This window comes from Schistocerca americana, chromosome 4 (genome assembly GCF_021461395.2).
Source record: "Schistocerca americana isolate TAMUIC-IGC-003095 chromosome 4, iqSchAmer2.1, whole genome shotgun sequence".
NCBI lineage: Eukaryota > Metazoa > Arthropoda > Insecta > Orthoptera > Acrididae > Schistocerca > Schistocerca americana.
Window position 1 is genome coordinate 619,703,540 of NC_060122.1, and position 72,089 is coordinate 619,775,628.

Sequence of the window (72,089 nt, forward strand, 5' to 3'; positions counted from 1 at the left end):
AGAGAATAGAAGCTTTCGAAATATGGTGCTACAGAAGAATGCTGAAGATTAGATGGGTAGATCACATAACTAATGAGGAGGTATTGAATAGAATTGGGGAGAAGAGGAGTTTGTGGCACAACTTGACAAGAAGAAGGGACCGGTTGGTAGGACATGTTCTGAGGATCAACGGATCACAAATTTAGCATTGGAGGGCAGTGTGGAGGGTAAAAATCGTAGAGGGAGACCAAGAGATGAATACACTAAGCAGATTCAGAAGGATGTAGGTTGCAGTGAGTACTGGGAGATGAAGAAGCTTGCACAGGATAGAGTAGCATGGAGAGCTGCATCAAGCCAGCCTCAGGACTGAAGACCACAACAACAACAACATGTGGAAAGTATCCCAAATATTTGGCTGTACATTTCTGTTAAACCCTGAAAATGTTGTAGAGTGATTTAATGTGAGACATATAAGCAAAGCATTACTTACCTATCGGAGGTGAAACTCCCAGTACAGCAGATAAATACACCTGAATGTAAATAAAGATAGTATTCCTAATACTTGTGACCACGTGTTCAGTCTGAAATGTAGGTACGACAAGGTAGTTGAGGGTGTTTAGGATGGTAGAGGGATGAGAGTGTGTGCCAAGTCACTCAGAAGCCAATTTAAGAGTGACTGACCTTGTCAGAGGAGGAAAGGTGACTGTGGGGGAAACTTGTTGTTTATTTCTATGTGTCTATCAAAGAATGATCCTTTTTAAAAATACAAAATTGGTGATTTGTCATTCAATTGGTATCAAAATGGCACAGTATGCACACTAGACACGGACAGCATATGGATGCGCTACATAATTTTGTTTTTATGTATCCATTCTGCAGTAGTACCCAGTACCCATCTCTAATGACTTGACCGTCAACAGAATGTTAGACTCTAATCTTGCAGTATGCCAATATCAAAAGCTATATTTTATGATTTTAACTGAATTCTGCAACATCAGGAAAGTATTTTCTTTTTTACATTAAAAGTCATAGTAATTACATTATCCAAATCCTTTCTGCAAATAGTTCCTTTCTGCTGTGTTTTCATCACTTCACTGAAACTCTTCAGTTGCACTTCGATGAAGGACAAAGTAAGAACATACAACACAGCAATGTCTCTTTTTGGAAACAAGGCCTTCTAAGAATTACATGAGTTAACAATCATTGTTTCTAGCAAAAGTTTAGCGTTTTGTCAAATGATATCTCATTTATGACTGTTGCAAGTCTGCTGATCATAATTACCTGTTACACAGTATTGTTTGTTTAGTGACCTGGGCTTCTGTAATCTTTACTTCTCATCTCTTTATTTTAAAATAATTTTTATTCAGTTCCAACAGTTTAAGCTGGGTTGCTTCACTTGTTAGTATGCTAATGCTCTTCTTGTTCTTGGCCTTCTGCTTTGTACACAGTTATTTAATTGTGGAAATAATTATTTCTATTATAGTACTGTGTGTCCAGCTGATAACTTGTAAGGCAAGAAATAAGATTAAATTAGATACATTTCTCGTTCAGTGGTCCCACAGCTATGGTATGTCTGAAATATTTAGTAGTAAGTGGGTTGTCAGAAGGTAAATGAGAAAATTTCTTTGAAAACTTTGCACCCTACTAAATGTGATGTATGTCAAGGTATAGCTCATAATATATAGAATAGAATCACTTGTCAGGTAGTTTTGAGCCATAGTTTTTTTCTTTGAACATAAAACCCTGATGCAACCATTACTAGCATAGAGACCAAAACAGGACTCAACAAAATGTCCCTCTGTTACATACAATAATGTGATGACCATTGCAGTGATGATGACACGCCTAATGTTGTCAGAGATGGACTTGGTCCAAAATAGAACTTTTGATATTAATTTTTGTCTGTTAAATTTAGCTAGAATAACCACAAAAAGTTTAAAGCAGTTAAAGAGAAGTTAATTATTAATGCAGTTCGAACAGCTGCTTCAATTTTTTAACACATCCCCCAATTCCTTCCACATCCCTAAAGGTTCTCCTTCAGAGTGGGATTTACAAAACAAAATGGGTGGCTAGATGGATGAAGAAATTTAATCTATAGCATACTTTTCTTTAGATGTCAGTGATTGTTCTTGATGAGATGTGCAAAAATACAAATGCCCTATAGATTACAAATATTTATGGATGTATTTTTTTTGGACACTGCATAGTGTTGATGTAATTTAGTAGAGATGAGGCAGTATTGCTGACTAATGCTAACCTTCAGGAGGTGAAATATTTTGTACTTCAGAGAGACACACACATAAAGGTAGAAGCAATGAAATTATCACAGCTTTCAAAACTATTAGTTCCTTCCTCAGGGAGGTAAATGGGGTTGAGTTGGAGAGATTAAAAAGGAAAGGCAGGTCACTCAGATCCCATTCTATCTTTCTCTTCTACCCAAGAGAAGAGCTAACAGCTCTTAAAGCTAGAATAATATAATCATTGTTACTTTTATGTGCATGTATCAGCAGTACTACACATTTTGCCACCAAAAGGTAACAACTAGCCAGGGATTCTGTCTCACATTTGTTAGTTTTCTTGACTGAATTTTCCTTTGTTAATGTAATTTCTCCATCAAATGTCTGACGAGGCCAGAACCTACATGTATGATGACATGGGCACAAATGTGACAAGTTCATTCATTCACACATCGTATTCCATAAATCTCATCATGAAGGAGAGTCTTCAGAAGTATGGGATGACTTGAGTTATAAATGGCAGAGCCAGCCATGGAAGGCTACTTCTGTAAAACAGACTAACAACCAATTTCAAGTGAAGATAATCTACTCACATTGATAATTATGGAATTACATTATTACTATATACCTTAGCATTTATATAACTGAACACAAAAAACTATTAGCTGTCTTTGTACTGGGACAGTTAAAAATCTGTCTAATAGCAGCATTGATGTTAAATGTAATTTACCTCCCTCAGCCCAAAAGTAAGAGTGGTTAACACTTTTCGATTGTATGGAGATTAATGTGAACACTGACGTTAACTGGAATTTACCTCCCAAGGCTCAAATATAAGTTAGCCATCTAGCATTGTGTTTCTGCCAGGATGTAATGTTCTATGAGACTAAATATTGAGGTTTCTACTCATTCAACACACCCTAGATTGCAAATTTATTAAAAATGTAGAGTTATGAACTCTCCCTCTCCCTCCCCCCCTCCCCCCCCCCCCCTCTCTCTCTCTCTCTCTCTCTCTCTCTCTCTCTCTCTCTCTGTCTGTCTCCAAACAACTAGTTTGTGATACATAACTAGCAGAAATCACTGTTGGTCCATTTGTAGAATACTGATGGCTTTAAACTATATTTTAAGGAAGTCAAAATGTAGGTTGAAGGCATAATTTTGTTTAAGTATGACATTATGGGAACAGGAACAATCACAAATTTTCTTGTCATCAAATTGTGCATTACTTTAATGCAAATCATTTTAATATACACATTTACATGTTGTAGAAATAGTATAAAAACTCATATCCTAAGAGGGTTTGTTAACTTGCTGGAAGACTGGTGGAATGGAATTTCTGGTGGAACTGGAGATAAATAGAACTAAATATCACATTTTCATTTACATACCTAATTACAAAGGAAAAATATTTTAATTTTGTGTGTTATAAACACATTATTAAATCATAGTTTAAAGCTCTGATTGCTACAAAAATCATTTATATAGGTTTGTGTCACAATGTATCAAATTAAAACTGAAGGATGTTCTTAATCACAAAAAGTCTTGAGAAAACTTTTAACTATCAAAAACTCTATCCTTGCTTTTCATAAAAATTTGTCACTGATAAGTCCGATTCTACAGAAATTACTAAGTGTGGAAATAATTATTCTGCTGTATGATACTTTTACTTTTATGTGCCTATTATTTGTTTTGTACAGGCATCTAAGTCACAGTCTGAATATTTATATAAGATTCACTCTTACTTTTCTTCCTCTCTTTGGAATTTCCTTGGGCTCATATTCAGAAAATGTCTTAGAACCATATTAATAAGCAAATGTAAAATGAATTGGATAAATGAAAACTTAAATTAGCTTTCTCTGCCTTGTTTCACTGAAAAATTGCAGTCTTTTTCCTTCTGAGCATCTGCTTCTCAACACATATCAGTTTGTTAGTAACAACTTCCTTAATTTTCAGAGTTAGTGATTATATATGAAAACATTATTCAATTATATTGTTGGTACTGTTTAAAAATAAACAATACACTATTTTAAGGAAGCATGTTCATCTGAACAGATTGTGAATAATTTACAAGCCTGTAAGAAATTATCTTCAAGATGGTTTTTAGATGCAAAGTTTTCTCAAGAAAGAAAATAATATATTATGAAAGTCATTGCACAAATAAAAAATACAACAGCTTAGAATACATCTGTAAAAGAAATTAAATCTTCCTTCAAAAACTATTATAAAACAAGAGCAATCCAATCATACTGTTCCAAACATCTTGCCATGATTATTATCACTTGTTTCCATGAAAGTGAAAGTGAAAAACTATTTGCTTTTGTATGCAGAGCTCTACAAAACATGCTCCTAACTTTTTTTGCAACCTATGTTTCCTAAATATTTAAACGTTCAGTTTTTTTATCATCCAGTGGAAAAAAGACAGAATAGAAAACGAGAAGAACAGAGGCACTGCAGATGCTTTGATCCATGCCCAGAGACTGCAGCATGCAAAAGAAATCATAGACTTGCATTAAATAAAGTTTGACATTAAATAATGTTTATGTGTGTAAACCATTATCTAAAAATCCAGAAATGATTTTGTATGTGTGGATGTGTGGAAACTAGTAAATGTATGTCTGGCACATTTTGTTTTTCATTTGTTCAGTTGAAACTCACTAGCTTGTGTCCACATTCACAGTTAAAGCAACTTTTGCAAACCAAAACATTGCGTATTTTGTGTATGCAATTTAGAGGTTCAGAAGCGAAGAAAGAGGAATGTACGAAAATTTATATGAGGGTCATTTCTACTGTTTTTAAGTATTATATTTTCTAGATATATGCTTATAAATTATTAATGACTGAAATATGTAACAAATGAATTTTGCAAATGATTCATTGTCTCAAAAATTTACAGAAGACGAATGTAGAATCAGAAAAGAATTTTCAGGCAACTATAAGAAGCTAACAATACTTATACCATGGAATTCTAGAAATTTATAAGTGTAGGAACAATTATTAAAAATGACATCACAGTTGCTTACAAGCCTTGGAAACATGCAGAACAACATGCAGCTATTTGGTGACTAGTTTGTGCAAGGAGTTTTGATACTGCATGTAGATGTATACTGAAGCAGTTATACATGGAAATCACTCTGCATCCTGAACTAACACACAATCTGCAATATAGTTCACAGCCACTCAGATACAGAAATATAGCATTATAACATTCAATGCACATCTAAAGATCAATTTCTAAAGGTGGTATCAACCATCTATGCAGTGTGTAGGAATGCTGATATTTATAATTACTCATAAAGATCATCAGTAATAGTAAATGGCTCAGGTGTGTCTATGGTGCCTGATTCTTTGATTGTAACTGGCTTCAGTGGACGGTCATTCGAATCAGTAGGAACGTGTTCTATCATGTGAACAACATTTTGACCAGTGACAACCTGAAAGAAGAAAACAATTATTATTTTTATATATTCTGCTTCTTGTTTCACATACCAAGGTGTCACAAATTTCAGAATGATGTCAGTAACTCACTTTGCCAAATATGGTGTGATGTCCATCAAGCCAGGGTGTTGGAACAGTTGTTATGAAGAATTGACAACCATTTGTATTTTTACCTGAGGAAGTGACAAAATAAGATAATTAGTTGAGCTTCTGTAAGGGTCATACTAAAAGTCGTGAGCAGCCCATTGTTATGAATATTATTGTTTTATGGGCAAACTATACATAGCAAGTTCCTGATCATCTGGGTAATGTTTAAATATGAACAGTATGGCAAATTTTGAAAGAATTAAATAAGTGTGAAGTGTTCTGTTATAAGTAGAATGAGTATTTTAGTTTAGAACAGACTATTATACATGTGATTCATGATGAATATGATGCAGGATGCGACTGTCAAACACCCCTGAAATAGTTTTCCATTTTGTTCCCTTTCATCTTCAGGTCAATGCAGGGGCTCTGAACTTGCAACAAGTCCGTAACTGATTTTCTGTCTATATGTTTGCCTAACCCTTTCCTTAAGGCTTAAAGGTTGATAATTTCCAACACATTGTTTCTGGAAAGTAATGTGTAAGTACTGTACTGGGCTTTCAAATGCGACACACAGCATGTTTTGTAAATACAGTACATATAAATTTCTTTTGAATATGTGTATGTTGTGTATTATTCATACTGTTCAGGTACCTGTGCAGCCTTGGGTCTGCAAGACCTGGATAGCTGGAAGCTTTCTGTACATAATCTTTTACAGACTTTTCTGTCAGCTTTCTCCATTTGTATGTATGGCTTTTCATTATTTTTTGTGAAAAGAGAAATATCGGTAAGCAAAGGACATTCATCAATAATTGTCAAAATACAAAGATTTAAATGGTAGGAAGAATAACACCAAAGGTTTCTTGTACTTTGTTTCAGATATCTGGGGATTTTCAGCATCCTGCTTGATACCTGTCACTGAACTGCTATAGACTTTTGCAACAGACTGCAAAACTCCAGTTTTAATCCTAGAGAGGGATGCATAATCCATAGGGAAACGACTTTTTACTCTGGTATTGAGGTTGTGATTTTACAGTTAATCTAAATTCACTCTCGTTATGAACCACAAATATCGTTAGGTGGTACATGAAGTGTTACAAAAATTTAAGAATCCCTAGGTCCCAAAAACGGTTTTTGCAATATGTTCCATTATCAACTTCATACTATAATCTTGCTGCATGCCTCAGTAGAACAGATGTTTTTTGAACTTAATTGCATTACCTCAGAAGATTGTGCCATAGGACAGTATTGAGGGAAAGTATGCTAACAATCTGCCAGTCCAAAGGTCAACTCAATGAGAAAGATTTCTAAGCACAAAGCAGGCAGAACTGAACTTTTAAGTTAACTTATTCATGTAATGGTGCCCCCTCTATTTATTATCCATCTGCATGCTTAGGAACTTTGAATAAGGAGTCTCACTGAGAGAAAGAAAGACTGATCAGTACCTGCTGGATAGCCATGCATGTTAAGGTGCTGCTTCTGGGATGAGGAAATGCACTGGCCGCAGACCTAATCTGCTTGGCAGATTAACGACAAGGATCGGTGTGCTGCCAGACTGGATGTGGTTTGTAGGCAGTTTCCCACATCTCAGGCTGGTACCCAAGTTCCACTTCAGTTACATAATTCATAATCATTTCAAAAACGTTTGCTCACTTTCACATGAATAACTCTGCATGAAGACAGTTGGGTTACATATATTCCATCCTTGGTGGTAACAGGGTGGTGACAGGAAGGGCATCCAGTCACCCCTTAAGTTAACCGTGCCAAATCCATTACTAACCATGCTGACTCTGCACCAATGTTGGACAAAGGCAAAAGAAAAAGAAGACAGTGCTGATTAGTGAGAGTACTTACCTGCATTAGCCATACTAATAAATCCTGGCCCACTGTGTGTCAACTCAAAGCCTTCATCATCAAAATATTTTCCATAAATACTTGTTGATCCAGTACCATCATGGTTTACTATGTCACCACCTGGAAAGACAATTTTTGTACTGACATTAAAGACATTAGTGTCATAGTTCTCTACAATGGCAATAATGTTTCAAACTGAGTAAATCCTCTGCAAATATTTTATTTGTACTTGTATTTATTTGCAATAATGTGATGGTGGTGGTGGTGGTGGTATGTTCTACAGCCTTTAAGATCTCCTTGTTAGGATCTGTAGAACAAAATGTATATCTAATCTAATCTAATCTTAGGGCACTCAATGAACTTAGTGGATTGAACAGTCATCATTCACCAGCCGTCTTCATGTTGCAATGTTCAATGGATACCTGCCTAAAACACATTAACTAGTCTTATTATAAATTTTTGTGTTATATATGCTTCAAGGCATGTTAAACCATGTTAAAAAGTAATTGATAATATTCATAGATAAAGAAGGTGATGCTAAGAACAGATGAAAAATAAAACAGCATTATAAATTAATGCCACTACCTTCTCTCTCTCTCTCTCTCTCTCTCTCTCTCTCTCTCTCTCTCTCTCTCTCTCTCTCTCTCTCTCTCTCTTTCTCTCTCTCTCTCTCTCTCTCTCAACAGCTTAGGAGGGGAGCCTGAGTGACCAAAATGTTTTAACACTTCAACATACATCTCGTCATCAGATAAAACTGGTGGTAAATGCTCAACGTATCTTATGGCTGCCCTCTTATAAGCAAATAAAATACACATAGTTAAAATATGATGTGTAAGCAGGGGTAATTTTCAAGCATTACACAATGGTGGGTCCTCTTCTCAAAAAATGTAGCTATCAGCCAGGGAAAAATGTCCTCATTGTTTTCTGAATCCACTACTTTTGTCTCTGTGATTGGGAGGACATGAATCACTGTCGAGTGCAGAGCTTTATTGGTTGTGGCTTGCTGTTTATTATTTACTGCCAATCATTCAAACTGACAAAACTTATACAGAAAATTGTTGTTTCACACTGCCTGTGATTTTTATGTTTGGGTGGGCTTATCATGCTCTTTTTTCCTCCATACATTTGCATTTTTGTGTATCAATAAAAATAAAAGTTTCTCTCCTCATTAATGATCAACAGTAATGGATAAGTGTCTCAAATAAATATTTGAAGAACATACCCCATTCATTCAAATACCAAGTTTCGCAGATCCAATCATGAGGGAAAATCCTAAGGCTTTCAGGATCAGTCAAAACAATTCTTTCCACAGAGAGCAGCATGACAACTAGCTTCTCTACACTACATTATCAATAACAGACAGCCTACATTATTTAATGAAGATTTACACAGCCAAAACTGCTACTCATGCTTTAAAAACAATGCTTATAATCCCCACAATCCTCCAAATATGACATGCCACACCACTGTGTGTGTGTGTGTGTGTGTGTGTGTGTGTGTGTGTGTGTGTTTATGAGGACTGTCTGCTGAAATTCAGGAAATGCAAATAATGTAAGAAATAATGGTAACCATTCACCCTCTAGTTGAAAGGTGTTGAGCAGCTGATATGCAAATAAAAAAGACTGGGTAGGAACATTGCACCACCATACTCTCACTTATGAAGTGACAAGCACAGAGTTCAGGATACAGGTAATCAGAGATTAAGGCTAGGAGGATGGTGACATCAAAGGCTGTATTTTTAGGACAGTTCCCATCTATGTAATTAAGAGAAACTGACATTGTGGGAAGGATCCAGGTGGCAGCTATTGAAATCGAGCATGCTGTGCATGGCTGCCTGTTCTGTCACTGATTGGCCAACTCTCCTCTTGGCCACAGCTTGGTTGTGGCCATTCATATGAGTGGTCATTATCACATAAAAGACAGTGCAGAAGATGGAGCAGAGCTGGCATATGACATGACTGCTTCCACAGATGGCCCTGCCTCTGATAGGATAGGATATGCCTGTGGTGGGACATAACTGGCAAATGCTGTGGGGATGCACATAACAGGTCTTGCATCTGTGAATTTCACGGGATATAACCTATGTGGTAAAGGATTGAGATTAGGTGTGGTATAAGGATGTACCAGGAAATTTATATGATGAGTGGGCACTGGAATACCATTGTGAAAGAGGTGGCACGTCCTTTATTTTACTAAATAACAACTCTTTGTTTCCTACTTGTTTTTTCCAAAATAAGCTTCATGTTAGCTATGTGCAGGAACTGGCTGTGTTATATTGCTAGTGTTTGGGTGGTCTCTTTTCCATTAGTTATAGAAAACTGAAACATGTACAGATTTCTGGCTTTACTTAATGTACATAATTTGTGATTCCATTCTAAGTACAAGAAAGTACTAACCAATAAATTGTAAATAAATCTATGAGGAAATTTTAATGATATGGATATAAAGAGAGCAAAATACAAAACTTTGTTGAGAGTATTCAATGGGAAGATAAAGTGTACAAAATATTTTATTATTTGGAGATTGCAGTATATTAATCAATAACAATGAACAATTCAGAAATGCCAAAAATAATTCAATAAGCAGAAAAGGAACAGTGTACTACTTTTGTCCTCCTACTCTCTCTCTCTCTCTCTCTCTCCAACATCTTCCCCTTGATTTTGTCTCCCCTCCTCCTCACAGTAGATGGATCCCTCACAACCTGCCATCCGAGTGGCCCTCCTTTCGTAACCTTTTCCAGCTTTCTCCTCATTCCGCAGGGAGGAAAGAGGAACATGAAATTCTGCTATGTTTTATACACAACAGAAAGGAATATTAATTATATGAAATACTGTATACATAGTTCTTGACTTCAGTGTCTATTTTATGACTTGCCAACTGCCCTTCCTTTAACAATGTTAGGAAAATCTCTTGGGGACTTGAATCTTCTTCGTTGCATTTTATCAAATGGCTCTGAGCACTATCGGACTTAACATCTGAGGTCATCAGTCCCCTAGAACTTAGAACTACTTAAACCTAACTAACACACATCCACGCCCAAGGCAGGATTCGAACCTGCGACCATAGCGGTCGCATGGTTCCAGACTGAAGCGCCTAGAGCCGCTCGGCCACACTGGCCCGCTGTATTTTATCATTTGCTGTATTCGCCCATCTGATTGGCATAGCCTCCTTCACATTCTGACAGACTAAATCATACACTACCTATTTTGTGTGTTCAAGCTGGAACTACTATCAGTTCCACTATCTTATCTTGAAAATTGATGTATAAATTCAAATCACTTTGACAGTAGGGAATATTAGATTTTAATTGTTCATAAATATCAGAATATCAAAAATCACCAAGGTATAATAGATATGCATTGTTGATCATTCATTCCATCATATAGTATGTTCAATAAAGCCACCATGAAGGAGAGCCTTCAAACATGTGGAGCAAGTCTAGTTATATGTCAACAGACAGAAGCAGATGCTGGAGGGAGCTTCTGTAAAGTATACTAGTAACACATTATGACTAATATGAACCCACTCACGTTGAGAAAACAACCCCTTCCTGTCCTGTAGTAAAATTTTGCAGTGTTTAAACAGCGAAAAAATTTTGTGGACTTGGTCCTCCTACAAAATACCATCAATATAGTTATATATTTTACTATATTTGTATTAAAAGATTTAGAGTTCCTTCATAAAATTTGCTTGCAATTTACTGGCCAGTATTTTCTTGTAATTTGTATGCAACCACAGTTTCACATGTGCAGGTAAATAAACTAAATTATAAAGCTGTTTATAGTTAAAGATTTACGTTTGCTACATATAACAGTAGAAAGACTATCAGAAAGCAGACAGTACATCATAGCCAGTTTTCAAATGGATTGTCAGTTTATCCTTAACACAGATAAATTTAATGTAATGTGCATAAAAATGAATAAGGCCAATTATTAGTCATTTACACTACTGACAATTAATTACTGAAGCAGTAGGTAAAAAATAAAGCTGTCATCAAACCAAGTTCAGCTCAAACACCACAGTATTGCCTTACACTGTGTTCTGAGCTGATTTACCCAGGGACCTACAGTATTAATTTGGACTTTGAACCAGTGTGTGACATAAAAATTATGCGAGAAATTAAACATGAGAGTGCTGGAACGACAATCTGTCACTTCACCACTAAGCCTCACTGTAGTAAACAGAATATCAGGGAGTAGCTTTCTGGAATAACCTTCAGGGGAATGACCACATAAAACTATTTGTAGGAGAAGGAGAAGATATTGCTAGGATTCACTGGAAGAAACCTAAATAATGTAAATCAGCCACAAAATAAGTTGTTTACAACACCGTCATGAGACCACTCTATAGTACATTATTTGTCAGTTTAGGAGCCTTACCAGGACAGATTAATAGTGAAGCTCCAAAGAAGTGTGGCACATATGTCACGGGATTATTTAGCGAGGGCACCATGAAGATTTTCATGAAAGTCCCATGGTAGATACTACAAGAGAGATGTGCATCACAGAGAGGATAACACAGAAATACTGAGAGCATATGTTCCAAACAGGGTCAAGCAACATATTTCTTCCTTCATACATTACCTGCAAAATGACCAGAAAAATCTGAGCACATATGAATGGGTAATGACTGTTGTTCTTCCCCCATTCATTTTGTGACTGGAACAGGAAAGTAGGGAAATCACAATGGTATCAAAAGTGCACACCACCATATACTGCAACATAACTTGTGAAGTACATGTGGAGAATGTACCAAACAGTACTTTGTGTTATTGGAATGAATATGTCTTTAATGTCAAAAATTATAAGAAAATAATGATCACTATAAACAAGATGGGGAAACAAACATTCAGGATAAAATTATCACATTTAGTAGAAATTACCTTGAATCATAAACTTCCTAATCACTCTGTGGAATCCTGAGCCAGCATACGTTTTACCATCAACTCCTTTTGTGGCAATAGTAACAAAATTTTTTACTGTCTTTGGTGCAATGCCTCCAAAGAGCCCAATTACTATTCTTCCAAGATCTTCATCTCCATGAGTTATATCAAAGTATACTTGATGTGTTACTTTGTAGTCTTTTGCCTGCAAGTTACACAAATGGTTGATAAATTTTAGTTACAAAATGGACATAGATATCCACATGCATACTTCTAGGAACAGTATAACAAATTATTCACATCCTTCAGGTCAAGTAAACACTGCAGCTAGGTAAGGTTTTTTATCATAAAAAAATAGACGTACAATGACCAATATGTAAGGTTATTTTCTGTGACTTCTTCAGATTATTTATTCACTTCACTTGCAAACAAAATAATAGAATAATAAGTAACAGTGTAATAAATCATCGTAAATTATTACTAAGGATAGGAATATATTAGAGAAGAAAACTAGCATTAAGTGCTTTGCAATATCAATATCTTTCTGTCTAGCTGTTACCTTTTTTGTATTGACATCCAAAATTAACTGTAGATATTGATTATCATCACTATGTTTTTTTTTCCAATTTGGGCTCTTTTATAGTGTTTCTATGTATGTTATATAGGCGCTGCCCTGACTCGAAGCACCTCTAATAACATTCCCACACTATACATTAATGGCAAGGTAAACCAACAATTGTTTATATCAAATTTTACTAAGAACAGTCCTAAAGAGAAGATACGTTAATGGCAAGGTAAACCAACAACTGTTTATATCAAATTTTACTAAGAACAGTCCTAAAGAGAAGACCTTTTTTGTATTGACATCCAAAATTAACTGTAGATATTGATTATCATCACTATGTTTTTTTTCCAATTTGGGCTCTTTTATAGTGTTTCTATGTATGTCATATAGGCGCTGCCCTGACTCGAAGCACCTCTAATAACATTCCCACACTATACGTTAATGGCAAGGTAAACCAACAACTGTTTATATCAAATTTTACTAAGAACAGTCCTAAAGAGAAGATACGTTAATGGCAAGGTAAACCAACAACTGTTTATATCAAATTTTACTAAGAACAGTACTAAAGAGAAGACCTTTTTTGTATTGACATCCAAAATTAACTGTAGATATTGATTATCATCACTATGTTTTTTTTCCAATTTGGGCTCTTTTATAGTGTTTCTATGTATGTTATATAGGCGCTGCCCTGACTCGAAGCACCTCTAATAACATTCCCACACTATACGTTAATGGCAAGGTAAACCAACAACTGTTTATATCAAATTTTACTAAGAACAGTCCTAAAGAGAAGATCTAGTGTTTTACGAGGGCTATTCAGAAAACAGGGAACGTTTCTGTCTGATGCCGCTAGGCACACGCCAATCACTTATATATTGGTATGTGCATGCTCAGCAGCTCAGTCGGCATCCATCCATGACAGCAGGAATGTTTCTCCACATCTAGTTATTTCAATATTTGAATTTGAAATATGTGCTGCAATCAAAAATCCCACCAGTTGTGAGGTGAGGTCTGTGATACAGTTTTGTTGGCAAAAAACCTAAAACCTACAGAAATTTATCGTGAACTGGGCAAAGTGTGTGGAAAAAATGTAATGAGTGAATGTTCCGTCCAGAAATGGTACATCCAGTTTAAAAATGGCTGAACCAACGTCTGTGATGAAGAGAAGAGTGGATTCCCGAGCATTGTGACTGACGATCTTGTCACTAAAGTTGATGAAACGAATCGTGAAAACTGTTGCTTCACAATAAAAGCTTTTCCTTTCTTTCCCACAAGTTTCATGGACTTTGTTGTTTCAAATTGTCACTCAAAAGCTAGGCTGCCACAAATTTTGTGCACGATGGGTGCCCAAAACGCTTACAGAGCCCCATAAAGCACCGTGAATGGGGGCTATGTTGACGTTTCTGGAGGCCTACCACAAACATGGTGATTCATTACTGGATCGAATCGTAACCGGTTACGAGACTTGGGCAAAACACGTCAATCGTGAGACTAAATTACAGTCCATGGAATGGGGGCACACAAGATCTCCCCAAAAACCAACAAATAAAACCAACAAATTGTTTGCAAACATTGTCAGCAAGGAAGCTGATAGTGACTGTATTTTGGGATAGGCAAGGTGTGCTTCTTATTGATTTCTCAAACGTGGAGCAACCATAAATTCTGCCTGGTACTGTCAAACTTTACACAGCCTTAGAAGAGCAGGTCAAAACAAAGGCCGAGGAAAGCTGATGTCAAAAATTTTGTTTTTGCACAACAATGTCTGACCCCACATGGCAAACTGCACTAAAGAACTCCTTAATTTATTCAAATGGGAAATTTTCCCTCATCTGCCCTACAGCCCTGATCTTGCACCAAGCAACTTCCACTTGTTTCCCAAGATGAAGACCATAAAGGGACAGGTGCCAAAGTTTTTAATTTCAAATAAGTTTTGAACCATTAAAGCTATATTAGAGGTAATGATATATTGGTAGTCTCTCTCCACTTAGATGAATTTAGTGACAAGTGGCTTATTAATTAAAAAGTAAAACTATTTTGCAACATAATTAATCACCAAGATATGGGCATCAACTTGGTTTTTCAAAACAGAACAATGGTATTTTTGCACCCAAATGGCACACTGTATGAAAGATTGTGATGTAACTCTTTTGGTTGCTCAACAAGCAATTACAGATTAAAAATATTTGGAATATAAGGGTTTTTGAGCTGTTGTTGTGGCTGTTTGAATGGCATGCCACCTGCAGGTTTACTTTAATTTCCATGGAGACTGCACTGCTGAGGGAAATGATACTCAATGTTTACATCTCATGGAGATGCTCACCCTGTCCTATAAAGTCTCTTCATTTCTGCATGACTACTGTGACATCCTTACTGCAGCCAAGGCACAACTTCCTCTATAAATTTTAAGCTTTACATCCCCTGTCAAATACACACACACACACACACACACACACACACACACACACACACAAACCTTGCAGTCAAAATATATTTTCTTTCTAATTTGAATCAATACCTTTTCATTATTTATCAGATTTACCAATCATATCTTTGGCATTTTTCTACACTACTACATTCTCTTTCTGTCTGCACTATTTATGACCTTTTTTTCAATTTCTAACACTTTTGTTATTAACATACCTCTATTTTTCAGAAAAGCGTTTCTTACTGTTGCCAGTCTGCATCATACATCCTTTTTACTCCTGACATCATCAGTTATTTTGCTGCCCAAATGGCAAAGCTTGTCTACAACTTTCACTGCCTTATTTTCCCCTCAGCCTCTCCTGATCTATTATGATTAACCACCACTATTCTTGTTTTACTTTTCTTGGTGTTTATCTTGTAACCTGTTTTCAAGATACTAATCATTCCGTTCAACTGATTTGCAAGTCCATTGCTATCTCTAACAGAATTACAGTGTCATTTGGCAAACCTTGAATATTTCATATATTCCTGACATTGTCAGTGGATGATCTGCAAAACTTCACAAGCCAAGTTCACTAAAAAAGCATTTTATTGGATGACTGTGTTGGACAGAGCTATGCTGTCATAAGTGGATCTCATGCATAATATTACAAGATTCCAAATTACTCTGTAGTTCCCTCCACAGCTTGCTTTATGTGCACATTGAATAACATCAGGGATAGGCTACAACCTTGCCTCATTTGCTTTTCAACTAGTGCTTCTGTTTCATGTCCTTCGACTCTTAGAACTACGATCTGTATAAGTTGTAGTTAATCCTTCAGTTCCCATGTTTTATCACTGACAACTTCAGAATTTCAAAAAGTGTCTTCCACTCAATTTTATCATGAGCTTTTTAACCACAGTGTTTTCTTCATCAATCTGTCATCCTGGTTAAGTCACAGTATCAGTATTACTTAGTGTATCTTACATTTCTCCAGAACACAAACTGAAATCCCTATGGTCAGTTTCTACTGTTTGTTTCTTTATTACCTAGATAATCTGTGCCACTATTTGCCCACAACTTATTAAACTGGTTCAGTTAAACTCACGTCTTCCAGTGTCTGTCTTCTTTGGTATTGGGATTGGTACATTCTTCTTGAAGCTGAAGGTATTTTGCTCGTCTAATATTTTCTGCGTGCCAGGTGTAACAGATTGGTCATAACTGGTTCGCCCAAAGATGTGTTAAAACTTCCTTGGTATGAGTTCCACATCATTCGGAAAGAATCATGTAATCTGCTGTTTCAGCCTTTTCACTAAAACCATTTCTCAGACTTTGCTTGCACTACTGTGTTACACAGTCAAAGCAGCACTAATTCAGGGAGAGTATTTCATGCACAGATCATAAATGCAATGAACTCACTCATATATCTGCTGAGATAAAATATGTTAAAGAAATTATGTCACTGAGTTGTAAAGACTAATTCGTTCATGAAGGCCATGAAGGATTCTGCACTTTTTGTGGAATCCATTTAACTAAAAATCCAAAATATTTTGGACTAACAATTAGAAACTAACCTGAAGCCCTCAGCTACTAACCAGCCAAAAACCACACAATAATACAGAAGTACTGACTGAGCAAAAATGGGTATTAAATACCACGAGCGTCATCCACACATATAAAACCCTCATCTGCTCCGCGCTTAGCTAACCCATTGTGTCGTGGACTTCTACTCCTCCCGCTCCTGACAATATGTGCACTCCACCTCACTTTCCATATTTGACTACCTCCTCCCTCTTGTGCCCTTCACCTACTCATAAATTTATCACACCACATCGAACACCTAGTGGACCTTGGCTTCTCGTACATCTCCCATAGTCTTCAGTCCCAAAACCTTGTAATCTCCTACATGCTTGAGAATGCTGGCTTACACCTCAACACATTTCATGTTCTTTTCCAATGAAATTTCAATCCTGATTTCGTTTCAGACAACACATTCATCCCTAAAATCTACTCTCCTTTCCAACCACAATCGACGCTATGCACACCACCCAATTCCAAATGAAAAAAATAATGAAGTCCTTCATCTTGTTATAAACATGGTTGCCTTTTTTAACTTCCTAAATTATTTTATGTTATGATTATAAGTTATGTAATTAAAGGATTGAAGAGTGGCAATTTGGCTGCTGCCAATACAGCCACCCCTTCCACCCCTCAAAAGTGAGAACGTAAATAATAATTGCATATAAGAAGAATAAAAAATCGTGTGCAACTAGTTCCTGAGAAAAAGCTGAAATATTGAACCTGAAGATTATACAAGAATTGTGCAGGAACTTTTTTAACATCAATTATTAACATCTTTAGGAGAACCAACCAGGATAAAACTATTCCAACTGTTATACAGAATGTATCACACAGGCAAAATACCTTCACATTTCAAGCAGAATGTAAAAATTCCAGAACAAAGAAAGACATGTGCTGGTAGGTGAGAGTATTTACAGACTGCACACATTGTAAATATTGAATGTGTAATCCACAAACGGAAAATCTTAAGACAAAAGTATCGAATGCAGAATTGGCCACTAGATGTCTCTAGAGGTGGACCCACTTGAATAAATGGAGATTGTAAATACAGATATTGAGTCATGAGTACAGAAGCAGTCATAGCAGTATCGGTCGGTCAGGTGCGCTCAGTCACTTCAAACGTGGACCATTAATTGGTTGTCACCTGACTAACAAATCCATCAGAGTCATTTCCGCTCTTGTAAAGTGGCCCAAATCAACTGTTGGTGGCGTGATTGTGAAGTGGAAATTCAAAGGAGCAATGATAGCTAAATCAAAGCCAGGCAGACCTCACGTACTGACAAGACAAGTGCCGTCAAGCACTGTGGAGGGTGGCTGTAAATAAATCACATGAAAGAACCACTTGTGAGTTCCAAAGTGCTACCAACAGTCCGGCTACCACAATGACTGCGTAGGGTGTTAAAAAGAATGGGGTAAAGTGGATGAGCAGCATCTCATAAGCCACACATTTCTATATTCGATGCTAAGCGATGCTTCAGGTGGTGTTAAGAGAGATGCCAATGCACAATGGAAGACTGGAAACTAGTGATTTGAAATGATGTATCACACTATACACTGTGGCCATCCAGTGGAGTGGTATGGGCTTGGCGAACACCTGGAGAATGTTACCTGCCATCATGTGTGGGCCAACAATGAAGTATGGAGGGGATGGTGTTACAGTTTGGAGATGTTTTCTTGGTTGGGATGTGATCTCCTTATTGCAGAAGATTATAAACAAGTTTTTACAGCAAAGTGTGCTGTGTACAGTAGGTCTATCGAAACAGTTCCGAGATTGTTTGTATCACCATGACAGTGCACCCTGTCATAAAACAATATATGTGAGTCAAGAGTTTGTGGACAATATCATTCCTCAAATGGAGTGGCCTACCCTGAGTCCTGACCTCTACCCACTGGAACACCTTTGGGATGAGTTACAAAGTCGACTTCACTCTGGGCTCCAGAATCCAACACCACTGCCTTCTCTGGTCCCTACACCGGAGGAAGAATGGACTAGCATTCCTCCCGTGAGACACCTCATTAAAATGTCATGGCCGGCCGCATTGGGCGAGCGGTTCTAGGCGCTTCAGTCCGGAACCACGCTGCTGCTAAGGTCGGAGGTTCGAATCCTGCCTCAGGCATGGATGTGTGTGATGTCCTGAGGTTAGTTTGGTTTAAGTAGATTTAAGTCTAGGGAACTGATGACCTAAGATGCTAAGTCCCATAGTGTTTAGAGCCATTTGAACCAATTTTTGAGTGTCACGAGCAGAATTCAGGCCGTCATAAAGTCGAAGGGTGGACGGATGCTATAATAAGTATTTCGATACTTTTGATTAGGTAGTGTTCGTAATATAGATGCAGAGGTATGTAGGAATTTCGAGACTGTTCTTTTCCTGCGAGCAGTGCCGCTGAGCTAAACACGAGTTGTTACCTGATGGTGGAGCATGTTGTAATTGCAGTATTACATTTTAGTAAATGTGACCTTGCATTTGTTTATTTATTTACAGGTTAAACGTAAAGTCACGAAGGCAGCCTATAAAATCTGTTTTTCGCATACTTGAAACAACATTCAAATATCTCACCTCACTGTTATACAGGCAGTGGCGGATACATATGGGGGGCGCTCCCCCCCCCCCTCCCCCTTGCTAGGCCGCCCGCATTGCTATCAGCGCCGCCCCCACCAGACAGCCCGCACGCTATTCCTTCGTTTCTTTCGTCAGTCGACTCGACTGAATCGAGTTATCGAGTAGTTTTACTTTCCTATGTAGCACGCGCGTCAGCGTCATCGTATTTTATCCGTTTCCGTCTGGCAGATAGATACTAACACATACCTACGAGAAAAGTCGCGGCCATTCTAGTGATCTCGATATGTTATTCTGTCTGGCATTTGTTTGAGAAAAGTCGCAAATAACTATTGTTTTCTTGTACAGAGAACCTTCGATACGTAGCCGAATAGGAAGCTAGTTTATATACAGAAGCAGAAATATTAAGACTAAAGAATGAACAAGTAAAAAGTCGTAGTTGTAGCAAGTGTGAAGATTGTGAGAGTGATCAGTTGATTGTGAAGTATTAAGAACAGTAATTGATTCTAATTTCTCAGTAAGAATATCGTTACAAGTCTCGTAACAATATTTTTACTAATGAAGTAACAATAGTTTCCCATACCTAACTCGTATTACGAGTTGTGCGTGTGTCTCCGGTAATAGTGACTTTACAGAAGATTCCTAAAAACGCATTGTTACTATATAGGCCCTCTATCAAATGCACTAGAAAGCAACGGAATCGACAATAAAAGTTCCACACACATAAATTGCCGGATGACGTTATCATCGGAAACTCGCCCTTATATTACACGTCGTAAGGTACATACTGGCTTGTCACTTTCACATTAGGTATTTGTTCGCACTGCATACAATTCTGGTCGCGGACATTCTGGGTGCGAATGTTCTCCAAACAACCGAACCACATAATGCATACAAAGAAAGCAAAGTCTCTGCCAGGTGGACAGTTTGAAAGCTACAATCGTCGCGATAACTTGGAAGTGATAAAAAGTGAACAATTGCGATTATTGGCCATTACCAAGGACTTCAGTCAGTGTTGTGCTTAGAGTTATTAGAAATACCTTGTGTGTTTTAGTGCTAAGTATACTAGTGTTGCATTTTTCAGTGCGAATAGTGTTTATTCGAGAATAATTGGCATCTAATATACATACGTCGTAACACTATAATAAAATGGATCGTTATGTAATAAGCAAACGAAAAAGTAGAAACATCTGAAGATTCCGGTCATCATTCAGCCTAAAAAAACCACCAGCAGATGTACTGGCAGACTCACAATTGTAACTTTTTTATATCATAAGATGGCATTGTCATGTATATGTGTATAATCAGTTTAAATAAAACTTTCTTAAACTTTGCATGTGACTTGATTATTTTTTATTACGGTAAAAGTAAAGGTAGCTTAAGAAATCTTTAGCGCCCCCTCCTTGAGGTTTTCTGTATCTGTCACTGTATACAGGAAGTATTTAATGGAAGGTGCTTGCCCCTTGGTTAAGAGCTGGCGTGTTCTGCTGCATGCTGAGCTCAGAGCTGCTTCAGAGGCGACGCAAAGTTCGTTCGCATTCTGGAGGACGGGCTGGGATGAGCTCACCGCCGCAGCTGTGTGGCACGCATCGCCCACCGTGTTTTTTGTCCCTCCCTCCAGTCTGCAGTAAAAGACGCGAGCTGTTTTGTTACGCCACGCTGCTAGCAGTGACGTCACACTAAAACGAAAACGGCGCCTGTGTAACGGATCGGGAAGGGGACGGTGGAAGAGTGTGCAGTTCCACCTCAGGGCGCGCAACAAGTCAATGACCGTTACGTGCTGTGGAATATGGAACCTACATCTATATATTCGCTCTACAGGCCATTTTATAGTGCTCGGCGGAGGGTACTTTGTGCCAATAGTATCGACTTGGAATTCTATTCTCATAGTGAGCGATGAAAAAAAGCGTCTTAATTTAATCTCACTTTTCTTACTCTCTTGGCCCCTGCGTGACCTATACAACGCTGAAAGCAGTAGAAATGTTTCACAGTCTTTCTCAAAGATAGTTTCTTTAAATTTATTCAACAGGGCTTCATGAGAACCCTCATCATCATTCTTCCAAAGATTTCCATTTAATTTCTCCTAGAATCCTTGCTATACCGATCTGTTACGACCCCAGCAATGCGTCTCTGAATAATAGTTCGATGCCTTCTTGATAAGGACTGCAAGGATTGGAGCAGTGGGTACCTGAATATTACTAAGCGCACTGACGTAACGTAGACGACGTCCTTTACAGATATTCTGCACTTTCCCAGAGTCCTTCCAACACATCTGAGTCTTCCATTTGCCTTCCGATTTCACACGCTTCTTTATACATAAATATTTATCCGACGTGAGGTCCTCCATATGTTCAGCACTACCCTTTCTCTTTTCGTTACTGCAATTATGCGTTCCAAAAAGATGCGCGCGAAAGTGCGATTTTTCAGGGATATCTCAGTTTCTGTTGATTACAGATATGGGGGATCAGATGTCTTGGATAGCTTTTGGCCTGGCAACCATTGGTATACCTCTCCGAAGAACTGGCATACTAAAGCTATCCTACAGCACAAGTTCAAAATTTAAACATTACACACTTCTCCAGCCCACACAAATTGAGTAAATGTATTGGTCCTTTTGTATTATGTGTGGTCTAGTGTGGACCTTAGAAAGTTTATAAAAACATCGTTTGTTCATGGGCTGTTCCTGAGAAAATTCCGAAAAACCATAATTTCCGAGTACCAGAAGTACCAATTGTTGGGATGGCCACTTCTGTAATTTATATCATGGCAAATCGTCGAACTTTTTACCAGATATCGTGAAGATGATGTTTTTGGGGAACATTGAAACTTTTTTCGATATCATTAGCCGTTACTGAGATCCAGTGGTTCAAAGTTACCGTTCTTACGCACATAATATGTGGTATCAGACGTAACCGTAGTTTTAACTGACGTACTGAACACATGGCAAGGGTCCTAGGGTCATCGCAAGGGTTCTGAGGTAACAAAGCTATGTTTTCAGTCAGCATTTTTCGCCAAGAAAACTTTATGATGCGCTGTGTCTGGGTAATGGACACTTCCTGCAGTGGTACTGCAGTGACAAAGAAAAATGGGCTAAAAAGGTTCTTAACATGCTTGAAAAGAACTTAAAATGACTCCCAGAGATTATGTGAAAGTAGAAAGACTCCAAATTCAGTAGAATATCTCTAATAACGTTTTTACTCGTTTAAGATACAAGGCGTTTTCAATGAACTGCGATCGACGAGCAAAACATACAGAAAAAAACATAAAGCAAACGATTGTGTGTTAATCTTATGTACATGTGTTAAAGTACCTAATTGTGTCAAAGTATACAAATAAAGTGTCAAAACCTTACTGATCGCCAGCCTGAGTGGCCGAGCGGTTCTAGGCACTACAGTCTTGTCCCGCGCGACTGCTACGGTCGCAGGTTCGAATCCTGACTTGGGCATGGATGTGTGTGATGTCCTTAGGTTAGCTAGGTTTAACTAGTTCTAAGTTCTAGGGGACTGATGACCTCAGAAGTTAAGTCCCATAGTACTCATAGCCTTACTGACCTATGGAGTTCGTTTTAAGTACAAGGCACATCCTGATGTAGCAGAGTAAAGAAGGGAACTAGCGGAAAAATGCTCCTGTCAGAGCACCAAAAAGGCTGATATGTTCCTCTTTAAAAGATATTGATAGAAATGTGGGGGACCAGCTGTATCAGTCCTCATTCCGCCTTCATCGTCAAAAGTTTTGGGGTGCGAACATACTCGTGCTTTTTTGTGCTCAAAGAACTAACAGAGAGATAATGGTGGTGGAAGAAAGAAGAAACAGTGCCAACAGGAAAGAAAGAGAGAGGAGACAGTGGTGGTGGGAGAGAGAAATTGGCAGCAAAAGACAAACATAGATGTATGAAGACAGTATCAGTGGGAGGCTAAGAGGCAGGAGATACTGACAGTCAGTGAGAGAATGGTCACTGATATTAAAAGAGACAGAGAGATGGATGACGATAGAAGCAATGGGAGCAGATGAGAGAGGAGACAGTGGAAATGAAAAATAGAGATGGGGAAACCATACATGGGTTTGGGGGGTTTGAACCCTCCCAGACAGGCGAACCTTAACGAGTGGGAATAGGGCAGGGCGCATTTTGAACCGAAATTTTAAGCACATGGGTATAGGAGACAAAATAAGCTGGAGCTTCAGAATTTGTGACTTGATGAGGTATGGTGAAGACGGTGTCAGTGGAAAAAGAAAGACAAAAGGAGACAGTGCAAGTGAGAGATAGGGGCAGTGGGATATATTCTAAATTAATGTGAGAAAAATGAGTCAGTGGGAGAGAGACAAATATACTCTGTGGAAGCGCAAGAGAGATGCTGAGTATGAAGACTTAACCACAAAGAGAGACTGGGTAAAAGGATTTAGACTGTTTAGTGTTAAAAGAGAGCGACTATGTTCATGTGGCAAAATTTGTGGTGAGGAAGGGGGAATGTGGATTGAGACAGCTGTTACCCACTTTTCTGTCAGAGTCTGTTGTAGAGGAACATATGAGCCTTTTATGTGGTGCGTCAGGAGCATACTCTAATCGACTCTTTGAAATTCTGAAGGTAGCAGGGGTAAAATACACAGAATGAAAGGTTAGAAACAACTTGCACAAAAAGCAGATGCTAGCTGTAAGAGTCGTAGGGCATGAATGGGAAACAATGGTTTAAAAGGGAGTGAGAAAGCCTGTAGCATATCCCCAATGTTATTCAATCTACATATTGGCCAAGCAGTGAAAGGAGTCAAACAAAAATTCTGAAGAGGAATTAAAGTTCAGGGAGAAGAAATTGAAACTTTGAGATTTGTCGATGACATTGTAATTCTGTCAGGGAAAGAACTTGAAAGGGCAATTGAACAGAATGGACAGTATCTTGAATGGAGGATATGAGATGTAAACTAACATAAACAAAACAATGGTAATGGTATGTAGTCGAACTAAATCAGGCAATGGCGAGGGAATTACATTAGTAAATTTATATTAAAAGTAGTAGATGATTGTTCCTGTTTGTGCACGAAAATAATCAATGATGGCCGAAGTAGAGAGGATATAAAACACACACTGTCTGTCTGCAAAAAAAGCACTTCTGAACAAGAGCAATATCTTTAAAATTCACGCAACAGCAGTTTGTTAACATCGAATATAAATTCAAGTGTTAAGACGGATGTGAAACACGGACAATGAACAGGTCACTCAGTAATAGAGTAGAAGCTTATGATGTGTGGTACTACAGAAAAATGCCAAAGATTAGATGGGTAGATCGTGTAACTAATGGGAAGGTACTGAACAGAATTGGGAAGAAAAGAAATTTGTCTCATAACTTGACAAAAAGAAGGGATCGGTTGATAGAACACATTTTGAGTAATCAAAGAATTTTCAGTTTCGTACTGGAAGAAAGGAATTGCAGAGAGAGGCCAAGAGATGAGAACAGTGAGATGATTCAGCAGGATGTAGGTTTCAGTAGTTACTCAGAATAGTGTAGAGTGAAGAGCTGCATCAAACCAGTGTTTGGAATGAAGATCACAACAACATGTTTTGGTAAAGATGTCATTCATTACAATAAGTGGAAATTTCGTGTAAATAGTCTTGTGTTTTCTTCTTTTCATGTGACTTCAATCGGGACTAGCATGTCACACAGACTAAGCAAGTTCAAATATCAGTAACACATTATCATCATCAATATCGTCCACCCCTGGTAGCTGAATGGTCAGCGCGATGGATTATCAATCCTCTGGGCCCGAGTTCGATTCCTGGCTGGATCAGGGAATTTTCTCCACCCATGGACTGGGTGTTGCGCTGGCCTCATCATCATCCTATCATCCTCATCGACTGCAGGTCGCCGAAGTGGCGTCAAATTGAAAGACCGGCACCAAACGAACAGTCTGCCCGATGGGGGGCCCTAGCCATACCATTAAATAAACAAATAAATCATCAATATCGTCATATCACTAGCAAGTAAACATACCCAAGGGATTCACTTCGATTCTGATCGGTATGAATATGTTGCAGAGTAGAGCAATGTGGGAGACATATTTTTTAAATCGTGCCCATACGGCCATAATGGGAGTGAAACACCCCCTTAAAAAAGTGAGTTTAAATTTCTGAACGAATACCGTTGAAACGTAACACATAAAAAGTTCTGTTTTAATGCACATTAGAATGTGCTCCTGGATTTGATGCAAAAATCATTTTTTTTAAATCCTCTCTCCTTCACTATTTTGTTTCTCATTTCGATATTTGACTAATATCAAAATATATAACATCGTTAACACAAGATTCAATCATATATGGTGAAAAGGCATTCCAAAGATTCCAAAGACGAATTTGTCAGAAATAAGCTAGAAATATGTCTACATCAGTGTATGCGTGCCCATTACGTGTCGGCTTCAATGTCAGTCTTTCCCACCGACCCACCGACCCACCTACCCACCCACCCACCCACATACACACACACACACACACACACACACACAAACGCGCGCGCGCGCGCGCGCGCGCGCGGACACACACACAAATACATATATTCATACACCGATCAGCCAAAACTTTATGACCACTGCCCACCGCGACTTTGGATACCGCTTGGTGGTATTGTGGCCATGTGACGTGGTACCAGAAGTAAGTAAGCGGAGCAGCCACGGACGGGGGATCACCCTAGCGAAGATATGGGCTTAAAATGGGGACAGCCATTGAGACAAGTGACTGACAAACGGCAGATTATTGTTAGCCAGAGCCTCTGAACGTATCTCGAAAACTGAAAAGCTAGTTGAATGTTCACGTGCTACTATCGCGAGCATCTAGGGAAAGAGATGAAGGACAGTGAAACTACCACTAAGTGCTAAATGAATGGTTGTCCACGACTCTTCACAGAATGTGGGTTTTGGATGCTTTTCTGCTCTGTAAAGTAGGATAGAAGGTGATCTGTGGCATCTCTTCCAGAAGAGCACATTGCTGGTGAATTCACAAGTGTTTCAAAGCACACCGTTCACCGTACCTTGTTTGACATGGAACTCCACAGCAGACCAACCCTACGTCTTCTCATGTTGACCCAACAACATTGTCAATTAAGACTGCAGCGGGCACGGAACCATCGGGATTCGATCGTCGATCAATGGAAACAAGTCGGCTCTTCGTGTGAATGACGTTTTTGCTACACCAGGTCGATGGTCATCTCCACAACCACCATCGTCGATGTGAACGCCCGCTCGAAAAGTACAGCTCGCCACAGACGCAGGCTGGTGGGAGCAGTATTATGCTATGGGAGACAGTCTCCTGCACTTGCTCGGGACCTGTGGTAGCAATCAAAGACGCGCTGACAGCAGCAAACCACCTGCATCGCTTCATGCTTGAAGTCTTCCCCGATGACGACGTCATCTGTGAGCAGTATAATTGTTAGTGTCTCTGAGCCACAAACGTGCTATAGTGGTCTGAGGAGCATTATAGTGAACTCACGTTGATATCGTGGAGACCAAATGCTAAGTGCACTTTCATTTTGCCCACCAAGTACAAGTACAAGCACAAGTGTCTTTGGAATACCATTTCTTCCCACATGACTGAATTTGGTAGTAATGATGCTATACGTTTTGCTGTTAGTCAAATGTCGAAATGAAAAACAAAATAGTGAAGGGGAGAGAATTACAAAAAAATGACTTTTTTGACAAATCTTAGTGCACGATTGTAAACGTACATTACAAAGCACAGAGCTTTTGTTTGAAGTTTTCGCCGGCCGGAGTGGCCGAGCGGCTCTAGGCGCTACAATCTGGAACCGTGCGACCGCTACGGTTGCAGGTTCGAATCCTGCCTCGGGCATGGATGTGTGTGATGTCCTTAGGCTAGTTAGGTTTAAGCAGTTCTACGTTCTAGGGGACTGATGACCTCAGAAGTTAAGTCCCATAGTGCTCAGAGCCATTTGAGCCATTTGAAGTTTTCAACAGTATTTGTTGAGAAATATTAAACAGTTTTTTCTTCAGAGGGATGTTTCATCCCATTAACAACCATATGGGCACATATAAGAAGTGTGAATCTCTTATTGTGCTCTACACTAAAACATGTACAAAGCCGATAAAAATCGAAGTGTATCCTTTGGGTAAATTTAATTGTAAGTGCCACTTAGAGCGTCTTCACGGACTTTTAGCAGATTGTAACCGGGAGTGTACATATAGTCGTAGTCGTATGTATGACAAGTACTGTTCCTTATGACAATCTGTGTTTAAATAGTTAGGTATCGCCTTTTGTTCAGAATGGAAACATTGCAAATAAATTAATTACAACGTCGAATATCTCAGAAAAAGTGGAATAACATCTAATAAATTATTATAAGGCAAAATAGAAGTTAAACCCTGTTTTTGAGCACAATCTCCGTTCAGTGGGATAGCCTTACTCCACTTTACTGAAAGGGCCCTTATGTCTGCATGGTACCACTGCACTGGTAGACATCGGAACCAACGACTGCCCCATCATACATGTACTCCTTCCCGCGGGTTATGTCCTCCATTGGGCCAAACAGATGGAAGTCAAAAGGTGCGAGGACTTCTCTGAAGGTGGATGAGGAAGAACAGTCCAGTGAAGTTTTGTGAGCTCCTCTTTGGTACGCAGATTTGTGTGAGGCCTTGTGTTGTCATGGAGAAGAAGAAGTTCGTTTGCATTTTTGTTGTGACGAACACACTGAAGTCGTTTCTTCAATTCCCTGAGGGTAGCACAATACACGTCAAATTGATCATTGCTCCATGAGGGAGAACATCAAACACAATAACCCCTCAGAGTCCCAGAAGACCGTCGCTGAGACTTTACCAACTGAGGGTATGGCTTTGAACTCTCTTCGTACTCAATGGATTGCCGTTTTGTTTCCGATTCGAAGTGATGAAGTCTTGTTTCATCGCGAGTGACAAAAAATTGGCACGATCAGCCTCGTAACACGCAAGTAGTTCTGCACAGACGATCCTTCGTTGCTCTTTATGGTCCTCTGTTAACAGGTGAGGAACCCAGGGGGCACACACCTATGAGTACCTCAGTTGGTGGAGGAGTGTGTCAGCAGTACCAACAGAGACGTCCAATAGAGCAGCTATGTATTTGAATATGGTCCGTCGATCACTCTGAATGAGAGTTTCCGCACGTTCCAATGTTGCAGGAGTCACAGCTGTGTGCGGCCAGCAGGTACGTGGGAGATCAGGCAGGTTTGCGCAACCTTGTTCCAATGATGACAAACACCTCGCCCAACGACTCAGTCTGCTTTTGTTCATCGCCAGGTCTCTGCAGAGATTCTGTAAACGCTTGTGTACAACTGTGGTGCTCAGGTTTTCCATCAAAAGAAACTCACTGGCAACTCTTTGGCTGGAACGGTCCTCCGTTAGAGACACCATTTTGAAGGCTATATATAGCGCCGGCATCTATCGGAACTCCATGAAACTATAGGGACTGAAGCGGGAACATTCCACGATGTCCCACAACAAATTCGGCATTTTCTCAACAGAAATTGGCCAAGAAAAAAAATGTGTTGCCTTACTTATTGAACACCCCTCGTATCTACACATTCATCTATACTCTACGAATCACTGTAAAGTGAGTGGCAGAGGATACTTTTTTATGAATCATACATTAAAGCCTGTTCCTCTTCCAAGGTGAAGTGGAAAGTGTGACGCGTTGTTTCCATATTTACCAGCAGGGAACTGAACCTCGAGACCAAGCTCCACCTGTACCAGATGGTTGTCCGCCCTTCCTTCACCTATTGCTCCACTGTGTGGGCTACGATTAGTGCCTCCTGGATGCAGACCCTCCAGCGCCAGCAGAATAAGCTGTTTCGGTGGAGCCTGCATGCCCCTCCCCTGTATGGGGAGTTACCCTCCACGAGGAAATGGGCGTGGCCGCTCTCAAGGCGTCCATGTGAGAGAAGGCAAGGCGTCTCTATGCCAAAGTAGAAGCCCTACGTGACACGGTCGCTGGCTTACAAACATTGGCACCACACCTCCCCGGCACTGGCACCGACACCCTGTTCCCCTCACCATCCTTGAGGACTCCAGTTCTGACCATGGTTAACGATAGCGCTGTTACGGCCACTAATGAAGTGTTAGTGTTGACTTGACCACTCGATGGGTATCGACCGTCATCAACCATCACCGTTGATACATAAAGTAGTTTGTAGTTAGTTAATATTTGCCTGTGACCTGAACTTCCCCAGTCAGAGGGTGGTATGGGACTTTAAGTCCCACCGCCGCACCTTCAACGTACACTCCAGTGAAGTCTTTCGAATGACATCAGTGTCCAGTGGAACAGTTTTACTATCCACCAAGACAGTAAGACCGTGAGCCACCGATGAAGCTGTATTTCAACTTTCCACAAAAAAAAAAAAAAATGTTTGCCTAATTTTATCTGCACGATCCCTGCGGGGTGGATAGCCAGGGGCTGAAGAATCTTTGTAGTTTATGCGCTAAAATACGGGTCTTGCAGTTTGTCAACTGCGTCCTTGTGAGGTGTACGGCGTCTTGATTTGGGCTCTGCCAATTATGATTTTGCAGCTCGTTGGTAGACTCACTTCCTCCGGTCAAACAGTCATATGACCATACACATTGCCCTTCTGCTGCCCGAAAGTATTGCCAAACAAGATAACCGCTCCTGACTCAGTGAATAAAAAGTCTATTTTTTAAAATATATTTAGCTTGGGAAAGAACTCTACTTTTGCGGGTACTATTAGAAACATCAGCAGGGTTGTGCGTAAGTTGCGGAAACTGATATCAGCTATGCTCGAGTATTGTACACCGAACGGTGTCGATGAAGTTCTTATCAACTTCACCTCGCCATATGTGCCAGCAACTTACTTCATCACTTAAAACCAAGTAGTGAACAAATGTTGTCAATCGCTGGGTAAATAGAATGTCACTCTAAGTTTATTTATGGTCTATGTCAGTATACTTTACTGTTCTTCGGTTGTTAGAGAATTTCCTCTCAATGCTGCATCTTTCAATGATGTTGAAAGTTTCACCATGCAGTTTGTTACATAATCCTTTCTGACAGCACTGTTCCTAAAAGGTTGTACGCAATGTTAACGTACATACTCTCATGTTTCAAGACCTTAGGTACTATACTCATCAGGGGAATATGTTCCTGTTTACTTAAAACACTCTGACTGAAAAGTGTGGTACCAGTTGCCTCATTCTATGTTCCCAGCACATTCAAAAATTTTCCTAAATTTTTGGCGTGCGAAAATATTTGCGACCTTTTTAACATGCAACTCACTTGTCACTCACACGAACTACCCTAACCGTAACTCAGTCCCACTAGTCCATCGCTGCAAGTCGCTGATACCCATCCCCTGCCAGCTGCCCTTCTTACTCACTCACTCAGCCTACCTCATTATCTCTTTGTGTCTCTTTCTGTCATTGTCACGGCCACAGCTTCCTCTCACGGTCACTGTGTCCCTCTTTGTCTCTGTTACTGCTAATATCTCATTCCTTCCCTCTTACTGCTGCTGCCTCTTCTCACTGTCACCATCACGCTCTTCCTCGTTGTCATTGTCATATACTGTGTCTCTCATTATCATGGCCTCTCACTCACTTCCAATTTCTGTTTATTCTCCCCCCCCCCCCCTCCCCCATCGGCACTGTCTCGATCATTCTTTTCCAAGCATTGCTCTGTCACTGTCAACTTTGTTCCACTGTTACTGTGTTCATTTCCTTCTCTAACGCTGACATAGTCTCCTTCGCTCTTTCTATAAAACACAACCACTTTCTACTGTTTTCCAGTATTTATTACTTTTCCGAGTCTTTCCCACTGTACTGTCTTCTTCTCTCTCGGCATAAGAAAGCGCGAATATGTGCGCATGCCAAATCTTTTGGGAAAGTTTTAAAGATACTGAGGAAGGTAGAATGAGGCCGGTACCCCAGTTTTCAGTCCAAGTTTTTTTTTAAATAAACAGGAACATATTCGCATTTTTTGTACCCAGGTAGGAGCATCTTTCCGCTCGTTCCGTTCTTTTCTCTGCTGTAGCAGGGCATGTAACTCATATGAAAAGAAATGTATTTGTCAGTAAAATTTAGATAGTTTACTTACGCGAAGCGGAAATAATGCGAAACGAGTTTTATACATCAGACCGAATTTCACGTGCAAAAAAAAATAAATAAATAAATAAATATATATATATATATATATATATATATATATATATATATATATATATAAAATAAAAATGCATGTGCTTTAGTACTACAAGGTGGCGTTCCCAGATGATAACGGAGACACTTGACAGCATGTTTCTCCGTGTTAACGTCACTTTATAAAACTACGTTTTCGCCTCACACTGGATTTTACGGGCGTGTTTTACGTGTACAATGAGGGTAACTTTGAAGCTCTGTATCTCGGAAACGGATAAAGATAGCGAGCAAATTTTCAAGGCTGCCCAAGATCGGGATCTTAAGAATACATCGTAAAAATTCCAGCCATTTGCTGTCCATAACCGTCTCGAAATCCGCGGCTGGGTTTTGGTCTGCTGGTGAGGCGAAAATATAGTAAAAAAACTCTTTTTGTGCGGTTTTCCGAGGAACCGCTCTTGAATTAATGGTGCCTCCAAACGTCCCATCAAGCAGGAGGAAGTGCTTAATATTCTATATTTGACCCTGAACTGTAGGATAGGGATACTAAGACGTTCATTCTAAAGGATACACAAATGGTCCCTCGTCCAATGTCTATCCAAAACACTTGAACCTACCCTTTTTTTTTTATTAGCAATAGAACCCGAGGTATGAGCATCGGAAAATCCCGTTTTTATGCGCGGCGTTTTGGAACGTTTTACAGCTGTTTCGGCTGTCCCAGGGCTTTGCCCTAACCTAGATACACTCCGGGAATTATCGTTGGATAGCTGCCTTAGTTATGCGGTGATTATTTTCCGCACGTCTCCTCTAAGAGTAAACAACGGAACCGCGACGTGCCGCAACTCACAACAATAGACAGGTCCCTGTAGCCGCCCACGACGTTGCTTAGCATCAGTTCGAGTCGAGGTACGGGGTGCTTCCTAGTGGTGATGACATCGTTTCCGAGCCACCACAGGATGCCTCGCCTGTTGGGCCAGTGGCCGATTCTCCGGCAAGGTCCCGACAGTCACAGAGGGCGGGCCTATTAGTTATAGGGAGCTCCAACGTTAGGCGGGTTATGGAGCCCCTCAGGAAAATAGCGGGTAGGTCGGGGAAGAATGCCAGTGTGCACTCGGTGTGCTTGCCGGGGGGTCTCGTCCGTAATGTGGAGGAGGCCCTTCCGGCAGCTATTGAACGCACTGGGTGTGACCGGCTGCAGATAGTAGCACATGTCGGAACGAATGACGCCTGCCGCTTGGGTTCTGAGGCCATCCTTGGTTCCTTCCGGCGGCTGGCTGATTTGGTGAAGACAACCAGATCGCACGCGGAGTGCAAGCTGAGCTTAATATCTGCAGCATAGTGCCCAGAGTCGATCGCGGTCCTCTGGTTTGGAGCCGTGTGGAGGGTCTAAACCAGAGGCTCAGACGACTCTGCGACTATAATGGTTGCAAATTCATCGACCTCCGTTATTGGGTGGAGAACTGTAGGGCCCCCCTAGACAGGTCAGGCGTGCACTACACACCGGAAGCAGCTACTAGGGTAGCAGAGTACGTGTGGCGTGCACACGGGGGTTTTTTAGGTTAGAGGGACCCCCCCCCCCCTTGGGCGAAACGATAAAATACCTGACGGCTTACCAGAGAGGACATTATCATCGTTGATAAAGAACGTCCGTCCTCAGAGACCAAAAACAGGAAAAGTTAACGTAATATTGGTAAACTGCAGGAGTATCCAGGGCAAGGTTCCTGAATTAGTATCTCTTATTGAAGGAAATAGTGCGCATATAGTATTAGGAACGGAAAGTTGGTTAAAACCGGAAGTGAACAGTAACGAAATCCTAGACACAGAATGGAATATATACCGCAAGGATAGGATAAACGCCAATGGTGGAGGAGTATTTATAGCAGTAAAGAATTCAATAATATCCAGTGAAGTTATTAGCGAATGCGAATGTGAAATAATCTGGGTTAAGTTAAGTATCAAAGGTGGGTCAGATATGATAGTCGGATGCTTCTATAGACCACCTGCATCAGCAACCGTAGTAGTTGAGCGCCTCAGAGAGAACCTGCAGAACGTCGTGAAGATGTTTCGTGATCATACTATTGTAATAGGGGGAGACTTCAATCTACCAGGTATAGAATGGGATAGTCACACAATCAGAACTGGAGCCAGGGACAGAGACTCTTGTGACATTATCCTGACTGCCTTGTCCGAGAATTACTTGGAGCAGATAGTCAGAGAACCAACTCGTGAAGCTAACGTTTTAGACCTCATAGCAACAAATAGACCGGAACTTTTCGACTCCGTGAATGTAGAAGAGGGTATCAGTGATCATAAGTCAGTGGTTGCATCAATGACTACAAGTGTAATAAGAAATGCCAAGAAAGGAAGGAAAATATATTTGCTTAACAAGAGTGATAGGGCACAAATCGCAGAATATCTGAGTGACCACCATCAAACGTTCATTTCTGAGGAAGAGGATGTGGAACAAAAATGGAAAAAATTCAGAAACATCGTCCAGTACGCCTTAGATAAGTTCGTACCGACTAAGGTCCAAAGCGAGGGGAAAGATCCACCGTGGTATAACAATCATGTACGAAAGGTACTACGGAAACAAAGAAAGCTTCATCATAGGTTTAAGAGTAGTCGAATCATAGCTGATAAGGAAAAGCTGAACGAAGCGAAAAAGAGCGTAAAGAGAGCAATGAGAGAAGCATTCAACGAATTCGAACATAAAACGTTGGCAAACAATCTAAACAAGAACCCTAAAACGTTTTGGTCATATGTAAAATCGGTAAGCGGATCTAAATCCCCTATTCAGTCACTCGTTGACCACGATGGCACCGAAACAGAGGACGACCGAAGAAAGGCAGAAATACTGAATTCAGTGTTCTAAGAAAATGTGACTCATCGACGAAAGAAGTAGCTTACAAAACGCTTGTTCGTCCGATTCTTGAGTATTGCTCATCAGTATGGGACCCTTACCAGGTTGGATTAATAGAAGAGATAGACATGATCCAGCGAAAAGCAGCGCGATTCGTCATGGGGACATTTAGTCGGCGCGAGAGCGTTACGGAGATGCTGAACAAGCTCCAGTGGCGGACACTTCAAGAAAGGCGTTACGCAATACGGAGAGGTTTATTATCGAAATTACGAGAGAGCACATTCCGGGAAGAGATGGGCAACATATTACTACCGCCCACATATATCTCGCGTAATGATCACAACGAAAAGATCCGAGAAATTAGAGCAAATACGGAGACTTACAAGCAGTCGTTCTTCCCACGCACAATTCGTGAATGGAACAGGGAAGGGGGGATCAGATAGTGGTACAATAAGTACCCTCCGCCACACACCGTAAGGTGGCTCGCGGAGTATAGATGTAGATGTAGATGTAGAGGTGATTGGCGAGCAACACGAATGTATCTGTCCCCAGTCAGCAAGATCTTCAGAAAATCGTATAACGCAAGAGCACGGAACAAGGATAGCAGTCAGAGGTAAGTCGTCGCCAAATATGTGAGTTCTGCCGACTGTGGCACCCACAACACAGGCGCCAAATCGATTGAACCTTCCTGCGGATGCACAGCATAAATTCTCAGAGCTAAATCGCACACTGCCAAGAACTGTGACACAACTCACAAACGTGATACTTGAGAAAAATCGATTTAAAGAATTCAGTGTAATTTATATAGAATTAATATAAGCTTCCTTTAAATTCACGTAACTATTTTGATATTAAATTTCATTATACTCTACACAACAGTAATGTGGACATGTACTTCTGTTCTCGTCGAATGTGAGGTGTTATGAGGTAATTATTAATTAGTTCTTTGATTTGTGCCACTTTCTTTGCTTCGCGAAAAACTTATTTGTTTTTTTATTACCGGTAATTTAATACTTTTGTCATTTTACACCCCAAATAATATATATATATATATATATATATATATATATATATATATATACATACTAACTGTAATATAATACGACATCCGAACGTACGTCAGGCAAAGTTAGTACATAATTTAGAATAAAGAACGAAAAATAAATCGAAATTATTTTATTACAAAAATAAAAATACAAAATTATTATTTACGAAAATTAATACAGTTTAATAAGGAACATCAAATAGGTACAATTTTAACTCGATTTACAAAAACATGGAATCGTAGATAGCCTTACATAATGAAGCAGTACTTTTCGCCGAGAATAGGGATACAATATGAAACTTAGCTACCGCAAAAATTTCCGTTTTTTCTTGTCGCTGCAACACACGAAATTTCGTAATTTTTACAACAGCTGTAATCATCAAAACAGTGTCTGTTTCTTCAGACACGCAATGCATGCATGCACATCTGAAGGACATTGTAATGAAAGATACAGACACTGTACAAACAGAGACAACAGCATTAAAAATAACACTTAACTTATATTAAGAAAAGTGTCACAACATAGAATGCGCCGCCGTTTTTGAATGACCCATACGCATCTGTCAGTAGCAAGGCTGAAAATACACTGTTCTTGATATGGTGAATCATGAAGTAGCCTACAAACGAACTTATATAACTGCCCTTGAAGCTGACAAATTGCGAGATAGAATGTGACGTAGTTCGTCCACGTTGGGGCACTTCACACGTATTTTTCAGCGAGATCAACTAAACATTGTCAATTTTTGACTTGCGTCACTTTCCTTGCCGGGGTGCGATGTATGTATAATGAATAAGGAGATCTTCGACATCGCAGTTGTATTCAGTGAGACCTGATTTTGCAAACCAGTCATCCAAATTGTATATCTCGGTTTGCCTGAAGAAGCTTGTGTTGGAGAATCTTGAATGATATGAATCTTGTAATTACAGCAAGATCGGAATACTATAAAATATGCATTCCGCTAAGAGGTTTCCATGCCAAGAACATTTCTGCGCTCGGTCTTACAGATGATTTTCAGAAAGTCGAATGCATCAGCATAGTGTCTTGAAACATAAGTTTTCCGTGAGTATACCATAAAAAAATAATACATTTGTATTATTATTTGTAACACATTATCGATGGATTTCACACATTAAGCTGTTTATTTTTTATCAGAAAAGTAATTGGCCATTTAAATCATACATGTCTTAATAACTTTCACTCGATTGGTTACGACCCACGGAAACGAAGTGCCAACAGCAACATGGAACGGAAAAGCCGCCGACACCTAAGTGCGCTTTAGCCAAACTGTGGTTATTACGGGTTGAAATACGATATGTAATTGATGTTTATGGTGACGTATAATTAATTAAGATGGATCAGCGTTATCTTCTAGGTGTCACTGTCTTTCATAGGCTCAAGCTCAGTACAGTGCACCCATACATACATGGCTCCACATCAGCCAGGTGCTGAATCAGTAGAGGTCTCTCGAATTCGACATTTTTGATTCGTCTCACTGCCAACTTTGGCTATCAAACCATACTGTGCGCAGTAGTCCCGAAAAAGTATTTTTTTTAATACTGTGATTCATTTTGGAGATTAATATTTTACAGCAGGATCAGTTGTACAGGAGGTGGGAATACAGGGTGTTTATAAATGAATATCGGGGTTTTAACGCTTTATAATATTTATTATATTAAACTTACAGTTATAAATGATATGTCCAATGTAAGAGCAACTCAAACAGTTTTATCAAGAACCTTAAAAATGTTCAATGTTAGCACCATAACACGGCACACATCAAGTCTATAGCCGAGTTCTTCCCAAACGTTGATAAGTGTGTCTTCAGTGATTGTAGCAACAGCTGCTTCAATCCGGTTTCTTAATTCAGGGAGGTCTGTTGGTAGCGGAGGGACGTACACACGATCCTTGATGAAGCCCCAAAGGAAAAAATCGCATGGCGTTAGGTCGGGTGAACGTGGAGGCCATGCAAAGCAAGCCCTGTCATTGGGCCCCTTGCGGCCTATCCAGCGCTTGGGTACAGTGAAGTTCAACCAATCGCGTACTTCGCTATGCCAGTGAGGTGGCGCACCATCTTGTTGGAAAATGAAGTTCTCTGGTTAATCTTCTTCCAACTGAGGGAAGAGCCATTGCTCTAGTGTACCAAGGTTAGAAGTGCCAGTTACAGTAGGTTCACCAAAAAAGAAAGGCCCATAAACTACCTGCCGGGATAGGGCACAAAAAACAGCCACTTTAGGGGAATCTCGTTGCATTTGTGCCACGTCGTGAGGATTTTCTGAGCCCCAGATGCACACATTGTGAGTGTTAACATGTCCACTAAGGTGAAAGGTCGATTCATCACTGAAGACAACATGATCCGGAAAATCTTCATCGTCATGAAACAACATTTCGTTTGCGAAGTTGGTACGTAATATATGGTCTGCCGGCTTTAGAGCATGTAATAACTGTAAACGGTAAGGACATCGTTGCACACGTTTTCTTAAAACTTTGCAAACAGTCGGCATGGGAACCTCTAATTCACGACTAGCCTTCCAGACTGATTGCTTTGGGCTGCGAGTGAACGACTCTCTCACTCGCCCAACAGTCTCTTCACTAACTCTTGGTCGTCCTGTGCTCTTCCCTTTACAAAGGCGGCTGGTATCTTCAAATTGATGATACCATCTACGAATGTTATTATCACTTGGAGGACCAGAACCGAACTTCAGCCGGAACGCACATTGCACAGTAACTACACGTTCGGTCTTTGCAAACTGCAAAACACAAAACGCTTTCTGTTCACTATAGTTCAATTCTTTTATCTTGGCGGCTCGCGCATGCCCGTCCAGACGCGGGAGATTGCCGCGATGCCAGTTGCAAACGACGCACGCGCCAAGAGAAGCAGCGCCATAGTATAGTATAGTTCGCAAAGTTGCGTTTAGGGGGGAGCGCGCAGTTTATGAAGTAAAGCCACCACGGCCGCATTAACCCTTTCGCTGCTTCAGAGACGTGCTCCCCGCATTCCGCGCTGTGCGCGATTTTGTCACCACTGCACTGCTCGCCTGTGCAGACACATTGGTGTTCCGACTGCTTTGACACACTTATCACTCGATTTCACAATAACTATTTGGCCCAAAAATTTGAATTTTACACGTCATCTTGACTGATACCTTTCCCCCATAAATGACTTAATTTTGTTTCGATGTTCAACGCAGTTATTGCGCAGCATTAAATGTAGTAAACCATTGCACGAAATTTTGAAGAGTTTGCAGAGGTAAAAGTCCACTACTAGAAATTTCAAAAAATTACATTCAAACGAATAAAATTCATGAAGTAAGACACTTCGATATTGTTTTTAAATAAAGAAAATATTAAGCACCAAACAAGATTTGAACTTGGAACCTTTTGCTTAGCAGCACAACACTTTAACCATTATGTTAACGCAGCTCATTGTACAATGGAATTCCTGGAGAACTTTAAAAAGTCACGCAAAGTACCGACAAACACTGTTGGTATGACTATGAATTACTCACGTTTCGTCGAAGTACAATAGGAAATAAACAATAACTGCTGTTCTTTATTGCGAAAAAGCGGTTGGTGAGAATGAATTTCCTTGCTATCGCCTGAATCAGGAGGCTTATTGCTTGTTTGGTTTAATTAATTAATAGAATGTGAAGTGCCCGCATCTCGTGGTCGTGCGGTAGCGTTCTCGCTTCCCACGCCTGGGTTCCCGGGTTCGATTCCCGGCGGGGTCAGGGATTTTCTCTGCCTCGTGATGGCTGGGTGTTGTGTGATGTCCTTAGGTTAGTTAGGTTTAAGTAGTTCTAAGTTCTAGGGGACTGATAACCATAGATGTTAAGTCCCATAGTGCTCAGAGCCATTTGAACCATTTTTAGAATGTGAAGCAGTTGGTATAAAGAATGCTTTTTCCAAACTTTCTTTTATAGAAAGCCTGCTATCAAGACATTGCTTTTGTTCAATTACTTTATTTATGACTGAACGTTTCTAAAACTGAAGACACTCGACCGTGCTCTGCACTGCAGTCAAGCTTTGGCAACGTCGTTCTCTGTTCATTGGCTTACTGTGTTTTGTGACGTCAGATGCGCAGAATGAACCTAAACTCGGCCGTCGTCGTAAATGACGCGCACTTTAGTCACCACCTTCGCTACTACCGCTGTCTAGCGGATTACGGCGGAAACATTGCGCGTTGTACATGCACACTGGTGCCAAACACAACTGTTTGAGTTGTTCTTTCATTTGACATATCATTTATAACCGTAAGTCTAATGTAATTATAAAGCGTTAAAACCCCGATATTCATTTATAAACACCCTGTAAATATGGAGACACCGCAAATACAACCCATTACCTCGCCAAATACTGTGTGGCATTCAAAGCAGCTTCCAGCCGTTTCGCAATGGATAAATAAAGGTCCTGTGTGGTTTTCAATGGAATATTATACCATTCCTATGGCAAAAGAGTGGTAAGTTCAGATAACGATGGCTGAGGTAGATAGCGATCACGCACCCTTCTCTCCAAAGTAGACCACGAAGGCCCAAAGTATTCAGATCTGGTGACTGCGGTGGCTAGGGGAGATACAACAGTTCATCTTTGCGCTCGCATAGCCAGTCCTGGACGATGCGTTCTGTGAGATCAGATACCTTGTCGTCTTGGAATCGAGCTTCACCAATGAGGTACAATCATCGTACAATGGAATGGACCTGATCAGTGTTACTGTCACATAATCTCTGGCAGTAATACGACTTTGCAGAGAATCCATAGGGCCTATGGAATACCACGATATGGCTGACCAAATCATCACTGAATCCCTGCCACGTTTCACACTTGAGACGTAAACTCGGTCAGTAGTTGGACATAATGTGAAATGAGACTCATCCGAGCAACTGTCTTTCTCTCATTGCTCCATAGTCCAGGTTTTATGGCTTCGACATCACGTTTTTCTGTTAAGGGCATTTGTATCAGTGATGAGAGGTACTGTAATTCTAGTTCGCCCTGCAATGCTTCGTGTTGTTTTGGTACTGCTGACATGGTTCGCGATTACGACATTCAGTTTTGCAGAGACTTTTTCATCTGGCGTCCTCTTATTTTTCGCCACAATCCTCTTCATTGACCGTCCGTCACGATCACACAGCATACAATTTCATCCGCGTTCTGACTTAACGGATGATGTTCTTTTGCTTTCTCTGTATGCGATATAAATCTTCGGTACGGTGTTTCCTGAAACAGCAAGCACTCTGGCTATCTTGGTTACAGAAGCACCCACGACACAAGCGCCAACAACTTGCCCACGTTCGAATTCACGTAACTCCGCAATAACATAAGAGTACCTGCAAATACACGGAACACTATCCTGACCACAAATGGCACTTCCAGCGTGTTGAGGACATTGCACAGGTGCCGAACGTGGCCAAACACAACCGTGCAACCTTCAGGCTCAGATAGCATCTGCATTTATGTTCAAAGATACATTTCTCCCGGCGTTTCCGTGTTTTTGCCCAACTCCAGTACACGATCCTGTTCTGACACATCAAATAGTCTCGTCGACGAGGACTTCACATGAGGGCACACATTCGATATATCGCTGGTACTCTAGATTTGCTATCCTACGAAGAAGCCTATTATGTGCAGTCCCGTAAAGACTGTGGGAAAGTTTACACCCACCCTTTAAAAATCGCTATTTATTGTTAACGTATATTAAGTATATACTTTTTAAAACAAATTGAGGGGTAAGTAGGGTCCAGAACCTGAAAATATCTTTTGGCATACTAGCAAAATGCACTTTCAATAAAGTGTACTACCGACACAGGGGTACTTTATGCCCACATTAAGAAATATTAAAAAATAGAAATTTCGTTATCTGTTGCTGACTTTTACTCGCAACATATTATTTAAGGAGACACTGGTGTGTAAGTAAAGTCCTGAACGTGAAAATATTGATATGACTTTCTTTAGGGAAATGAGATTTACTCCTAAGACATAAATATTTGGGTTAAGTTTATCTTGTAGCCTCTTGTAACCTCTGTCTGTATATTGAGCAAGCAGAAAAGGAAACAAAAGAAAAATTCGGAGTAGGTAATAAAATCCATGGAGAAGAAATAAAAACTTTGAGGTTCGCCAATGACATTGTAATTCTGTCAGAGACAGCAAAGGACTTGGAAGAGCAGTTGATCGGAATGGACAGTGTCTTGAAAGGAGCATATAAGAGGAACATCAACAAAAGCAAAACGAGGATAATGGGATGTAGTCGAATTAAATCAGGTGATGCTGAGGGAATTAGATTAGGAAATGAGACACTTAAAGTAGTAAAGGAGTTTAGCTATTTTGGGAGAAAAATAACTGATGATGGTCGAAGTAGAGAGGATATAAAATGTAGACTGGCAATGGCAAGGAAAGTGTTTCTGAAGAAGAGAAATTTGTTAGCATCGAGTATAGATTTAAGTGTCAGGAAGTCGTTTCTGAAAGTATTTGTATGGAAGTGAAACATGGACGATAAATAGTTTGGACAAGAAGAGAATAGAAGCTTTCGAAATGTGGTGCTACAGAAGAATGCTGAAGGTTAAATGGGTGGATCACATAACTAATGAGGAGGCATTGAATAGAATTGGGGAGAAGAGGAGTTTGTGGCACAACTTGACTAGAAGAAGAGATCGGTTGGTAGGACACGTTCTGAGGCATCAAGGGATCACCAGTTTAGCATTGGAGGGCAGCGTGGAGGGTAAAAATCGTAGAGAGAGACCAAGAGATGAATACAGTAAGCAAATTCAGAAGGATGTAGGCTGCACTAGGTACTGGGAGATGAAGAAGCTTGCACAGGATAGAGTAGCATGGAGAGCTGCATCCAACCAGTCTCAGGACTGAAAACCACAACAACAACAAGTTTATCTGAAAAATTTAAGACATTTATGGAATCTGGCAGAAGAAATAAATCTTTTCTTCTAAATTTTAAAATATAAAGTATTTAATTGACTAAATTACAGTTTTTTCAAAAAGTGGATGTTTTGTACCTCCCCCGCCCTCCGCCCCCCTCCCCCCCCCCCCCCCCCGGGTATTGCGAGGATTAACGTACAAATCTACCAGAGTGTTCTATTGTATGCCAAAAACAGCTGAAAAATTGGGAGAAGACTTATCAACGAACAGTTGCCCACTCGTGTTATGATCTCCTATTAAATATTAGGATGGTGCATCACTTCGTAGCGTTTTTCTTTTGCTTGTTGGTACTTCAGTTGCTATGGGTCTATTTATCGATTTTCATTTTTTATTTGTTGTTCACTATTGCTATTTAAGTTTGCGTATCGTCATTTGGAGATAGTGCGAGGAGCTGTGGACGCTATAAAATGGGGTGCTAAGTGCAAAAATTGGAATATTTCCGACGTATTCTTCTGTTTGAGGGGCGACAGCAGCGGAGGCATCCAGAAACATCTGCATCGTGTATGGGGAAAATGCTATTGGACAGAGCACAGCAAGAAAATTGTTTTCTCGTTTTAAAGAAGATCGTTTTGACGTTAGTGGCTCTCCAAGTCCAGGAAAACCTTCGGGATTTGATGAAGAGCGTTTAAACGCATTCATCACAATTATCGACGTTAGTGTACTCGAGATATGATCAATTTACCATCGTGCGCCATTTGCACGCAATGGAGAAGGTTCAAAAATCGGGTGCGTTGGTACCACATGCTCTAAGCCAAAATCACAAAAATCAGCGGGTGGTCATATGTGCATCTCTGCTTGCACGTTATCAGTTGGCTCGTGAAAAACAGCGACAATTCCTATGCTGTATCGTTACTGGTGGCGAGAAATAGTTTTTTATGCTAACATAAGGAAAAAGCAAGAATGCTTGAGCCCAATCAAAGCAGCGCCTTCCCATGGCTATGCATCTGGTGGAATAGCAACGGAATGGCGGTCTACGAAAAGCTTCCCCGAGGTGTAACCATCACTGCTGATATTTATTGTCAACAACTGAGATGCCTGGCAGGTGCAGTCCAAGTACAACGACCAGGAAGACTGTGTGAAGTGATGCTACTCCACGATAAGCCCCCCCCCCCCCCCCCCACCAACCTGCTACACTGACAAAAACACTGTACTGTAATTGGGTTGGGAAGTCATTCCGCACGCACCTTATTCTCTTGATCTTGTGCCCTCAGATTTTCACTTTTCCCGCTCTCTCGAACAACATTCAAGGAACTTCCTTTCCGGATGAAAATGCGCTCCGAACCTGACTCGACAAGTTCTTCGCTCCAAACCACGTGATTTCTACAGTCTGAATGCTATACCAGCGTTGGTAGATTGTTGTAAATAGTGAAGGAGGGTATGATATTGATGAATAAACTCTCTGATATGTGTCTGTTGTGTAACTTATGGAAAAACGCTACGAATTTATGCAGCGTTCTAATAGCTCTAATGGCTCTAAGCACTATGGGACTTAATAGCTGAGGTCATCAGTCCCCTAGACTTAGAACTACTTAAACCTAACTAACCTAAAGGCATGACACACATCCATGCCCAAGGCAGCATTCGAACCTGCGATCGCAGCAGCCGCGTGGTTCCGGACAAGCGCCTAGAACCGCTCGGCCACAGTGGGTGGCACCTAATCGCTGATGTGATGTAAAGTCACGACTTGTTATCCTGCCGAGAAGCCTGTTACGTGCAGCCGCGAACAGACTGTGAGGATGTTGCGTCATACTGACTACTCCAGTGCAACAAGTACGTGAGAATACTCCAGCAGGCAGGAGAGTCATTCCAGTTATTGAAAATGAAATTCGTGAACTTACCACATTTAAAGGATCTACGTACAATATTACTGATGGGGTAAAATGTGTATCAGAGTAACTGCAGATAGGACACAAGCTGCGGTAAACCTTACATGTTTTCTAATGTTATTCACTGAAATGATCTTATGCCATTATTACACCGCAGACCCCATATGGGTTTTTTTCTCTTTGACGCCACTTCGGCGACTTGCGTGTTAACGAATATGTGACGAAATTATGGGGACAACGCAAACACCCACTCCTCGAGCGAATAAAATCTCCGACCCGGCCGAGAATCGAACATGGAACCCTGCAGTGTAGAGGCAGCGACGATAGATCACGTGCTGAGGACATATTTTCCACTGACTGATTTATGCTGCGTGTAAACGATAGCTTTGTAACGGACCACAGTTGCGTAGGGAAAGTTGAGGCGAACAGTTTGATACAGGACAATTGTCAGTCCGCGAAAAAACCTCAAATTGGCCTACAAAAGCAACCTACGCTTCGGCGCATGCGCGCTGCGTGAGATTCTGAATATCCTCTTGCCTCCTTATGCCACCATCTTAGTCGGTCATATTTTTATATATATTTTTTTATTTTGTTAACATTAGTAATTTTAAGTTTTTCATTTGGGTAATGAAAGAAAACCAAGTTTTGTAAACGTTATGCAAAGGCTAATTACGTTTACATCTCGCTCTAAACTTAACCCTTACAAGCAGATCAGTGTCACAGAGAGACGGCCAGAGAAACAGAACAATTTAATTGTTAATTTTACAATGATAAAATTAAAAAAAAAATTGGTTCTGATGTCAATTTTACGGTCTGTAAGTACAGGAAGATGGTGTGTTTAATATTCAAGGACGATTTTAGCCAGAAGAGACAAGAATTATTTTCAAACGGTTAACACCGACTAACTTGTAATCCGGTGGATTGAGTGGGCAAGAGAATAGTCAAAACCTCAGGCGGCTTTTGTAGACCACTATGAGATTATTTCGTTCATTGATAGACCTCAAGTGTGCTGTATACAACTGTTCTTCTCGACTATCCCTACACCAATGTGGTACGTTGTAAACAGTCATCGTTCACGACCAGTAGATTGCGTTAGAAATTTACCACTGTCATGGAGATCGCCAGGCGGGAATCCTCGTTTCCAACTGACCTCGAATCTACGTCTGCACCTACGCTCTGTAGATCGCTGTAAAATGCGTAACAGAACGTACTATTTATTGTACCACGTGTTAATGTTTCATTTTGTTGTATTCGAAGATGGAGCGGTGGAAGAAAGATCGCTTACACGCCTCTCTAAGTACGTTTACAAGGCCTCCCAAATCCGGTTTTCGGTAAACCGATTTCCCAATACCGCATCCGATTGGTCAAGTAAACACTCCACTATCGATTCTGAGAACGTGGGTTTGTCTGCCGGATTTTGTTTGGATTAAGGGACAAGAAGTTTGAACTCACCACGAAATCATTCAGTTGCATAATTTAATTAAAGAGAATTTCGTTTTCACTTTGATGTATAGAGATACGTAAGTGCTGATATATTCATTGAATTAGCGAAGTCGATCTGACTGTCAACGCTGCTAAATTCTGCATAGCTGCGTAATTTGTTTTACTTGCAAACGCTCTCGTACACCATCAATCGCCCTCTCAGTTTGTGAACGGCTCCAGACACCGAAAGGCGGTTTTTGGCAAACGACAGTACGCACAGGGGCACATATTTTTTGCGTGATTAATACTTTTGCATGACACAAGATACCAAAGCATGGATGATTTTCTTTTTTTTACATGGAAAAAAATTTCTTTAACAGCATTCGAAACAGAAACATCGGAAGACGAGGAGTGCATTGTTATAACACTTCTTAATGTTGACCGTGAAACTTTCGCAAAACAGTCTGGAAAACGTCCTGAGACAAGCGGGAAGGCAGCAGGAATCGACTACTGCTGAGTGAAAAACGCCGGCCGGTTTGGCCGAGCGGTTCTAGGAGCTTCAGTCTGGAACCGCGCGAACCGGTACGGTCGCAGGTTCTAATCCTGCCTCGGGCATGGATGTGTGTGGTGTCTTTAGGTTAGTTAGGTTTACGTAGTTCTACGTTCTAGGGGACTGATGACTTCAGATGTTGAGTCCCATAGTGCTCAGAGCCATTTGAACCATTTGAGTGAAAAACGCGAACAAGCGTGGCTCCCATAACAGACTGTCGTTATATGCAGCAAGAAGGTAGAATGAGACTACCAGTATAAAACGTATCTCCTCTTGGCCCTGCTTTCTACGTCAGAGATACAGGGAAAGCTACGACTGTTGTAAATGGAGTTGTGTGCTAATGTTAGGAAAACTATTTCAAACTTTCGTCTGTCATTATGTTTAAGAAGAATTTTTTTTTAAATATATACGTTTTCGACATATAATTTTTCATCAGTACCGAGCCTGACAAGAGACACCCACTGGGCGGGGTTTAGATCGCAGAACTGGATTCACTATCACTGCTTCTCAATTTTAGCAAATTTTTTAGATCAGTTTACGAAACGTTTTGACGCATATATTAACAAGCTTTTTAACATTGTACTCGTATTTTCAAAAGCTTTCCAATGCAGTAAAGGAAAGTATACCGTCACATTAAATACAAAATGCTTGCTTCAGTGTCGGTTTGATACAAGTGTGAAGAGAATTAACTATAAACAAAATTACGTGCCGCTGTGCGCACTGTCATTTTCCCAAAACCTCTTTTCGATTTGTAGAACTCTCACGAAAGACAAGGGTTCTTACGCTTGCGCGACACCCCTACACAAGTCGTCCCAGGAGGAGCGATCACTATTCAGAGATATGACAAGAATGATTATTCGAATCAAGTAAGTCTAGTAAACATGGGCTCTAAAATGCATACCTTAAGTGTTATAAACACTTGTTTAGTAGAAGAAATGTGTTTCACAGCAACGAAGACTAACAAGGGCTCATAGCTCCAAAGATATACATTTGAGAGCCCATGTTTATCGGACCTTTTTTCTTGTTTGGCCCATACTACCACCAGAAAAAGTATCGAAAACAGAGAGCTTTCAGCAGAATAGAGGGCGTCTCACAGTAGCGAAGATGTTTACTCGACTTGTTTCTTCTTATTTCAGTATGCGTTTGCGTCTACTGTATTTCATTCGTCGAACCCCCGCCCCCCCCCCCCCCCCCCCCCACACACACACACACACAATTTTGTAGTCTTTTTTCTGTTACCCTAAAAGACACACACATGAACGGCACGTCTATAGTGAGATGACAAAGTCATGGTATACCTTCCAGTATTGTGTCGGGCCGCCTTTTGCCCAGCCTAGTGCAACAACTCGACGTGGCATGGACTCAACAAGTCGCTGAATGTCGCTGCAAGCATCCTGAGCCATGCTGCCTCTATAGACGTCCATAATTGCGAAAGTGTGGCCAAATCATTCGCTCGAGCTTTGCAGAGTGTTCTTAAAACCAATCGCGTACAGTTGTGGCCCTGTGATATGGCGCATTGTCATCCATAAGAATTCCATCGTTGTTTGACTGCAAATGGTCTCCAAGTAGCCGGACATAACCATTTCCAGTCAATGATCCGTTCAGTTGGGCCAGAGGACCCAGTCCATTCCATCATGTGCACACCACCAGCTTGCACAGCGCCTTGTTGACAACTTGGCTCTGTGTCTTCGTGGGGTCTGCGACGGATTCGAACTCTCCCATCAGCTCTTACCAACTGAAATCGGGACTTACTATGCCACGATTTTCCAGTCGTGTAGGGTCCAACTGATATGATCACCAGACCTGGAGAGGCGGTGCAGGAGATGTCGTGCTGTTAGGAAAGGCACTCGTGTCGGTCGTCTGCTGCCATAGCACGTTGACGTCAGATTTCGCCGCTCCGTTCAAATGGTTCAAATGGCTCTGAGTACTATGGGACTCAACTGCTGTGGTCATAAGTCCCCTAGAACTTAGAACTACTTAAACCTAACTAACCTAAGGACAGCACACAACACCCAGCCATCACGAGGCAGAGAAAATCCCTGACCCCGCCGGGAATCGAACCCGGGAACCCGGGCGTGGGAAGCGAGAACGCTACCGCACGACCACGAGATGCGTGCCGCTCCGTCCTAGCGGATATGTTCGTCATACGTTTTACATTGATTTCGGCGATTATTTCACGCAGTGTTGCTTGTCTGTTATCACTGACAACTATACGCAAACGCCACTGCTCTTTGTCGTTAAGTGACCGCCGTCGGTGACTGTGTTGTCGGTTTTGAGAGGTAATGCCTGAAATTTGGTATCCTCTGCAGACACTGTGGCTCTCAGAATACTGAATTCCCTAACCATTTCCGAAATAGAATGTCCCATACGTCTTGTTCCATTTGCCATTTCGCGTTCAAAGTCTGTTAATTGTCGTCGTGCGGCCGTAATCACGTAGGAAACCTTTTCACATGAATCGTGAGTACAAATGAAAATTCCGCCAATGCACTACCCTTTTTATATCTTGTGTATGCGATACTACCGCCATATGTATATGTGCATATCGCTGTCCCAAGACTTTTTTCTTCACCTCAGTGTAAAACCCAAAACCGCAGCCGCAGCTGATTTTCATAGATGGTTCAAATGGCTCTGAGCACTATGCCACTTAACGTCTGAGGTCATCAGTCGCCTAGAACTTAGAACTAATTAAACCTAACTAACCTATGGACATCACACACATCCATGCCCGAGGCAGGATTCGAACCTGCGACCGTAGCCGTCGCTCGGCTCCAGACTGTAGCGCCCAGAACCGCACGGCCACTCCGGCGGGCGATTTTCACAGAGCGACCTTCAGTTGTCGAGGCTACAATGCTACACCCAGACCAAAGATGGAGAAGTTAATTCACATCCTTTTTTTGTGAGGGTGTGGAGCAGCAATACATGACTACTGTTTTACTGCCGATTAATTTTGAACAACCCATTCTCCGACAAGCAATTTTGAGTTGCAAGCTACTTAGACGTAGGAGATTCCTGTGGCCTTTAGACAGTTGCACTACAAGTCACGAACGGCTCTCCCGGAGACGGTATTATGTGGTACCTCGCTTTCTGAACACACCGTGTCCAGCTACGTAATTCTGTACTCTGTGAATCATAATTGGGTGTACGGTAGACGGCACTTTTATTTTACCATATGCGCTATTTGAATGAAAGTATCCGTACACCTACTCGTAGCAGTAAACATGGGGTGTGTCCATCCATCGCCTTTCTGACGGCTTGAACTCTCCTGGGGGGCGGGTGTGTGTGTGTGTGGAGGGGGGGGGAAGGGCACTTGCAGTGATGTGTCTGAATGTCTATGGAGGAATGGCAGCCCATTCTTCTTCAAGTGCAGAACCAGAGGAGGAGATCTTGGACGCTGGAGTATGGACGCAAATCAAATGGTTCAAATGGCTTTGAGCACTATGAGACTTAACATCTGGGGTCATCAGTCCCCTAGAACTTAGAACTACTTGAACCTAACTAACCTAAGGACATCACACACATCCATGCCCGAGGCAGGATTCGAACCTGCGACCGTAGCGGTGGCGCGGTTCCAGACTGTAGCGCCTAGAACCGCTCAGCCACTCCTGCCGGCAGTGTGGGCCCAAGTTGACTTTCAAACTCATCTCAAAGGTTTCCAGAATGAGATTTTCACTCTGCAGCGGAGTGTGCGCTGATATGAAACTTCCTGGCAGATTATAACTGTGTTCCGGACCGAGACTCGAAGAGGTTTGCAGAAGAGCTTCTGTGAAGTTTGGAAGGTAGGAGACGAGGTACTGGCAGAACTGAAGCTGTGAGGACGGGTCGTGAATCGTGCTTGGGTAGCTCAGATGGTAGAGCACTTGCCCGCTAAAGGAAAAGGTCCCGAGTTCGAGCCTCGGTCCGGCACACAGTTTTAATCTGCCAGGAAGTTTCATCTCAAAGGTTTTCCATTTGGTTCAGGTCGCGACTCTGGACAAGCTAGCCCATTTCAGAAATGTTATTTTCCACAAACCATTGCCTCACAGATTTTGCCTTGTGACAGGATACATTGTCATGTTAATACAAACTATCAACGTCTCTGAACTGTTTCTTTACTGTGCGCAGTAAATAATGCCGTTAAATGTGTTCATATTCTTCCACATTTAGCAGTTTCTTCAGCGCGATTACGAGACTACACGCTCACCACGGAAAACACTCCGGCCCAAACACCAACACCTTCGTACTTCACTATTGGCACTACACACGACGACAGGTAACGTTCTCGAAGTATTCACCAAATTCAAACCCTTTCGTCGGATTGCCGCAGAGTATAGCGTGATTTACCACTCCAATCCACACGTTTCCAGTCATCCACTGTCCTATGGCGTCGCTCGTGCCCAATCTCAAGTGGTGCTTAGCCCTGACTACAGAAATTTGTGGTTTATAAGGAACTGCTCGATCGTTGTACCATATTCTTTTTAACTCCCTATAAACAGTCATTGTGCTGGCTGGACTGCTGGTTGCAAGATGGAACTCACAAGTAATTCCTTTCACTGATTTCATGCTATTTTTACAGCCACTCTCTGTAGTGCTCGAGAGTCCCCTCTGACAGTACATGTGGTCCACCTGGTCTTGTTTTAGCTATGATCGCTCCCTCACGTTCCTACTTCAGAGTCACATCATCACCAGCTGACAAGGGTCGCTCAAAAGGTTTGAAATGTCCTTGATGTATTTGTTATTCAGGTGACATCCACGTTCGAATCGCTTAGCTCTGCTGACTGACCCATTCTGCTGTTATTGCTGCTTTACTGACAACACAGTATTCCCCGCCTTCTTTCAACTGGCGGGCCAGCCTCTCGTGACAAGGATGGTTTGCAGCTGTTCAGGAAGAATCCTCAGGACTTCAAGCGTCATTTCATAACCGTGCATGACACATGGATACATTACTGTACCCCTAAGACCAAACAACAATCTAAACAATGGGTTACCAAGGGAAAATCTGCACTAAAAAAGACGAAGACCAGTCCTTCGGCTGGAAAGGTTATGGCGACTGTCTTTTGGGATTCGCAAGGGATAATGCTCATCGACTATCTGGAAAAGGGTGAAACTATTACAGGTACATATTATTCATCGTTATTGGACCGTCTGAAAACCGAGCTGCAAGTAAAACGCCGGCGATTGGACTGCAAAAAGGTCCTTTTCCATCACGACAACGCACCAGCACACACCTCAGCAGTTGTGGACGCAAAATTAATGGAAATAGGATTCCAACTCGTTTCACATCCCCCCTATTCTCCAGACTTGGCTCCCTTGGACTACTATTTGTACCCTAATTTGTAGAAATGACTGGCAGGACAAAAATTTTATTCAAACGAGGAGGTGATTGCAGCAACTAATAGCTATTTTGCAGACTTGGACAATTCCTATTATTCCGAAGGGATCAACAAATTAGAACAGCATTGGACGAAGTGTATGAGTCTAAAAGGAGACTATGTCGAAAAATAAAAAAAGGTTTACCCCAAACTCGAAAGTAGTTTTTATTTTTACACGGACTTTTCAAACGCCCCTCGTACATAGCCTTCAAAATGGCGTCTGTAATAGAGGTGCGTTCCAAGCAGAGAGCTGTCATTGGGTTTCTTTTAGCGGAAAACCAGAGCAACGCACATATTCATAAGCATTCCCATAATAGCACCAAATTCGCGCAAAACTGTCCTATTTCCTGCGTGCTGGCCGGTCACTTGTAGCTGTGACTCCTGAAATGTTGGAATGTGAGGACACTCTCATTCGAGGTGATCGACAGATCATAATCAGACACCTCGCTGCACAACTGAACGTCTCCGTTGGTAGTACTGACACACTCGTACAGCAGGTGTGTGCCCAATGGGTTCCTTGACGCCTAACTGAATACCGCCAGCGGTTCTAGGCACTTCAGTCCGGAACCGCGCGACTGATATGGTCGCAGGTTCGAATACTGCCTCGGGCATGGATGTGTGTATGTCCTTAGGTTAGTTAGGTTTAAGTAGTTCTAAGTTCTAGGGGATTGATGACCTCAGATGTTGAGTCTCATAGTGCTCAGAGCCATTTGAACCATTTTAACTGAAGACCATGAAGCGTAATGAAGGACTACCATTGCGGAATTGCCTGCACGTTAAGAGGCTGCTCGTGACAATTTTTTGTCGATCCTCGCCACAAGCGATGAAATGTGCGTTCATCACTTCGAACCGGAAACAGAACCGCATACCATGGAGTGGCCCCACATCACCTGTCCTCCAAAGAAAAAGTTCAAAGCCACAGCCTCAGTCATCGCGAAGGTCTTCTGGGACACTAAAGGAATTATTCTTTTTAGTGTCCTCCATCACTGTGTAACGACTAGCTCGGAAGTGTATTGTGCGACCCTCAAGAAATTCAAGAAACGACTTTAACGTGTTCGTCGCCATAAAAATGAAAACTTCTCCTTCTTCATGACAAAGCCAGGCCTCGCTCAAGTCTGTGCACCCGAAAGAGCTCACAAAACTTTATTGGGCTGTTCTGCCTCATCCACCCTACAGCCCAGATGTTGCATCTTCCGATTTCCATCTGTTTGACCCAATGAAGGATGCACTCCGCGCGAAGCAGTACGTAGATGATGGTGAGGTTATTGGTGCAGCAAGACGATGTCGACCAGTAGAGCTATACCAAGCGGGCATATAGAACCTCCCAGCAAGGTGGCGCTAGGCCATCGCATTGATTTCAAAAATGGTTCAAATGGATCTGAGCACTATGGGACTTAACATCTATGGTCATCAGTCCCCTAGAACTTAGAACTACTTAAACCTAACTAACCTAAGGACATCACACAACACCCAGTCATCACGAGGCAGAGAAAAATCCCTGACCCCGCCGGGAATCGAACCCGGGAACGCGGGCGCGGGAAGCGAGAACGCTACCGCACGACCACGGGCTGCGAACCATCGCATTGATGAAGATTATGTTCAAAAACAGGGATCTGAAATTACAATGAAATGAATACCCTTAGCTGCATACAGCCGTTGATATAAGTCAATGGGGACAGTCCTGCTTACATGGCAGATGCTCTATCCATCTAAACCACCGAGGACACAGAGGACAGTGCGACTGCAGGGACTTATCTCTGGCACGACTCCCGTGAGACCCACATTCGCAACTTATTGTCCCGCACTATATTCATAGCGCCCCTGCCCATTATACTCATTACTCGCGGCTTTACTGCCGATTCCCGTAAGAATTCGGACACTGTTTGTGCATCCGTATAGAAGAAGATGGTCACATGGCCGGTGACCCCTAACTATATATATATATATATATATATATATATATATATATATATATATATATATGAAGATGATATCTGTTCTTTAGGACATGTCCGAAAAAACAGTACCATCTTCATATATATACAGGGATTTTAGCCAAAAGAATGGGGAATAACACGGTGTATTGGAATCTTCAATAAAACCAACCTGCTTTTGGAAAAAAGAATGTGTTCCATTACTTACTGAACGCTCCTTGCATGAGATGACTGACTGTAGCTGTGACTTATTAGCAGTGAAGTAAGAGGGAAATGCAGAACCTTACAGTGTCCTACATTAAGAGTTAGTTGCCAGTCTTCGCAACAGATTGATGCTTTGTCGGCGCCTAACAGAATGTTACTGTAAATTTTAACTTAACCTAACTCCTTCCGAATAGGCCATGAAGGCCCAACGGTACTGACCGGCCGTTGTGTCATCCTCAGCTCATAGACGTCACTGGATGCGAGCATGGAGGGGCATGTAGTCAGCACACCGCTCTCCCGGTCGTATGTCAGTTTCCGAGACTGGAGCCGCTACTTCTCAATCAAGTAGTTTCTCAGTTTGCCTCACAAGGGCTGAGTGCACCCCGCTTGCCAACAGCCCTCGGCAGACCAGATGGCAACCCATCCAAGTGCTACCCCAACCCGACAGCGCTTAACTTCGGTGATCTGACGGGAACCGGTGTTACCACTGCGGCAAGGCCGTTGGTACTGTAAATTTTACTGGATTGAGTTTTCCTATAGATAACTGCATTATCTGCCAAAAGTATGAGATTGCAGCTAAGACCAATAGTCAGTAATATAGAGGGTAATTCCGTGATGTTACAAATTTTAAGGAATGAAAGAAATGGGTTAATGCATCGATTTGAAGTAATGGATCCTGGTCAAGAAACGAATGAGTCAAAAGTTATAAGGGAAAATCGTTCTGCTACCTCTGGCGATCAGCAAGCTCTCTGTTATCCATTTTTTTGGAGGGGGTAGTATGGACCAAAACGAAAAAAAAAATTGTCTAATTAACAAGGGCTCTGAAACGCACTCCTTAAGAGCTATGAACCGTTGTTCAGTGGAAGATATGAGTTTCGCACTAGCAAAGATGAACAAGTGATCTTAGCTTTATACACATTAGACCCCATGTTCACTGGACATTTTTTTCCGTGATTTGGTCCATACTACCTCCTCCGAAAACATGGAAACAAAGAGCTTGCAGTGGAAGAGGTCCACTGTCAGAGATATCAGAAGGATTTTCGCTTATAACTTTCGACTCGAACGTTTTTGGACCAAGGTCCCTTGCAACAAATTGATGCATTTACCCTTTTTCATAGTCCCTGAAAGTTTGTATCATCATCACGGAATTACTCTTACTAACACGAACAGCAAAGGTTCTGTCACACTCCTCTGGGACACGCCAACATTTGTGGATGAATCTCCATGAAGGATAACGTGCTGGATCGTGCCTGTCAGAAAAGTATCGATTCAGTCGCAGAGCTGGTTATACATCTACCGGAAACGTATTTTCCTTCGAACATCTCGCAATGGAACTGAATGAAACGTTTTTCGGAAACCTAGATTTTGGTTCAGCACCACATCGACGCCCTGCAAATGCGCAGGTTGTTAACCCAATTGTTGCAGAGGCGAAGAGCTTACTTTAAGTAGAGAACTGGTACATGTAAATGGTGACGTAGTTTCACGCGGCGGCAGTTTTGTACAATGTTTCTCGGTTTTCTTGCCGCATCGGATTTGTTTGTATATTCAAGCTTCCAACGACTTCTCTGTCGACAACGTCAGGAGTTAACTGTCGTACTAATAACGCGTGTTGTACTTTCGTACCTAGTTGGCAAAATTACGCGATGAAGACGTCACGAAATCTCGGAATTTGCGTAAGCTAACAGAGATTATGGTGATGACTGCGATGGAAGAACATTGCTAGGGATACCGATTCCATTATACAGGGTGTAAATTTTAAGTCGACAAACCAGAATAACACGAAAGATAAGCTTCACATGAAAAAACGTGTATAATCCAAAAAAGTTGAGTATGTTCGAGGGGGACATCTACTGATGCTAAAATTAGCCCGCCACCCCAGCCCCCTGGGGATGGAGCAGGAGGCAACTTTAAAATTTCAAATGGGAACCCCCATTTTTTTATTGCAGAATCAGATTCTTCATACAAAACTACGTACATTTGTGTCTTAAACATTTGTTTCGATTCTTGGTAGTTGGCGCTGTAATTCAAGAAAATCCGTGTTCTCATTTTTGGCGTTGAAAATGGTTACGGATAAATAAAAAAATACTAATTTACTTCGTAAATTTTGATTCGCTAAAACTAAAACTCTCCCTCTCTCTCCCCCATAGAGTGGGATTTGAGAGAGAGGAATTAGAGTTTTACAAATGTTGACACAAATATTAATTTTTTCCACAGATATTTGGGTCAACATTTGTAAAACTCTAATTCCTCTCTTTCAAAACCCACCCTATGGGGAGAGAGGGAGAGTTTTAGTTTTAGCGAATCAAAATTTACGAAGTAAATAAGTATAAGTATTTTTTATTTATCCGTAACCATTTTCCACGCAAAAATGAGAACAGGGATTTTCTTGAATTACAGCGCCAACTACCAAGAATCAAAACAGATGTTTAATACAAAATGTACGTAGTTTTTTTTAACTAGAATCTGATTCTGCAATAAAAGATGGGGGTTCCCATTTGAAATTTTAAAGTTAACTCCCGCCCCACCCCCAAGGGGCTGGGGTGGCGGGCTAATTTTAGCACCAGCAGATGTCCCCCTCGAAAATAATCTACTTTGGATTCTACACATTTTTTTGAGTGAAGCTTATTTTTCGTGTTATTCTGGTTTGTCAACTCAAAATTTCATCCTGTATAATGGAAGTGGGAAGTTCACCTTATTCTCTGCAGCCTTTCAGCATCCAGCGCTGGTTTCTATGGGCCTCTAAGGGTATAGCCGCTGTCCAGGTAAAGAGGTTGTCGCTGGTCCTGATCTCAACGGCTTCGTTGATAACAGAATCCCAGTAGATAGATGCATGGATTAAGATTTTCTTTTCATCAAACATAACAATATATTCGTTTATAAGGCTGCGTGCGGCAACAGCACATTCGTAAAAATCGGGATATTTAATGTGCCGTCGGCGCTCTGTGCAGCATTTCCAAGTCTAGGTCGACGTTGCGTCTAAAATCGAGACTAAGAAGCAAAATTTCTATTTTTGTAGCTTTGTTTGAAGTTCACGGAATCCAGCTTAAGCTCACTTGTATTTTTCGGTGTTTGATATTTATGCTAATAAAGAAAATGGTAGCTTAAGTTCGGCGTTCTGGTCCTAGACCGTCCAATCGGGTACGACCGACCGCCATGTCGTCCTGTGTCAATGGCATCATAGGATGTGCTCAGCACACCGCACTCCCGGCCGTTGTCGAGTCTCTTGTCCTTGGAACCGCTACTACTCTCTCATGTAGCATCTCTGTTGGCCTCGCGAGGCTGTGTAGCAGTGATGGCGCTTATTGCTGAAACAACCGACTTTCGGTTTTCTTCCACGCCTGTTTAACCTGGATGTTGAAACCGCTCAAAATAACCGGTTTCTGAAATATCGGATTTTCGGTTTTTTATTCATATTGCTTCCCGCAACTAACGTAGAAATCGAACAGAGATTGAAAAATTTTGACTTTCTCAGTTTCAAGATAGAATCAAAACATGAAATGAAATAGGCAAATAAAAGAAAACTTAGTCCGTCCACCGTTCGTCGCCTTTCTCGAAAAGTGATAATTGGTTGAATACTACAAAAAAGTCACCAGTATCCTTTCACTAATTCTAATTTTTTGTAACTCTGCTCGAAAATCACGCTGTAATCGGGGATCAGGCTAGTATTTGGTCATTACGAATAGTCACTGCTAAAGAGTGAGAACTGAGCTTGAAGAACTCTGTTTTTCGCGTTAATTTGTCAGTGTTCAAGGGCTACAAGCAGAGAAAGGTATATTACGCAGACACACGCAGCAGATCAGCAACTTCTATTCTTACTGTGTGCTATGAATGAATTGTTAAGTTTTAATTTATTATTATTACCATAATTTCCTTCCACTTATATTATTTCGTAGAAATGGCAGACAAATCCTAAGTGTTTTAAAGCAAGTGAAGCATTGTACTTCATTGCTAAGTCACGTGGCAAAAATATTTCCAGACTAGGGTTGGTGGCATTCTGCAATACAACGCATGTCCGGAGAAGAGAGCAAGAAACTCCTGTACAGACCAGGTGGGGCAAGTCGTGCGCACTGCACGTTAAATACGTCCCCTAAGCCACGACACACGGCAACAGGGACATTATCGTCCCAGCAGCGCTGTACCAATTCTTATCCCATGTGTTTGTTGCTCGTCTCTGTCGGAATTGTTAATAACGTAGCACTGTTTGCTTTTGCCATTTTCTATATTAATGCAACACTTCCAACCAACGCAAATTTTACGGTTAATAACTATTCCTTTTTACAAAAAACGATTTACTTAAAATAAAATAAATAGCATTGCTCCCATGGCGAACTGATATTTCGGTTCTTTACTCGGCTATCAGCAAAAGCTAAAATAACATTTGTTATAAAAGAGCTCAAACAAATACCGGAAAATAACGGTTATTCAGAATTAAAACACCGGTTTCAATTTTTCCATCCCTAGGGTTCACCCCGTTCCAATCCTCCCACTAAGGAAAAATTCTATGCAGTGCCAGGAATCGAACCTGGGTTCTCTGCACGGCAGTTAGCCGCGCTGGCCACTGTTTTCCGTTATTGTTATCATCATTTGGTTTGAGCGGATCTCACTTGACCTCTTCAAGTTGATCGCTGAATACTTTGCTCATTTTTATTACTATTATTATTATTATTACAGAGAGCAGGCAGCCCTCTGTCCGAACACGCTGAGCTGCCGTGCCGGCTACTAAGGGTGTCTAAGTTGGTGCAGCAAATGGTTCAGATGGATCCAAGCGCTGTGGGACTTAACACCTCGCCCGCATCTCGTGGTCGTGCGGTAGCTTCCCACGCCCGGGTTCCCGGGTTCGATTCCCGGCGGGGTCAGGGATTTTCTCTGCCTCGTGATGGCTGGGTGTTGTGTGCTGTCCTTAGGTTAGTTAGGTTTAAGTAGTTCTAAGTTCTAGGGGACTGATGACCATAGATGTTAAGTCCCATAGTGCTCAGAGCCATTTTTTGAACTTAACACCTCAGGTCATCAGTCCGCTAGAACTTAGAACTACTTAAACCTAAGTAACCTAAGGACATCATACACATCCATGCCCGAGGCAGGATTCGAACCTGCGACCGTAGCAGCAGCGCGGTTCCGGACTGAAGGGCCTAGAGCCGCTCGGCCACAGCGGCCGGCAATTGGTGCAGCATCTGTTTAATTTTTTTGGGTCGTTCCGAACAGACACGGAATTCAGTCCATTTTCCGAACGCCAGCAAAATTAGAGCAAACTTAGTAAAAGCTAGCGTTGGTCTCGGTGTTCCTGCACTTTTATAAAATTACTTGCGAATTCAGTAGCAGCTACATCGGTTAGTGTTCACGGAAGATTTCAGCGCACTGCATAGGGCACTGACGCCACATTAAATACCGCGGTCTTGACAAACTTGCCGTTGCCAAGCACAGCCTCGTAAAGAAACGTTTGAAGAAAAGTTCTCATGCCGTGCACCTTCCTACCGGGATTCTATCATCAAAGAAGCCGCCGAGATCAGAATAAGCAATAACTTTTACTCGGATAGCGGCTGAATTTGTATCCTTTGTGGTGCCTGGACATCGGCGCTTGATGCTGAATGCACAGAAAGAAATAAGCCGTTTTCTAGCATCTAACGGATTGGCATTCTTACTAACGTTCCTCCGTCACAGAATACATATCATTTCTGGTATCATATGAAAGTTACTTTACTTCGTGACGCCCCTGTGACGTAATTCGGCCGACTACACGCGAAAGTACCACATGGCCAGTTAGTACGACACTTAACTCCTGACGATGAGCACAGCGGAAGTCGCTGAAACAGTGGGTACAGACACAAAAAAATGAGGCGGCAATAAAGGAACATCTGTCCGGGTACAGGCAGGGAGAGCACACGCACCTGGACTGCTGTGCAGAGCAGGAGAACGGCCAGCAGCAGCAGGGGGTGTGCGCGCGCCGACGTTGCCATCTTGACTGGCTGGCTGGTGGCGAGCTGAGGCAGAGGGTCCCGCGACTGCCAGCGTAATCTCGTTAAGGCTGACGTCACGTGGTCGCGGCCGCACATCCACTCACACAGCCACACACATTCACACACGCCGAGGGAGCGCCAAAGCACAGGCAGTGGGAGGCCCACGCGTTGCCGGCTGGAATGCGACTGCCTAGCAGCGAAGGGCCTCATGCACAGTGGAGTCCCCTTCTCAGCCACAAGCAGGGAGGCGCGAGCGGAGGGGACCCGAGTGGTGTCCGCCGAGGTTTCGTCTTAGGAACTTGTGCACGTTAAGGGCCTTTCATCATTTAAATTGCCAGTGGCTGAGCGCATTATACATAGTAATTCCGTAACAATCTTACAAACTTTCAGGGATTATGAAGAAGGGTAGCTGTATCAATATCGGTAAGGTACCCTGATCCGGATTCAACCGAGACAAAAGGCATAAGCGAAAATCGGTCCCATAGCCCTGACTGTAGAATACATACAGGGTGGTCCATTGATAGTGACCGGACCAAATATCTCACGAAATAAGCATCAAACCAAAAAACTACAAAGAACGAAACTCGTCTAGCTTGAAGGGGCAAACCAGATGGCGCTATGGTTGGCCCCCTAGATGTCGCTGCCATAACTCAAACGGATATCAACTCGTTATTTTTAAATAGGAGCACCCAAATTTTATTACATATTCGTGTAGTACGCAAAGAAATATGAATGTTATAGTTGGGCCACTTTTTTCGCTTTGTGATTGATGGCGCTGTAAAATAGTCACAAACATGTAAGTTCGTGGTATCACGTACCATTCCGCCAGTGCGGACGGTATTTGCTTCGTGATACATTACCCGTGTTGAAATGGACCGTTTACCAATTGCGGAAAGGGTCGATATCGTGTTGATATATGGCTATTGTGATCAAAATGCCCAACGGGCGTGTGCTATGTATGCTGCCCGGTATCCTGGACGACATCAGCCAAGTATCCGGACCGTTCGCCGGATAATTACGTTATTTAAGGAAACAGGAAGTGTTCAGCCACATGTGAAACTTCAACCACGACCTGCAACAAATGATGACGCCCAAGTAGCTGTTTTAGCTGCTGTCGTGGCTAATCCGCACATCGGTAGCAGACAAATTGCGCGAGAATCGGGAATCTCAAAAACGTCGGTGTTGAGAATGCTACATCAACATCGATTGCACCCGTACCATATTTCTATGCACCAGGAATTGCATGGCGACGACTTTGAACGTCATGTACAGTTCTGCCTCTGGGCACAAGAGAAATTACGGAACGATGACAGATTTTTTGCACGCGTTCTATTTAGCGACGAAGCCTCATTCACCAACAGCCGTAATGCAAACCGGCATAATATGCACTATTGGGCAACGGAAAATCCACGACGGCTGCGACAAGTGGAACATCAGCGACTTGGTGGGTTAATGTATGGTGCGGCATTATGGGAGGAAGGATAATTGGCCCCCATTTTATCGATGACAATCTAAATGGTGCAATGTATGCTGATTTCCTACGTAATGTTCTACCGATGTTACTACAAGATGTTTCACTGCATGACTGAATGGCGATGTACTTCCATGATGAATGTCCGGCACATAGCTCGCGTGCGCTTGAAGCGGTATTGAATAGCATATTTCATGACAGGTGGATTGGTCGTCGAAGCACCATGGCCCGCACGTTCACCGAATCTGACGTCCCCGGATTTCTTTCTGTGGGGAAAGTTGAAGGATATTTGCTATCGTGATCTACCGACAACGCCTGACAACATGCGTCAGTGCATTGTCAATGCATGTGCGAACATTACGGAAGGTGAACTACTCGCTTTTGAGAGGAATGTCGTTACATGTATTGCCAAATGCATTGAGGTTGACGGACATCATTTTGAGCATTTATTGCATTAATGTGGTATTTACAGGAAATCACGCTGTAACAGCATGCGTTCTCAGAAATGATAAGTTCACAAAGGTACATGTATCACATTGGAACAACCGAAATAAAATGTTAAAACGTACCTACGTTCTGTATTTTAATTTAAAAAATCTACCTGTTACCAACTGTTCGTCTAAAATTGTGAGCCATATGTTTGTGACTATTACAGCGTCATCTATCACAAAGCGAAAAAAGTGATCCAACTAAAACATTCATATTTCTTTACATACTACACGAATATGTAATAAAAATTGGGGGTTCCAATTTAAAAAAACACAGTTGGTATCCGTTTGACCTATGGCAGCGCCATCTAGCGGGCCAACCATAGCGCCATCTGGTTTGCCCCTTCAAGCTAGACGAGTTTCGTTCTTTGTAGTTTTTTGGTTTGACGCTTATCTCGTGAGATGTTTGGCCTGGTCACTATCAATGGACCACCCTGTATACTGGTACTGTTGTTGCTAAGACTATGGCGTAGGAAACTTCCAGAGGTATGGATCAAAACAAGCAAGAACGGTCTATTAAACATGGGCTCTAAATTGCATACTTTAATATCTATGAACACTTGTTCATCTTAGCTATTTTGAAACACTCTTCTTCTGCCGAAAAAAGTGCTCGTAGATCCTGAGGTATGCCTTTTAGAGCCCATGTTTAAGGAGATTTTTTTCCTGTTTTGGTCCATACTACTGCCTCTGAGAATTGTATAATCTACAATCTTAGCTGCTACAGTACCAGTACATGTATTCAACTCTGAGAGATTGTTGTTGTTGTGGTCTTCAGTCCTGAGACTGGTTGGATGCAGCTCTCCATGCTACTCTATCCTGTGCAAGCTTCTTCATCTCCCAGTACCTACTGCAACCTACATCCTTCTGAATCTGTTTAGTGTATTCATCTCTTGGTCTCACTCTACGATTTTTACCCTCCACACTGCCCTCCAATACTAAATTGGTGATCCCTTGATGCCTCAGAATATGCCCTACCAACCGACCCCTTCTTCTAGTCGAGTTCTGCCACCAATTTCTCTTCTCTCCAATTCTATTTAATTCCTCCTCATTAGTTATGTGATCTGCCCATCTAATCTTCAGCATTCTTCTGTAGCACCACATTTCGAAAGCTTCTATTCTCTTCTTGTCTATACTATTTATCTCCACGTTTCACTTCCATACAAGGCTACAATCCATACAAATACTTTCAAAACGACTTCCTGACACTTAAATCTATACTCGATGTTAACAAATTTCTGTTCTTCAGATACGCTTTCCTTGCCATTGACGGTCTACATTTTATATCCTCTCTACTTCGACCATCATCAGTTATTTTGCTCCCCAAATAGCATAACTCCTTTATTACTTTACGTGTCTCATTTCCTAATCTAATTCCCTCAGCATCACCCGATTTAATTCGACTACATTCCATTATCCTCGTTTTGCTTTTGTTGATGTTGATCTTATACCCTCCTTTCAAGACACTGTCCATTCCGTTCAACTGCTCTTCCAAGTCCTTTGCTGTCTCTGACAGAATTACAATGTCATCGGCGAACCTCAAAGTTTTAATTTCTTCTCCATGGATTTTAATACCTACTCCGAACTTTTCTTTTGTTTCCTTTATTGCTTGCTCATTATACAAATTGAGTAGCATCGGGGAGAGGCTGCAACCCTGTCTCACTCCCTTCCCAACCACTGCTTCCCTTTCATGCCCCTCGACTCTTATAATTGCCATCTGCTTTCTGTACAAATTGTAAATAGCCTTTCGCTCCCTGTATTTTACCCCTGCCACCTTCAGAATTTGAAAGGGAGTATTGCAGTCCTGTCAGAGATATCAGAATGATTTTCGCTTATAACTTCCGACTCTGCCTTTTCCTTACCAGGGTCTCTTATCTCAAACTGATACAAAAATGGTTCAAATGGCTCTGAGCACTATGGGACTTAACATCCGAGATCAGCAGTCCCCTAGAACTTAGAACTACTTAAACCTAATTAATCTAAGGACATCAACACATCCATGTCCGAGGCAAGATGCGAACCTGCGCGGTTCCGGACTGAAGCGCCTAGAACCGCTCGGCCACTGCGTCCGTCCAAACTGTTACATTTACCCTTGAATCAATGAAAATTTGTAACATCATTGGGGAAGTGCGTAGGTTTCCGCAGCCAGAGTCAATCTGAATGATATAACTTACGATATTTTTTTACTTTATCCACGGCAAATAGTTGGTGAAACTTGAAACATAGTCGTTGTTTCTTACAACGCAACATTTGCTGCTGACACTAACGGTGTCCCTATATTCAATTCTTACCCAATACGTTTCGAGAAATGATTCCCATTATCAGGTGCCTTCTTAGGGTATTATGGCATGTTCACGTGATGTTCCTGATATGTGTGAGTTGCTGCCGTATTCTGGTGCCTTTAGAATTTCTTGTTCTCCTCTTATGCAGAAACTCACAGATACACTGGAGAGAAAAACTTAAGGACGGAATTAGCCTTAGCGTGGTATCTGACTATCAGGTAACATAGCTCGATGAAACCGCTTTAGCCTGATATCAGACTGCCGGGTAACATAGCTCGATGAAACCTGGACCGTACCTAGAAAGAGCTGCTACAAAATAGTACAGAATATACCTGACACAAATAGGCGATGTTCCGAACATAAATGCCAGTTTTATTCAAAGGTAATAATTATACCGAAGTCACCGCGACTTTGGACATTACAAAAGTCGGGACATGGTTCTTAATGGGGCAAGTGATCACCACGGACGGCAGTACCAGGGGCGTTGGAAAAGTCCGTGCAATTCCGAGAGATGGCACCACCGGCGCATATCGAGGTCGTGTTTAGTTAGTAGCATCTTCGCAAAGAACGCACAACAAGTTTCAGCCATATTGGTCTATTTCTTTGGGTTTGGCATTTGTGTGAATCAAGGAAGACGAGTGATTATCAAAAAATGGACGAAAAAGAACTTCGTGTGGTGATTAAACATTACTTTATGAAAGGCAAAACGCCTCAGGAGACTGAAGAGAAGCTTGATAAACATTACGGTGACTCAGCACCTTCGATTAGAACAGTTTATAAGAGGTTTCAAAATTTTCGGAGTGGCCATATGGGCACAAGTGATGCTGAACTTTCTGGACGCCCTGTGGAGGTTACGACTCCAGAAAGCATTCATAAAATCCATGATATGGTGATGGATGACAGGAGAGTTAAGGTGCGTGAGATTGCTAGTGCTGTCGGCATCTCAAATGAACGAGTACATAATATTTTGCGTAAACATTTGGACACGAGAAAACTATCTGCAAGATGGGTTCCTCGATCGCCCACGCTTGACCAAACACGGAATCGTGTGGAGTGTTGCAAGGATGGTTTGCAGCTGTTCAGAAAGAATCCGCAGGACTTTAATCGTCGTTTCGTCACTGTCGATGAAACATGGATACATTGCTATACTCCTGAGACCAAAGAACAATCTAAACAATGGATTACCAAGGGAGAATCTGCACCGAAAAAGGCGAAGACCGTTACTTCGGAAAGGTTACGGCGACTGTCTTTTGGGATTTCCAAGGGATAATCCTCATCGACTATCTGGGAAAGGGTAAAACTATTAAAGGTGAATATTTTTCATCATTATTGGACCGTTTGAAAACCGAGCTTCAACAAAAACGCCGACGATTGGACCGCGAGAAAAGTCCTTTTCCATCACGACAATGCACCAGCACTCACCTGAGCAGTTGTGGTCTCAAAATTTATGGAAATAGGATTCCAACTCGTTTCACATTCCCCCTGCTCTCCAGACTTGGCTCCCTCGGACTACTATTTGTTTCCCAATTTGAAGAAATGGCTGGCGGGACAAAGATTTTACTCAAACGAGGAGGTGATTGCAGCAACAAGTAGCTATTTTGCAGACTCTGGACAGTTCCTACGCTAAAGGGCATTAAAATTGCTACATCACGAAGATGACGTGCTACAGACGCGAAATTTAACCGAAAGGAAGAAGATGCTGTGATATGCCAATGATTAGCTTTTCAGAGCATTCACACAAGGTTGGCGCCGGTGGCGATACCTACAACGTGCTGACATAATGAAACTTTCCAACCGATTTCTCATACACAAACAGCAGTTGACCGGCGTTGCCTGGTGAAACGTTGTTGTGATGCCTCGTGTAAGGAGGAGAAATGCGTACCATCACGTTTCCTATTTTGATAAAGGTCGGATTGTAGCCTATCGCGATTGCGGTTTATCGTGTCGCGACATTGCTGCTCGCGTTGGTCGAGATCCAATGACTGTTAGCAGAATATGGAATCAGTGGGTTTAGGAGGGTAATACGGAACGCCGTGGTGATCCCAACGGCCTCGTATCACTAGCAGTCGAGATGACAGGCATCTTATCCGCATGGCTGTAACGGATCGTCCAGCCACGTTTCGATCCCTGAGTCAACAGATGGGCACGTTTGCAAGACAACAACCATCTGCACGAACAGTTCGACGACCCTTGGAGCAGCATGGACTATCACCTCGGAGACCATGGCTGCGGTTACCCTTGACGATGCATCACAGACAGGAGCGCCTGCGATGGTGTAATAAACGACGAATCTGGGTGCACGAATGGCAAAACGTCATTTTTTCGGATGAATCCAGGTTCTGTTTACAGCATCGTGATGGTCCCATCCGTGTTTGGCGACATCGCGGTGAACGCACATTGGAAGCGTGTATTCGTCATCGCCATACTGGCGTATCACCCGGCGTGATGGTATGGGGTGCCATTGGTTACACGTCTCGGTCACCTCTTGTTCACATTGACGGCACTTTGAACAGTGGACGTTACATTTCAGATGTGTTACGACCCGTGGCTCTACCATTCATTCGATCCCTCCGAAACCCTACATTTCAGCAAGATAATGTACGACCTCATGTTGCAGGTTCTGAACCGGCCTTTCTGGATACAGAAAATGTTCGACTGCTGCCCAGGCCACCACATTCTCCAGATCTCTCACCAACTGAAAACGTCTGCTCACTGATGGCCGAGCAACAGGCTCGTCACAATACGCCAGCCACTACTCTTGATGAGCTGTGGTATCGTGTAGAAGCTGCATGGGCAGCTGTACCTGCACGCGCCATCCAAGCTCTGTTTGACTCAATGCCCAGGCGTATCAAGGACGTTATTACGGCCAGAGGTGGTTGTTCTAGGTACTGATTTCTCATTATCTATGCACCCAGATTGCGTGGAAATGTAATCACATGTCAGTTCTTGTATAATATATTTGTCCAATGAATACGCGTTTATCATCGGCATTTCTTCTTGGATTAGCAATTTTAATGGCCAGTAGTGTATTATTCGGAAGGGATGAACAAATTAGAACAGCGTTGGACGAAGTGTATAAGTGTAAAAGCAGACTATGTCGAAAAATAATAAAGGTTTACCCCAAACACGTAAGTAGTTTCTATTTTTGCACGGACTTTTCAAACGCCCCTCGTACATGCTCTGCAACTGCTCCCCTGCTGGCCGCAACGCTAGTTAGGATTTCTTGTGATAGTGATTTCCATTCCTCCCCAGCGCGATTTACAGATGGGGGACAGTCGTTGGTAGCTGCGGACTTGCTGCAATACGTCTCTCACCTTCGCATGACACACGCGGGACGTAAATCGGGGGAACAGTGAGGCCAGTCCATTCGCTGAATATCCTCACGTTCGAAAAGCTCCTCTACTTGGGCTAGTCGATCTGGTCGAGCATTGTGGTCCATAAAAATGAAGTCAGCGGCGAATGTACACCAGAAAATGGGCACATGGGTAAAGAGTCCAACGTCACAATATTGTTGACGGTCTGTGAACAGTGTTCAAAGATTTGGAGTCAGTACGCCCACTCAACATGACAACTGGACCATCAAAACGATCATGTTCGACAATGCTGGGCGTACTCTCGTATGACTGGAAGTGGGAACACGTAATGCACCCAGGCTCATCGTCTAACGTGATCGTTTTGGTGGTCCAGGGAATATAGTGCTGTACGGGCGTACTGACCTTCAAATCTTTGAACATAATACCTTCACCGGTCAGTGTTATTGTGACTCTGTACTCTTTCTCCCTGTGCGTCTTTTCACTGATGAACTCGACCCTGATTTCATTTTTATGGATGAGAATGCGCGACCGCATCGAACAGCTTAGTCGGAGGAGCTCTTGGAGCGAGAGGATATTTCGCGAATCGACTGGCCTGGGGTGCTCACACACCCTATTAAGGACCATGTCACCCCTTCTGTAACGTCCAGGCACTATCATGATTCGCGTTAATTTCAGTGTAGTTACTGTCTTTTTAACAAAAGTGACATTCCTGTTCATCTTACAGCTTGCTGATTTCAGTTGGTTGGTTGGTTGGTTTTGGGGGAAGAGACCAAACAGCGAGGTCATCGGTCTCATCGGAGTAGGGAAGGACAGGGAAGGAAGTCGGCCGTGCCCTTTCAGAAGAACCATCCCGGCATTTGCCTGGAGCGATTTAGGGAAATCACGGAAAACCTAAATCAGGATGGCCGGACGCGGGATTGAACCGTCGTCCGCCCGAATGCGAGTCCAGTGTGCTAACCACTGCGCCACCTCGCTCGGTGATTTCAGTTAACTTCCGTATTATACGAGGGTAATCTCAAAAGGAAGGTCTTCTATTTTTTTATAAGTACGTAGACCTGTTTATTTCTACAATGGTTTACATCAGTTTACAGCTTGAACATTTAGCTATTTTTCGACATAGTCACCGTTTCTGTCGATGCATTTTTGTAGACGGCTGTGACAGTTTTTGTATGCCCATGTCATACCAGCTCGCCGCCATGCTCTTCAGAAAGTTATGAACCTCTTCTTTCACCTCGTCATCGGAGCTGAATCGCTGAGACCACAATTAACGCTGACAGGTACTGTGAGACTCTGAAAAAACTCAAACGGGCAATTCAGAACCGGAGAAGAGGAATATTGAGCAAGGGCGTGCATATTCTCCAGGACAACGCTCGCCCACACATCGCTCGGCAAACCGTTGCTTTCCTGCAACAGTTTCAGTGGAACATAATCACCCACCCACCCTATAGTCCAGTGACTATCACCTGTTTCCTAGGTTCAGCTTCGATGACGAGGTGAAAGAAGAGCTTCATAACTTTCTGAAGAGCATGGCGGCGAGCTGGTATGACATGGGCATACAAAAACTGCCACAGCCGTCTACAAAAATGCATCGACAGAAATGGTGATTATGTCAAAAAATAACTAAATGTTCAAGTTGTAAACTGATGTAAAGCATTGTAGAAATAAACAGGTCTATGTACTTATAAAAAGAATAGGAGACCTTACTTTTGGGATTACCCTCGTAATATACAGAGGGGTCCAAAAAAATGTATCCACTGTTTAAAAGCCCATAACTTGAAAACCAATTGACGGAGTTGTCTCATTTTTAATGAAAGTGTAGCTTAAAATCATACTTAAAGATATCACTGTAGGTGCTCGAAATGGTCACCATTAACATCCACACACAAACGATGCCTCCGAACTGCAGCACGAACTACCGACTGCAACGTGTTCAGTTGGATATTTGCACATCAATGTATGATGGATTCTCGAAGTCCATCCAATGTGCGTGGCTTTTGTCGATAAACGACGTCCTTTAGCGTTACCCTTTGGTAAAAGTCCAGAGGAGTTATGTCTGGGGAACGTGGGTCGATACTCCACAGCACCTCTACGGCCTGTCCATCTTCCTGGTATATTTTCGTCGAGATACGCCCTAACACGATTTTGGTAGTGGGCTGGGGCACCATCTTGTTGAAAGCAAACTCTTCCATCCATAAAAGTCTCGGGTGGCAGGTGGAATGGATGTCTGAAGCTTCTGAAGGTACACCTCACCGGTAACTGTGCCGTCAAAGAAGAATGGCCCAATCAAGCCCCGGTAAGACAACCCGCACCACACATTTACTTCTGGCAAATTCACGGCTTTGTCTACATGGACGTTCGAATTTTCCGCGGCCCAGTAGATGCAATTGTGGCGATTTACTGTACCATTGGCTTTGAACTGTGCCTCATCATACCACACAATAATCTCTGCAAACTCCTCATCGTTGCGCACCATGTTAGTAAACCACTCGCAGTACTTTATCCTACGATGTGGGTCGTCCTCGTTCATTGCGTGTAGCAATCGTGGGATGTAGCATTTCCACTTTGCTGTCTTCAAAATTCGCCGAACACTTGAGCGACTCACTCCAGTTTCACGGGCACACTGTCTCAGACTTCTGTGGTGAGCGAGTGAATTGTTGTAACACACGACGGGAGTTAGCTGTTACAGGTTGTCCAGTCGTTGTTTGTGTACATCTTTAACACAGCGTTCGGCTTCAAATTTGTCTCGAATGCGACGAATCGTTAAACGTGTCGGAGGCTCTGTTTGATACTCATTTCGCCATTGCCGTTGAACCTCATTAATGTTTTCGTACTTAAAATACCACTTAAAAACTGCCTTCCTTTCATCGAATGTAAGCCTTGCGCCAGCCGTGTTTACTCGAGTAACTAGGTGCAACTAAGAACAAAACACTGACTATCTGGCGACTGTCATCTGACAAAACAAAACAACGCAATGCAACGCTTGTGTGGCGATTGCCGGAACTACAAATTATTACACTACCAAAGATGAGACAACTCTGTCAATTAGTTTGCCAGTTATGGACTTTTAAACAGTGGATACATTTTTTTGGACCCCTCTGTACTATACTCCAGCAGCGACCAAAGCCATGATAATCGGATGGGGAGAGATCAGGACTATGGGGCGAGTGCTCGAGTGTCTCTTATTTCAGTTAGCATCACCCGTAATGGATGTTGCTGGCCTCCCAGCTCCATTGGCGTCTTTTGTCGAATCGCGACGAGCACGGAAATTGGTGCAACATTCCACAATGGTGATTTTCGACAGACAGGCTGCCTCACACACATTCTTCATTCTCCGATAGTTGTGTAGCGTGTTTGTCCTTTGGCAGCCGAGAAAGAAATAACAGCACGATGGTCCTGTTTGGACGCATTTGTTAATAATGCCACCACGGTTCACATTTCTGCATTTACCGCACGCACGTGAGAAAGAAAAGACTGCCACACTAAGCCATTATCTACATGTCAGTGTTTGTATAGGGTGTCTCTCTTAAGAGACGTCAGGCGCATTTTCTCCGGTGTTTCTTTCGGCAGAGTCCGCAGATCGTGGTCTCGCGGTAGCGTTCTCGCTTCCCGAGCACGGAGTCCCTGGTTCGATTCCCGGCGGGGTCAGGAATTTTCACCTGCCTCGAGATGACTGGGTGTTTGTGCTGTCCTCATCATTTCATCATCATTCATGAAAGAATCGAGATTGGATTGAGCAAATGTTGCTGATAACCGCGTAGTTGGGCGCCCAGCAAATCAAACATCAACATCATAATCTTTCGGCAGATATTTGCAAGTTTTTTTTGTTTGCGACTTGTAGCTGTGGTCAGCCAAAACAAATACTGCTCATCAAGTCTTTCATGTGATGCCCATCGTCGATGGAAAACGCCGGTTTGTTTCCGGTTACAAACAAAATGATTTTTGCAGTGCTATTTTACGCGCCCACTAGCCAGCGCAGTCTCAAATTGGTCTTGTGCGACGTTCCTTTTATCAAGGTATTTTAACAGTGAAAGTAAAACTCGGGGATTAACCAGCACTCAAGCGGCGACAGCACCACCCTGGCCTGGGCTGACTGCTACCGCCATGCAGAAGCGCTGCTCAGTCGCTGTTGGAGTACTAATTATTTTTCGTCTTTTACTCTTCCTGTTAATGCGTATCGATAAAACGGAAGATGCACTAGACTAATTTGGGACCACCCTAACTAATGGGAATGTATTTTTTTTTAAGGGAAACATCCGACCCTTTCCGTCGACTCTGGCTTTCGTATGAAACACGTGATGAGTAGTACTTGTTTGGGCTCACACCAGCTACATGTTGCAAAACCGAAATTGCATGTATCTGACGAAACATCCGAGAAAATACGCCTAACGATTCATAGACAAGATACTCTGCATACCACTATAGGTGTCACGCTACCTTGCATATACGTTGCAGCAACGCTTTCAAACGGAAATTCTTTGATCGCCCATTATACACACATCAAAGAAAGGTTTGCATCACCTTGGTTCCGAGAGTTCCGTAACATGTACAGAAAATTGGAAAAGAGATTATTGCTCATGAAAACCACACATTGCATGTTGTACCACCATACAACGAGACCTTCAGAGGTGGTGGTCCAGATTGCTCTATACTCTGTTATCTGTAATACTCTCTAGCACGTCCTCTTGCGTTGATACATGCCTGTATTCGTCGTGGCATACTGTCCACATGTTCATCAAGGCACTGTCGGTCCAGATTGTCGCACTCCTCAACGGCGATTCGGCGTAAATCCCTCAGAAAGGT

The 72,089-nt window shown here is 41.9% G+C and overlaps 1 protein-coding gene and 1 pseudogene across 1 annotated transcript; both read right to left on the minus strand.

Moving 5' to 3' along the window:
- Positions 1–3,412: 3,412 nt before the first annotated feature.
- On the minus strand, positions 3,413–59,848 carry LOC124612820 (peptidyl-prolyl cis-trans isomerase B-like). Its single transcript, XM_047141240.1, has 5 exons — positions 59,669–59,848; positions 12,469–12,673; positions 7,587–7,706; positions 5,739–5,821; positions 3,413–5,644 (listed from the first exon to the last, which is right to left on the minus strand). Exons 1-5 carry the CDS (start codon positions 59,831–59,833, stop codon positions 5,498–5,500), a joined length of 720 nt encoding a protein of 239 aa, XP_046997196.1. The 5' UTR covers positions 59,834–59,848; the 3' UTR covers positions 3,413–5,497.
- On the minus strand, positions 54,172–54,289 carry LOC124614374 (annotated as a pseudogene).
- Positions 59,849–72,089: the final 12,241 nt, after the last annotated feature.

Coding starts and splice junctions, on each gene's coding strand:
- LOC124612820 (XM_047141240.1), bottom strand. CDS start 59,833: ATGTGCGGCCGCGACCACGTGACGTCAGCCTTAACGAGATTACGCTGG. Junction 5,822..7,586: donor TATTAGTATGGCTAATGCAG/GTAAGTACTCTC, acceptor TCACTTCCTCAG/GTAAAAATACAAATGGTTGT. Junction 5,645..5,738: donor ATCACACCATATTTGGCAAA/GTGAGTTACTGA, acceptor TTCTTCTTTCAG/GTTGTCACTGGTCAAAATGT.